General features: G+C 42.6%; 1 protein-coding gene across 2 annotated transcripts; it reads left to right on the top strand.

Moving 5' to 3' along the window:
* Nucleotides 1-472: 472 nt before the first annotated feature.
* Nucleotides 473-43,014, top strand: ISM1 (isthmin 1). 2 transcript variants are annotated; one of them, XR_011336796.1, is made up of 8 exons: nt 473-609; nt 912-1,327; nt 22,959-23,195; nt 32,006-32,273; nt 35,375-35,518; nt 37,811-37,900; nt 39,550-41,154; nt 41,686-43,014. XR_011336796.1 is itself a non-coding variant. In XM_069850133.1 (7 exons), exons 1-7 carry the CDS (start codon nt 600-602, stop codon nt 40,065-40,067), a joined length of 1,683 nt encoding a protein of 560 aa, XP_069706234.1. In that variant the 5' UTR covers nt 473-599; the 3' UTR covers nt 40,068-41,449. The 2 variants fall into 2 exon arrangements, 1 of the variants encoding a protein (XP_069706234.1); XM_069850133.1 differs by lacking the exon at nt 41,686-43,014 and having other exon boundaries at nt 39,550-41,449.
* Nucleotides 43,015-56,740: the final 13,726 nt, after the last annotated feature.

Here is a 56,740-nt window from a genome sequence, read left to right as displayed (position 1 = left end):
TCTTCCAACCTGGTGAGTCTAGGATTCTATGAAAGTCAAACCCTAATTTTCACACATTTTCAAATTCACGTTATTTTTGAAACCTGGGGACCTGCCGTCCGAGAAAGAAAGGTTTTCTTTCCCACTGTACTCACGCAGTCGCCAACCAAGAGGCCGGGGAACGCAGGGCGAGGAGCGGGTCCTCCCGCGGCTCACGCGGTGTTGGGTGCGCGGGGAGCAGCCGAGGGGACACGGGAGGCTCGCACCGGCCCGTCCCCGCCGAGCGAGGTGGGTGTCCCCGCCGCAAGGTGCAGCGGCGAGCGGGACGGGGGCGCGGGGAGGAGCGGGACGGCGCCGGGCGGCGGTAGGAGCCGTAGGGAGGGAGAAGGGAAAGAGGCGGAGGTGGGGGGGGGGGGAGCGGCAGCAGGGGAGGGAGGCAGGGCGCTATAAAAGCATCCGACGCGCACCTCTCCCGACACAGAGCGAGGGGGCGAGGGTCTCGGGGCCGGGAGGAGAGCCGGCCGCTCGCAAACGCGCACGCACGGTGGCAGGAGAGAGTGCGGAGCCGCTCCCCGCCAGCTCTAAGGCCACCGCGGGCGAGAGAGAGAGAGAGAGGAGAGATGGAGCCAGGTATCCAGCTCCGAGGGAGCGCGGGCGGCTGAAGCCTCTGGCAGCCCAGAGGAGGCAGGGGGCCGGGGGCAGATCCGCCCCTCGCGGCCGCCCCGTCGAGGGTCGGGAGGCGGCTGCCGCGGGGGGACGGGGCGGGCGCCGGGAGGGGCAGGGGGAGCCGCCGCGGGGGCCACCCCCCGTCCCGGCTCGGGGCGGGGAGCCGACAGCCCCGACCTTCTCCCTTCTCCCTTCTCCCTGCCCGGAGCGCCCCGGCTCGCCCCGCCGCCTCCCTCCGACGGCCCCGCGGTGACTCTGGGTTGCAGGGCCGCCCGCAGACGCCGCCCGCCGCCCCCCGCCGGGCAGCGCCGCGACCCCCGAGGTGGCTCCGCCGTGGTGCGGCGGCCGCCGCTGCCGCCGCTGCTGCTGCTGCTGCTGCTGCCGCCGCTGCCCCGACGGCGCCGCGCCCCCCGCCGCCCGCCCCGCGGCTCCCGCGGCGGCAGCCGGGGACGCTCCGGCGGCGGCTGCGGCTCCGGCGGCTCCGGCGGCGGCTCCTCCTCCGCCTCCGCCTCCTCCGCGGCCGCCGCCGCCGCGGGGCCCGAAAGCCGCCCGGCTCAAGAGGATGGTGCGGCTGGCGGCCGAGCTGCTGCTGCTGCTGGGGCTGCTCCTGCTCACCTTGCACATCACCGTGCTGCGCGGCGGCGGAGAGCCGCACCCCGCCGGCAACCACAGCCTGCGGCAGGTGAGTGCGCACAGCCCGCCCCGGGCCGCGGGACCGGCCGCAGCCGCTCCCCGGGGCAACGCGGGACCGAGGCGGCAGCGGGGATCCCACCGCGTCACACGGGTGGAGGGACGGAGAGGGGAGAGGGACGGGGAACGGAGAAGGATGGAGAGGAGAGGGATGGGGAGGTAAGGGATGGAGAAGGGAGAAGGATGGAGAGGCGATGGGATGGAGAGGGGAGGGATGATGAGATGGAGAGGCGATGGGATGGAGAAGGGAGGGATGGAGAAGGGAGAGGGATGAAGGCAGCCAAAGGATGGGGAGGCAATGGGATGGGGAGGCAATGGGATGGGGAGGCAATGGGATGGGGAGGCAAAGGATAGGAGGCAGGCAAGGGAAAAAGGCAGCCGAGGGATGCAGGCAGGCAAGGAATGGAGAGCCGAGGGATGGAGAGCCGAGGGATGGAGAGCCGAGAGATGCAGCCAGCCGAGGGATGCAGGCAGGTAGAGGATGGGGAGTCAAGGGATGGAGGCAGGCAAGGGATAGAGAGACGATGGGTTGGAGAGGTGATGGGATGCAGGCAGGCAAGCAATAGAGAGACAATGGGATGGAGATGCCGTGGGAAGGGTGTAGGCAAGGGAGGCAGGTGGGGAATGGAGGCAGGCAATGGGGTGCAGGCAGAGTGTCTCCAGTCCCACCCAGGTGGGACTCTGAGAATGCAGTGAGGGGACCAAACTGGTGTGTGGCGTTGGGAAATGTGCGAACAAATTGCATGTCTTTCCTTGCAAAGTTTGTTGAGAGGCAGGTAGATAGTCCTGAAACAGCCAAGAATCTTTGGGTGATGGGTGCTTGGGATTGGAAAGGACACAGCTCATGACCTGGGCAGTCTGTTCCAGCCTTTTGATCCAATGAAACAGCCAGTGAATTATGTCCAGCAAAGGCAAAGGACTTTTCTTCTGTTTCCTTAGTTTTGCAGGTAGTTCTTTTCTATTCAGTGTCACGTCTTGCCATTCATTTAAAATGGTCAGAGACAGCCATAAAAGCTGCCAAATCATCAGAATCCCCATGCAAAGCTAGTAAATTCTCGGGTCATTTGCATGTGTCTTGCCCAATTTCCTACCCCCCCGCATCCCAGTGTTAAAGAAAGATCAACCACCAAATCATGCAAAGAAATGGGCAGAAAATGTATCATTATTCTCACCATAAATTTATGTAACCCCCTTTATCACTTCAGAAAGAATCATAGTACCAGCACAGCACATTTCTGTGAAGCATGAGGGAAAAATAAGGAGAGTGTAGGCCATAATGATCACTATGTTTGCATGGGATCCCCAGCTGGTGGTCCGCAAAGTGAAACCACTAGCCGCAGGAGGGAACCCAGATCTGCAGACCCAACATCCTAGTCTCAAACTGGAATCAGGTCCCCTAATCCAGAAAACCTCCTGTTGAACTTGGTGGGAGTCCTGCTTGGGAGTGCTCAGCTGCGTGCTTTGGGTAAGGCTCGAGGGTGCTGCCTCTCTTTGAGATGCAGTTTTATCACCAGCTTGACATTCCAGGATGGGTTGTTTTTTTTAATATCTTCAAGATTTCTGATAATAATGTTTTATAAATGATGCTTTTTTTTTTCCTTATGGGCACTTAGATTGCCTTTTAAAATTATGTTCCTCAGGAAAGTAAATTTGGAGAGGTTTTTTATGAGGTGTTTGCTATCATTAGAATAACCCTGAATTTGCCTTTTCTTGACAGGCTTGTAACATAATGAGGGAAACATCTGGGCAAGTGGGAGCTCTGGGTGATGCCATTTCCCCAAGGAGCTCTTTGTAGAGCACCGTTGTAAGGTTAGGGTGAAACACGAGGAAAATCATCTTCAGCTAATTATCCTAGGGTATCATCGTCATAGTTGGCTGTCTAGTGGAAACCTGTTGAGTTTTGACTTCAAGAATTTTTTTTCTGTCTGATGATTTTTTTACAGGTAACTTAATAAAACTCTGTGCCTTTAAGCATCATGATAGCTTTAGCAGTTGATATTTTCATCGTGTTTTGCTGTCTGTAGAAGTGAAATTTTTATATACTTCCCAACTGAATTGATTCTGCAGATCTATTTGAGAGAGCACGTCTGTACAAGACGTTATGGGAGGAAAGTATATTGATTAGAGCAATCAGTTAAACAGAGGGAAATCTATCACTTTTTTGGTTTTATAACTTTCATGGATTCTATTGACAGATGGAAAATACTATAACTTGCTTTAGAAAACTGTACTCTGACAGGCAGATGCTGCCATTCAGAGCATCACAATGTAGATCTCGATGGCAAATTTGCGCTGGGATCTTCAGAGTTTGGGGTTTATTGAACGGTTGTTGTGGCTCATATTGAAGTGAAATGCAAAATCATAGTCCACTGCATTCCCAGGTAAAGAATCAACGTGGAAAGCAAAACTACATGAGACCCGATTTGGTGGTATAAACAAATATAAATGTCTCTGGTTGCTGTCGCTTATACTGAAAAAATCTGTTGCTTTTTCTGACTTATTAGGTCTCTGTAAAGAAAAGATTGTGAGAAGTGATTAGTTCAGTGTTTGATTAGACAAAATTTCATTTGACAAAGTCTGTTGCGCACATTGTGGCAAGTCCAGGGAAGAGTAATGTTTGCAGCAATTGTTTATAGATGTATTTTGACAAGGCAAATTTGTATAAAAACAAACCAACTATTATCAAATGCAGAGTATGGTATTTTAGGACTTAGGTGGTCTGTTTGCCCAAATAACGTGGTCAGAAGCTGGTCCTCTGTGTCTGAAAGAAAATCTGAAGTGTTTGTCTTAGTTCCAAAACAAAAAAGAAAGTTAAACACCCAAAACTTTGCACATCCTTGGGCCTTTTTACGTAAAACAGATACAGGAGGAATTCTTAGAAATCTTAAAATATTGTTGGAGAATTAAATAGTCTAAAATACAGACTTGTATATATTTGAATTCTGATTTGCTAAGGGAGGAAGAGCGTTTGTCCACTCTCAGGTCTTTCAAATGAAGGAAGGATTTTGGAGGATAGGTTTTGATTTCATTTGGTCTTTCAAATGTTATGTTAAACCTTGCAATTAATTAGATTGATAAGTGAAAGAAATCCAGGAAAAACTTCCATCCTAAAATTAAACAAGTTTCTTTTCTTCCCTCTTATTTTTACTTTTGACGTCCTTCCCTATACTGTGTGTGTCTCTAGTGTTCCCAGATGACTGGGATCATGTTGTGCTGCTGTGACTGACTGTAACAGAGCAGCAGTGAGGAGCAAACCCTAATGTACTCTGTGCTCTGCTGGTCCTCTTCGGGATGGGTGAGATAGAGGCACGGGCTTCCTCGGTTCATTGCTGCAGAAGTAGGCACTGACCTCTGCGCTGCCACCGTTTCATGCTGCTGTTATAATTGTGATTGTGTAAACTGATGCAAAATGGGAAATCCAGATTGGAGCTGTAAAATATCTCACAGTTTGGAGTTATGAGAAGGAATCAGCCATTTTTTTTTCTCAAAAAGATTTTATTCCCTCCTTCCATCTCTACCAAAGGGAAAAAAGAGACATTTTGTTGTTGTGGGTGAGAACTCTATTAGGTGTGATTTAATTAACTTTCAGAAACTACTGTGGAGTATATTTAGGTGTGATTTAATTAACATCCAGAAACTATTGTGGAGTATATTTATGGAATGGATAAGTACAAACTTCTGCTCCTGAATAACAGCAAGGGAAGCTATACTAAGCAATGGAAAAACGCTGCTTGGGTATGTTTTTATCTTTTTACATACTTCTGAAATGAAGGAGAGGCTTGAACATAAATTTTGAAAGATATTTGTAATACTATAAGATGCTCTAAAATCTGTGATTTCATTCTGAGAAATATTTCATCGAGAGGTTTATTCCCATCACTTCTAATTTTTCCATAGCAGGCTTTGCACACCAAGAAAAACAGTGTTCCCACACCAAGAAAAATGACCTTGTAAAATGTAGTAACGGAGCCACCAACAATATATGCCATAGCACATGAAGTCAGATTCTCCACTGCGGTACTTGCAGCAGTATTACATTAGCATGAAACTCAGTAGTTGTGCATAAAGCTGGAGCCATATGAGAGAATGTAATTTGAAAAGAAGCACAATGCTGTAAACAGCTTTTTACTTTTAATCTCCTTGCTCCTGTCCTTGCCCCCCTCCTCAGTGAGCATGCAAGCAATTACAGTGTGCCAGAAATGCTCTCTGAGCCCTACCAGAAGAAACATTCTGCTGCTTATAAACAGTTGCACAAGAGTCACTCTCCAAGCCATGTGAGGAGTTCCTTTATAGGGCTTTACTCTTAATTTTCTCCTGACACCCACAGTGCAACACTGTGAGAAGTTCAGAAACTCTTTGCTGTCTGTTACCTTCACTGGGGTGCATTTCAGTCTTTTTAAGGTACGTTCATTCCTGCTGCCCCTTGTACTGGATTCAAGCAAGTTGAAAAATGATCTGCAGTCATACAGAGTGGCATACTTCAGCTTTCTGGATTTCTCAGTTTAAGCAAGACTCAAGCTGCTTGCTTTGGGAGAGTTTTAGACTGAGATTTTTAAGGCTTATTCAAGCTCTGGAGCTTTACGTTTGGTTAGTTCTAATAGGAATCAGTTCAACTGAATCATCTTTGAAAAGCTGTTGATTCAACATTTGCATTCATGTTTTCTAGACTGTCGTTAGCCTGCATAAGACGGCAATAAGTTGGGTGTACATAATCTATTTAATACAAGCACTAAATTCTTCTCTGCCTTAACTGCAGTTCATACATTGCACAAATAACTTGCAGAGCAGGTGGCTTGCAAATGAAGCAGGCTGGTTCTCTGAAAACCAAAATCCCTTTTGGTGAAGTTACTTGTCACAGAGGATGCTATTTCATGCTTTTTGACAGTGAAAGTAAAACCTGCCTGTCCACAGCAGGCTTTGCTATATAAGTTCTTAGCTAAACCTCACCCTTACCATTAGCATATGTTCTTCCAGTTGTGCACTAAGCTTTACGAACGACTTACACCATGTGCAGTTCATTCTCTCATCTCTCAAGGGAGAGAATTATGTGTGCTCTTTAGTGGTTTTGCTAGTGGGCTGTGGCTTGTTCCAGGATCTAGGGGGAAGGAAGGGTGATTAGCGTTACGTGTGCTGCTGCTGCATGCATGGAAGCAATGGATAAAACGGAAAACAGGGGTGAAGGAGTGAAACTGCTGCTCAGAGCAGAGGAGCATTTGCTGTTGTCCGTTGCTCCCATGAGAGATTCTTCCACCTTCCAAACCTGACTCTGGGACAACTCCGTAAAGTGTTAATTAAGCTTCTCTTCATACCTATCACTTGGATTAATTTCCTACAAACTACAGCAACCGTGGTAGAAAAGAGCTACCACACCTTCAGGGTAGCATGTGGCAACCTTTCTAGTATCTAAGACTACTGCAATAATTTCAAAGAGCGTGCCAGGTTATATTTAGTTATTGCTGCAAGGACCAGAGTTTGGCAGGTACGAATATAATTTTCTACGTTAGATTTGACCAAGACGTTTGGATGAGGCATATTTTGCTGAAGTTCTTCTCAGTTCAATAGATAACAATTACCATACTGCTCATCTTGGATCTTCACTGGTAAATACATGACAAGAAATCACAGGGTGCCTGTCAATTTTGCCTTTGCAGCTACAGCTTGGAGCAGGTTTTTTCCTGGTGCCTCATACGGAAGAGTCTATTGGAATACTTTATTTCTGGTTTGAGCAAGATTTAGGATCTTTTTTTTTTTCAGCTTTTTATAGTATTGGGATATTTGTATGAGAAAAACTGCATATGTAATTCTGAATTCATCCTGGGTCATAATGTCCCCATTCCTCTGGGCCTGGAGTCAAATACAAATCCCAGCAACTACTATAGGGCAGAGGCACCAGAGACATTCCTGATTTTACCTTTCTCTCTCCTCTCTCTCCTCTCCCTCCTCTCCATCCATCCTATGGGACTGTTTAAGAGGGGGAAGAGTGGTTAAAGGGAAGCCTGTTGCCATGTGTTTCTGAGCCCTGTGGTGGTCGGGCAGCTGGTGTATGATAGTGAAAGGAGTGGTACATTGGGGTCTGGTTCCTGAGAAGTTCTAGAGCCATAATGATCACCTGTGATGAAATTGAGAGTAGAGACAGGACATGGGTACAGAGATCTTGAGAGGAGCTGGGTTGATACTTCTCATGTTCGTTCATCTAGCATGGACAGTCAGCATGTGTTCTGGAGTAAATTTTATATTGCATTCATCATGTGTAAGAGAAGTTTGTTCTATACAGGACAAACTCGGCTGGTCCGTCACAGCCGTAACAGCAACGTAAGAGTGGTGCAGCCACACTCCTACTGACCCCCCTTGCTGTTACCTGACTGGCACAAAACCCTTCGTTCCTCCAACTTTGGTTTTAAGCTCTGAGGTTCAATTCCAATTCCCCACTCTGTCCTTTCTCAATGCCGGCTGTCCACAAAAACAGGAGAGTTCAAGCTCTGCTGTTGGTCCATGTGACCCCAACAATTTCATCATCATTTTACTGTCTGGAGCTGTGTAGTCCCTTGTGATTTTAACATATGTGTTATGACCTGTTTATAGGTAACCCAGCCCCAGTACTTAAGCATGCTAAGCCTTTCGACACCTTGCTCTGCTGTAGAATTCTTTTGCTGGGGAGACATCTGTTTAACCAATACAGGTTACTTTAAATGTAAATTGGAAACTACATTTTTGAGTTCAGCTGTTGTTCTTTTGTCTTTATTCGTATCTCCTACATCTGTATATTAACATCCAATACCTTATTGCCCCAAAATGGTGAGAAAAGTCTTCAAAGAAAACAAGAAACAATGGAAGAATTATTGATTAGGTGAAAACTCCAGCTGTGTTTTGTCACAGCATCTGAAAACCTTCCAGAAAGCACAGAAGATGGTAGTATGGATAATGGTGCAGACTATGCTATCTTTGCCTGCCAAACTGTTACATAAATATACTAGTCATGTTTGAAAAGCTTTATAAAATAATATATGCTAGAGAGAGACATGACTGCTGAAAAGTTACCGGTACGTAAAGTGCACAGAATGCAAGTAACAGTAGGAAATTATTTTGCTGTACTTTTTTATGCTTACATTCTTCTGAGTCATCATTCTAAAGTCTTGAAATGAACTCAGAATACATACGAAGGCAACTTAAATGTTTCCTTAAACAAACATAAACTAAAGAAATGGAAGCAATGTAATTTTTCCTTGTGCTTATTTCCTGAAAGTATAGTGATAGACAAGATTTAGCTGCTTCAGCAGGTTTAATTGTCGGGGTTGGTTGCTTTCCGCTCTTCTGTGTGTTTGTCAGTCTTCCTGGCAAGCAATGTGGTCATACCTAGTTGTGTATCACTTGTTCTGTTTACAGTGTTGTTTAAGCTTGTTTGGCCTTTTTGTTATGCTTCCTATCTTGCTGTCTGCTTTAAGACTACTTACTCTTTGCATTGACTAAATGATAGTCTCCTAATGGTGAGTAAATGGTGACTTTTTAAAACAGTCATTTTTCAGTGGCAGCAAAGCTAGGTCACTGATGCATTTTATTTTTTAAATCTCACCCCAAGTTCTTTGAGGTTGGGATTCCATTGTTGTTTGTTGCTTGCCTAATAGGTCTCCAGGCTTGAATGGAGGCTGTAAGCACTGCCGAATAATGAAGTGATAACTCAGAGCAGAAAAGTACAAGGGCTCTAGTAAGTTGCAAAAGGAAACATTAAATGATGCAGTGATTACTGTTACACTTTAATACCATTGTGACTCTAGGATACTGATTTTACAAGCTCTGAAGACAGAAGATGCCAGGCTAAATTCAGTCCAGAGCACAGAGATCAATGTAGTAGCATTTCCAAGAAATAGAGTACTGAGCCCATTTATACATCAGTAAGAGCAGAATGTTTCCAGTGGTGGCATTTCCATGTACTTTTTGATTTGGATTTGAAATACCAGAAAAAGAAAGAAAACAAAGTAAAATGTAACTTATTGCAATAAGTGATGGCTTGCCGCAGTGATCAGTTGTGTGGCAGTAGAATACTTGGTCAGAGGAGCTGGTGTGGGCAGTACTGGTAGCAGTTCCTTTATCTTATCCTTTTGCCCTTATTTTTCAGTGCTTGGAGAACTCATAGCAGTGGGTCATTTTTTTTCTATTCCTCTGTTGGTTTTTTTTCTATTCCTCCGTTTTAGCAGTCAGCAGGATGAAAGAAAGCCTGGAGTTGTTCACCTTTAATCTCTTGTAGAATACTAGCTATTTGCGTCCTTCTAATCTTACAGAGGTGCTCATAAAGACGAGAGGAAAATCAGAGATGAAATCTTTCTCTCATCGCTCTCAGTGGAGTCAGTCCACGTTGAGAGTCAGGAGAAGTTCAAACGTACCTTGGCTTTTATGCCCCCATGTTAGACCTACATTCTCAGTGTGTTTGAATTGACCTTGCTCCATTGACTTTCACAAAGCAAGACAAGTCAATGACTTATGTTGGCCGCAGACTCAGCCAAAGTTCGTCTTGGATTTGAGTCTTTCACAGCTCAGTTTTTCTACAGAATTGATATGCCTATAACACACATAATCTAGCCTCCATCCATGAAGACAAGCTGGGGCTTGACTTTCTTTAGATTGTATGAATTCATTTCCAACCATTATGTTTCATTCTTGGTTTCATATGCACTGAAAAATTCCGGACTGCTTTGTTCCACAGTAGCTTTTCTTCCTCAGAAGGACTGAAATTTCTTCTTTGCCTCCATGGCCATTGAGATCAGTAATTGTACACGATGCCATTATGAGTACAGTGTAAGGATCTATAAAAGCGCCCAAATAATATGCCTCATGTTTTTCCACCACTGTTTGCAGTACCACTGTAAAAGAAGTGGATTCTTCCCTTTATAAGGAACAGTTATTGAGTGTCATCCATGGGATAGCTTTAATTTCAAGAAGCGTCCTTCAAGCATTTTACCTTTGCATTCGTGTTGTTTGGCGTTCAGGTACTGAACAATTGAATCTTGTCGTAGAATCATCATATCATTTAGGTTGGAAAAGACTTTTAAGATGATGAAGCGCAACCATTAATCTAGTGCTGTCAAGTCCACCTGTCTTTGAAACATCTTTTCTTGTACGTGTCTGGGAAGGCAGGAAGATGGGGCCCTTGCACCAGAAGGTCTGTACTGTAGACTGTGGTGGAAAGAGGACAGGACTGGCAACAGACCATAAGGCAAGGGAAAGAGCAGTAAAGAGGACCCAGCAATAAGATGGCTATGTGCTTCAAAATTAGTCACATAGCCTTGATGTCTTTCTCATCTTAGAAGTAACCCAGTAGCAGCAGATTTTGCCATGAGGAAACCAAAGTTACTCCACTGGAATCAGCTGTCTGAGATGACTACAGGTGTAACAAAACATAAATTTCCTTGGTTTTGTCTGCCACATATGTCAATGCAGGATTTTAAAATCAATAAGAATCAATGTGATCTAGATATACGATTAGTAATCAGATATTTACTAATGTCTGTTTGCACAAGTTACCCCAAACAAACAAAAAGGATTAATAGCTTAAAATATTTTAAACCAAAAACTTTTCACTATCTTGAAGTATAATTTAGTAAAAAAAATAAAACTGATAGCTAACTAGTATCAGTTCTATAACCTGCCAACATACTCATCTCCTACATCATATGAGTTGCTTGTAAACTTTTTGATAATTTCATAGCGAGAGGTTACTTAGGGTCTGTTTAGCAGCACAACAGCCAAAGAATTGTCTCTGTCTTTAATGTCTACAGATAAAACTCTCATCCTAAAGTACCTTTTGAAATTACTTCAGTAATCAGACTGGAGTTGTTCAAGATGCAGTGTATATATTGGCATTTTAAGATTCTCTGGACTGAAGAAGTCTGTAAAGGTTCACTGCACAGAGCAGGCTATAACAAAGCAGTTAATGATTCTTGTGACATGAATGCTGCCATTTCAGTTTATTTGAATGACACTGGCATTCTGTCTTAAATATATCACTTTTTATTAGGGTTTGCTGGTTTGGTTTTTTTAAATCCACTAGATATTAGGCATGGGTATGCATCTTAGCTAAACTATAACCTAGCCAGTCCACGCCTTTTGCACTGCAGAGTGCCCAGAGTTTTTCAAAACACGTAACCACAGTGATATTTTTATAAAGGAATGTTCACCTCATGGGATTTTTTTTAAGGTGTTCTATTTTTTTTCCAAGTTACGGCTTCATTTTATTGTACATGATGTCCAATAAAAAAGATATATGTCTGTGATTGGACTTTGAAAAAGGGCCATGGTGCCTATTCCATTTAAAGGGGATGAAGTCAAGCAGTAAATTTGCTGGTCGCCCTTTTCATATTGACTGTATCTCGGCCAGCAGTTGGTCTTTGATGTTGTAACAATAGAGCAAAGGCAGAGGAGGAGGAGGATTAGGACCTCCATAATATAAAAACAAGTCTGCATTCATCATGATTTTTATAGAGCGCAGTCCACATCTATTGGAGGTTTGCAGTATAGACTCAGTGGTCTGCAGAAGGGTACAGCAATCTTAACATTTGCAGGTGGTTTACAATTCATCCATCATTACTACTCCCATCTCGTCTCAATTCAGAGTTTGTTTAGTCTTTCAGCATTTAACTTGTTCTGTCTTATTCCTTCCTACAATAGGAAAACAGATGTATGTCAGCATAGAGCTTCTGGAGTATCATTTACTTTACAGAGGTTGATTGTAGTGTTATTTATGAAAGGCTTGCTGCAGCTGGCTGGTAGAGTGTCTATTCCTCATCCTTTAGAATCCAAGCTTTTCATTAGGAAAGAATAGAGGGGTTGATATGTCTATGTCTAACAGTTGTGAAAATATATATCTCAAGGGACCCTAGGGCAGCCACACTATGTCTGTGTCTTCAGGCATGCTGGAACAATAGCGCCAAAGGTTTCAAATTGACTGTTTACTGTGATAGAGTCCTGGAGCTTTTTATATGCATTCAAATGGTAGCAGCGCTAGCTCTCTACCAAAGCAAGGAAAGCGGTTGTCACATTCATGAAAATGTGTAAGGTACCAAGTTGTACTAATTGCTGGTGGGAGGAGATAGACTTTGCAAAAGTCCAAAAGTCCAAGCAAAGCTTGGAAAGAGCTGAATAATCTGTAATGCCTTGTTGTAGCCATGTGTGTAATGCTGTGGATGTGGAAGGCAGTATGAATAGAGTGTTCCTAGGGATGCGAAGATGGCAGCACTGCTGAGTCCTGTGCAAGTGGATATGTATCAGAGACCAAAGGCAGCTCTTAGAAGACCATCTGGGGATGCACCAGATGAAATTACTTTACTGCACCCAATTCCAGTGGCTCTTGCTTAAGGCATGATCCTGAAGTGTCCCGACAAGGCAAAACACCTGGAGGCTTCTCTACCAGACTCCAAAGAACCTGACCAAGGAAGGGAAGGGGGCTGAAAGATGCCAATCTGTAGTGCATTTGACAGTTCAGGACTTGATTTAGAGTTAGATCCTGTGCCTTCTGTTGAGATTAGACCTGCAAGTCTGGACTCATGAACAAGTCACCACTTGCTGGTTGAGCTGCGGTAGCTTTTTAGATGTCTTATCCCACGACAAAATACGAAGTGATTTTATATTTATCAGCAAGTTAGCACTGAGCAAACAAAGCCTTCCCAAGGCTTTCACCAGGATGACTGTGTTCTGTCCTCAGCCAAAGCACTCCATAGTATCTGGTGGTCACCAAACACTCAGCTATTCAGCCAGGAATTGTTCTTTTGTTTAACGTCTACCATGATGGCCGTTAAAAAGGCAACATCTGGTGCAGAAAATACACACATGCTATTTCTGCGCTCTGCTGTATATCTCCTTCACCAGGCCCAGATACAGCAGTGTCTTAGGTGTCTCTGCTTTTCCCAGAATGCCAGATGATGAAAGCAAACTACATGAGGCTTAGCCAGCATAAGGTGGGAGTTCTGGCTAGATAGAGGCATCACCTAGTGTTTGAAAGAGTTTGCCCTTGAGGGGTCAATAGCTCTGAAAAAGCTGCTGAAACCCTTCACTGGGAGTGAATTTGATTCTTGCTTTTCTTTCATCTAACATTCATGGCTTTTTGAACAATGTAAATCAGAGCTTTCTCACCTACTCATCCCTTTTTCTTTTCCAGTCTCTCTCCTAAGAGGATATTTTTTCATGTTCTTAGAAATATAGCTTTAGCAGCCTTAATAAAATTAATTATTTGCATAACATCAGAGTAAGGGCCAGATTAATACCACCTCTCAGGGTTTTTCTTTTTTCTTTATCCTGTTTAAATTTTCCACAATAAAGTACAAAAGGAATTTGCAACTGAAATTGTGTTAGTACACACATGGACTAAGCGGGGAAAAGATCTGTAAATGCCAGTGCCCCAATACACACTATTGGCATTAACAAAAGGAGCCACAATTACATTGCAATCAGGTTATAAGCCCCATAATAATACTCCCATGACAAGTATTGCAGTAAGAGCCGTACAAGAAGAAAAGATGTGTATGTATCTCTTTAGTACAGTTAAGTAGCTGGAAGTGAGTTCTGTGCCACAACCTACCAGGAAGCGTTCTTCCAACCTGCTCTGCATTGCGTCTGCTGTATATGCCACAGACTCTCTCTTTGTGCAGAAACAGCTTTCCCTCATGGCAATATGGCATATCAGCTAGGGTCCCACCTCGGTTCCTTTAAGAGAGGAAGTTAGGGTATCTCAAACCTGAAATGCTTATCTTTCGTCTTCTGCCTTGTTGCTGCTTTGGCTGCTGGGTCTAATCTAAAGATGCATTTGGTCTGCTCCGTACAGCTTATTGTCAGTGGCGTCCGGGTGGCTTCAGGCACATGCTAAGATTATAACAAGTTTGAAAAATAAAACCATTTATACTAAAAATAGCTCAGTACTGACTAGTAATCATGGGGTGGAGGGGAGAGAGAAATGAAGATATTTTCTTTTCACGTAAGTGTCAGATTCAAAAGCATCTGCCTTGTTCAGTGCATGTATGGTATTCATTTCCTGTCTGCAGTCGATTGGAATGCCCCCCAAGTCGTTTCAAATTGAAAATCAAGTCATGCTTCTTTAATCAGCTCTAGGAAATAGCCCCCCTCCCTTATTGTGCTAAGAAAATTTTTATATACATGCATAGAATTCATAATACAAGAAGCCCACGCTTCTTTCCAGGGCAAATCTTTTCTCTCTCCCCTCATGAACAGGGAAGGGTCTTGTCACAGTACTGTGTATCTACTCGCTTGCTCTTCTTCCCCGTAATGTCACTGGAGGGAGGCCTTTCTCTTGTGTATCTGCTTCCTCTCATTTCTTTCCCTAATTCTGCCATTAGGGCAGTTCATGGAGATGTAGAGAGGGGGCATAATATCCACTGCTTATGTCTTGATATAAAAATAAGACAGTTATTGCACTGTGTGTGCAGATGCCACTTAATACTAATGAATTCCAGTTGCTCGTCTATCAGTCTCCAAGGTTTTCTAAATGGAGGGGCTAAAACTATGTTAAGGCTTGAAAGACTACTTCTCTGCAGGAGCAGAGGTGCATGGTGCTGAGGCAGCCACTCAGGTTTCTGCTGCTGCTTTGCTGTAAACTCCTGGGTGTAGTAACAACCCCTTCCAGAGAGTGTTGTGAGGCATATAGTTGGTGCATAGCTATTGAATGTAAACAAATGCTGCCTTTCCTCTGCCTTCACCCTCTTAACTTCCATGAAAAGAAAAACGAGTATTGATGGGGAAGGCAGCTAAGGGAGGGTTCAGTAAATTACCTTGTCGTGATTTGATAGTGTGTATGTTCCGAGCATCAAGACTCAAGTGATTTTCCTTTTTTCAGGCATAGAGGTAGTATTGCCAGAAGCACAGGAAACATCATGGTTTTGGAATATAACACTTGTCTGCCTTCTTGGTTTCCCATTATTAGTTTTTGCTTATGTGATGAAGTCATCATGTAACTTTTAGTCCACAGGGACTAAACGCTTTCTAGTCTCTAAAAACATCTGCCAGCTAACACAGCTAGAGTCATGGACACTTTTGAAAGCACAGGGTGGATATTCAGTGGCATATGAGAGGGAGACACAGAGGCTGGGAATAGCTATTTCTTGGAAACTAAAAGCTCAAGGCAACTTTGAAAATTGAAAAGGCTTCAAGTAAGGTTACTCTTTTGGCTAGGGAGAGATGAAAACTTGGTTTATTAAAGTTGGTTCACCTAGTGAAATCCTAGCTATAGTGATTTAGTGGAATAAACTTGTGAAAGGACCTAGTTTAAAACTCATTAAAAATTTTCAGATGAATGTTTGTTCTCTTTCCTTTACACTGACTTTGTGTGTGCTTGCCTGCAAAGCCTGACCCAAAAGTTGTGTACCAAGAGTATTAGTATTATGGGTTTTCTTTGCCTTTGTGGTTTTAATTGCAGCTTAAGGTGGATTTTCCCATTCTGTTGGAATCTGATGCAGATTTCAAGCAATGTGTGAGATTAGAATTGTTAAGTTAAATTTAGCCATAGTATAAATGGATTATATGTAAACCTTTACTATGCTACTGATTTTATGCATACTGATTTTATATATATGTGCTACTGATTTTATTAATAAAGCCTAAAGAGAGTGGGAACTTTGAAAGAATTTGCCTCTGGCAGCACAGGTTATTGGAGTGGAATAGTTGGGCCACTCTTAAGTTGTACATTTGCCTGTTTAGCTGTTAAATCAAGGCATCCTGTATGGAGAGCTCCAGCCAGGCAGTAGAAGACCTTCAGAGTTGTGAAGAACAACTAAATGTTTTCCCCCACTTAGGCAACTAAAACTACACAATTTTAATTCTATGTGCTTGGCTGTCCCATGGGTGGCTGAGTATCTGCTGAAGAACAAAGCACTAGTGTGTACCATGCTAGAAAATTTGCTAAAGGTCTACTGTTTTTTTCCAGCAGACGTTGAACTGTAAATTTTTATTTTTTTGTATTATCGAAGTGTTTATATGAATTGACAATTCTTCACCTGGAAGCTGAACCATGTTGTTTGTATTTTCCAGCTGAAGTTAAGTATGAAATACAAGCAAACATCAAAACATAAAAAATAGCTGTTCTGTGAAATATGTGTCCACAGCATGTAGCAAAAGGTGGTCAGATCCGAGTATAATATAGTTGGCTTTCTCCTTAAGCTCTGAGGAAAGCATATTATCTGCCAGAGCAGTTCAGATGTGGACCCACTGTTTACTAACGGTGGGGCAGAGACATGGAAGTTGGTCAGAGAAACTCCCAACCAGGGACTGAATGAAGGGTGGACCAAAGCTTGATGACTACAAGTGAATAAACAGGCCCAATAGGGGAGGAATGGCAGTAGGGCTGCTCCAGCACTCAGGATATATCAGTTCAGATGGCAGCAGCCTTTTCCTCCTCTGCAGAGGGTCCTGGTGTAGTGTTGGTGAAGTGCCTTGAAAGAGTGGTTGGGAAATTACTAGACCTTAGATGTGAAGGGGGCCTCAGTGCCACCACTGTAGGATCTCTGTAGACTTACCATAAGTCCTGTCTTCACGTTCAATTCTCAAGAATTTCTGTGCAGCTATGAGAGCTAGAAGTTTTTAGTGTAAAAACCCTAAAACACATAAGCTGTGATTCTGAGATAAAGGTGCCTTGGTGCTTCGAGGTCCTGCTTCTGGTGTTTGGAGCTCCTAAGAGCTGTTTCGGCACGTGGCAGAAGATCAGTAATGGTGGCCTGGGTATATATTTGAGTATGCCAAGCACCTTACTGCCTAACTGTGATGCTACTGGCATCCAACATTTAAGCTGTCTACAGAAGCCCTCTGCTCCAGCAGTGACTGTACCTTTATGCTACTTTGAATTTCTGCTGTCCTAATTGTGACAGTATTTGCGATTCCATTCTCTTCTCCACAGAAACATAATCACTTCAAGAGCTGTAAAGCCCCTGAAGTCAGTGTGTTCTGTAACAAGACCCTGGTGGGGAACTGGGTTTGGTCTTTGCATAGCAACTTTGTCACACCGCGGATGTACTGCAAGCTAGAAAGAACTGGATGCAGTGTCGTTCTATTAATTTTGCCGGAGCCTGTAGAGAATTATTAAAAAATAGGCCCTGATGAACAGAACTCTTCTTTTTTAATTATTACTTTATTTTATTACCAACTGTAATTAGTGATTGATCTTCCACTTAAAAAATGTTTAAAGCAGATACCCTGTTTTGGAGCCCCTTAGTGAAAACAACTGCAAACCAATGTAGTTCATTTTAAATTATTTAGGAACAGTGATTGTCTAAAACATGCTATTAATTATTGCTACAACTATTAATTTGTGTGGCTTTCTAAAGATGCCTTTCACTTCATTGATCTACATTGACCACGAGTGACAAGCATATTTTAAGAAAATGAGTGGCTCAGTAGCAGATTGGTTGATGTGACACCCATCTGGTCTGACTTCTCCCAGAGATACAAACCATCAGTGACTCCTTGGGCTGACCTGGAGCTGGGGAGCTTGATACCCCCAGCTAGTCACACAGAAAAGGAATATGAACCCAGGTGATCTGCCTGTTAAATGAGAAAGCCAAGAGTGAGCTGGGAGCAGAAGAAAGGTCTCCTGTCTGCCTGGACTACATGCGGCACTAATAATAAAAGAAAGTATACTCTGTCTATCTTTGACAATGCTTTTCAGCTGGTAACATCCCTGTCTGCTTACCCAAGTGTCCTGTCCCTGTCCTCATACCTCTTCTTGCTAAGGCCTGTGCTGCATATAGAATCATAGAATCATAGAATAACCAGGTTGGAAGAGACCCACCGGATCATCGAGTCCAACCATTCAATAGTCACAATAGACAAAAAAAACCCAAAACAGGGATTAGGTCACCCAAGTTCATTATAGATCTTGATTCTGGAGAGGTGAAAGTCTCGTGTAGTATCCTGGTGTGTTACTCAGTCTCCCCAGACCAGTTAATTTTAAAGTGATCATTTAGCACTAACCTGGAAACACACAACAGCCTTCAAAATCAAAACAATCTGTTTAGGCAGGTGGGAAATGAAACCAGTCCTAATGCCTATAATGGTTTTCTGTGAAGGCCCCAGGCCTCATTTTGTCTCTGATAGCAATATAATCTTTTATAGCGTCTGTGAAGTTTCCTAATAAATAAACATTCCTTGTTCCTGGTGGTTGAAGATGCTGTACAGGTGCATCATGAAAGTGCAGTGACAGACTGTTGGTTTTCAATTCAAGACCTCTTGTCAAGATCATTTTACAAGATATTTCAAAGGAGCGTACAAGAAATAAAAAAGCAATGTAGCTGCAGCAAGCATTTAGTAATAGATTCCCTTGCTGTCTAGGAGCCATTAGAGATATAACTTGCATCAGTTTTCCCAAATTCTTTTAACTCCATAATTAGCGGTGATTGCAAATGGGCCTTTAGTTTGGAAGTGGGGAGGGAATGAAGGAAGGTAAGAAATATGAAGGACAGAGAAAAAAGCATCTGCTTCACAGTATTTTCTGCAGCTCCAGTTGTTTCTCACTTATTCTCTATCTTGGTTGTTTTTTTCAGGCCTGGAAATGAGATTAAAATAAGGAAGAGAGGAGGGTGATGGATTCCTCACCTGCTAAAAATGCAGAGAAACTCCCTTTTACCCTAGTTTGGTGTTGTTTAACTTCTTTATTGGGAGAAGAAACAGTACTCTTCCCTGCTGCTAATGTCCAATGTAACAGAGGGAGAAACAAAACAGGAAGCCAATGGAGGGAGCTAAAATACCCATTTGGTTATTAAAAAGTTAAACTGCAACAGCAGGTAGGAGTTTTTTTCCTGCATGCAGGGTTGTCTCTTGGTGTCTTAAACCCTGCCATGGATCCCACCTGGATCGCCAGCATTTAAAGTTATCCTCACAAAAGCCCTGTGAATTGCTCTTCTTCCCTGGCTTATAGATGGGCACAAAGACATTGACAGGTACTGAACTATTGCCCTCCCTTTTTCAGTGATGAGTGTGGCAAAGTGTGTTAGTCTGTCATACAAATGATGTGCAAGAATCTCTCTAGGATTTCATTCATTGCCTTTATCACACAGCTAGGAACAATCTGTTCTTGCCCTTATATACCGTCCGCACTTAGAACACTCAGAAATCTGAAGCTGGTTTCACATTAGGAACTTGTATAAATATCTGATTCTGTGGGGCAGCAGAACTGTAGCTGACTGCAAGCATGAGTAACCTCTTAAAAATCATCTTACTTGAAAGTCTTAAAGCTATGAATAATCCTATTAATTGAAGGGGGGAAGTGATTTATCTTAAAATATTTAGAGTAGACGCATCGCTTGAGTAAGAAGCCAGTGTGCCTGAATTAGAAATGTCAGAACTTCAGAGAAACTGAGTCAGTAGTTCAGCATTGAAGTGACATAGCTTTTAAAGGAAGGCGAGTAGCAACACTGCTTTCCCAAAAGCAAAGGGGAATACAAGTTGTATATACCCAGAAATAAATAGTGTGAAGTATAATATGTGAAATAACAAAGAAATAAATAAAGAAGATTATTCCCCCCTTCAAAAAAAAAAGAAATTAAATTTTGTCTTTTAGCTTTGGAACACAAATTCTGTTTTCTTCAGAAAGGATGCTGGCATTGCAGTAAAGACACACTTTTTCCTGCTAGATTGGCCTTGGAAGATCCTTTGCCTGACTTAATGCAGTAAAACAGAGTGAGCCTCTTCACATGCAGTTCAAGTTCACTGTTCATTATGGCAGCCTCCTATCTTTTTACCAGAAATACACATTTCTAGTAATACTGTGAATTGGCTTAGACTACACTAAGAACTATCTACCTGAAAAATAGACATTTTACTCATATCAGTAACTGGAATCAAGTGGTCTTTCACTCATGGTACTCTGAGCAGATCACATATACTAAGCATTTCTGTTTGCTTGTGTTGCAGTATGATACAGAACCCCAAGGAGGCGTGGTGTGAGCTTGCCTTATCATGAAAGGGACCAAAAGTGATAACACTGCTTTGAGGCAGAGGACACACTGTTTAATCTATTACATTCCTGGCAGGCATTGGGCAACTCTGCTCTTAAGACAAGCTCCAGGATCCCCTCAAAGTCTGCTCTCGAGCTTGGCTGTCACTGCATTAGGAATGTGTACCTAATGCTGAACTGGGGTCTTCTGATCTTGTCCACCCTGAACAAGCAGAGTGGTCCATCTCCCTTCCTCACTGTAGCAGCTTTTGGTATAGGGCAGTAACCATGTCCCCCCTCCATTTTTCTTTTTAATGTTAAACAACCCCAACTCGTTCAGTGTGTAATTAATGACAGTCCCATCTCCATGCAGCTTGGTAGTGGGCCCGATCAGCCTGATGTCATTACTTCACCATGACAATTTTCTAACTAACTCCATGTGATACTCCATCTGTCTGACACTATTAAAAACTTTTTATATAGCCCTTATTATTGTAGTTGCTGAGCTCCCCACAAACATCACAGTGAGGAAGGGAAGTACTGTTATCCCCACCAAGGCATAGGCAGACCATGACCTGCTAAGATCACACAGCGAGTCTTATCAGAGAATTAAAGGTAGGTCTCTAAAGTCCTTGGACAGCTTTAGCCATATGGTATGTTAATGTGGAGAATCAAGATGCTCCTAAATTGGCAAGCAGGTGGGGCAAGTATTAAATTATATGTGAGAATTTTATTATTTTTTAATAAAATGTCACTTTATTTTTAATAAAGGGGAGATTATGGGCATGATACCCCAGAAAAAAGTAGTAAAGTACCACATTTTTTTTTTTGTTCCTGTGTGAAGTAATTTAATAACAGCACAGTTACACCTTGTTGTTAGTCAGAAATAACTGAGAAGCCATCTAATCCTCACATGCCAAGAAGTTTGCATTTAAATTCTGTTTGATAATTGTTAAGTTAAAGCACTAGCACATGGGTAAGGAAGCTAAAGTTAGATGAATAGTCCTTGATTTTGTTTGCCAAAGCTTGCAGCTGTGTGATTTGCTTTCTACTTTATATTGAATAAGTGTTGTGTTAATGGGTGGCCCACCAAAGGCATCTGAAAGTTCTGCTTGGTCTTCAACAAAGACAAGCATTCTTGTTCTAGCCTTCAAGCAATACAGACTATCAGAAGCGCGTATATTTTTAGCACTGCGTGTGTACATTAATTCAGAATGAACTTTTTGCATTTGTGCAGTGGATAGATATTTAATAAGCTTTTGGCACTTTCAGAGTTTAACCTGATCATGAAAACACCAAGACAACATTAACTCTACTAAATTTGATTTTGTCCTTTTCAAATGTAGTACAGAAGGGGAGAGGAAAACCGCCTTGGTTTCTGCTTGAGACAGCTTCACTTAGTCTCAGATTGACTCTTAAATCTTGGTTTATTTAACTCGCTGAATATTTTCCTGTAATGTGCACAGATTATATTGTAAAATCTCTTCAAAGGTTGATTTAGAACCTTCTAAGCAAATAAACATGGCATAAAATGCATTGGAACTGTTATCTATCTGTGAGCTTAACAAAAGGTATGCTAGCTTAATTTGAGCCAGGGGAGCTGGCTGGAGATTGCATTTAACCAGAAATGCTGGCAAAAATATGCTTTAGTGGAGCCAGAACCACATGTGGCCATTCCACTTTAATTGTGCTTGTTTTAAAAGATAGGTCTTTAACATTTACCCTCTCCATGCTTGCTGTCTCTTTATGAACTGAAAATAAAAGCTCCCCAGGCAGTCATATGAAGACCTCAAGCCTAAAGTTTTTCAGCTGAGTCAAAAGCAAAACCTGTCCAGAATCTGCCCCATGCATTTTTTTTTTAACCATAAGAAGATTGGACTTCTCTGCTGGGTTTTTCCCTAAGTCCCCAGGCCCAGTCCTAACCCAGAGAGACAGTGTTTTGATACTAAATGTATCCCCTGGGTGAGGTCAAAGGCAGTGGCAGCAGTGCTACTGGTTCTAAGGTTGCCTGCAGTAATATACTACAAAACCCAAAAGTACGCTCAACAATAACAAAAACATTAACCACTGACCCACAACTTGGTGAAATTCAATCCCACCATTAGGCAAACATGAAAATGAGATCCCAGAGGAAGGAAGGTTCAGATGTTCAAACCAGAGGAATTGGGTGAGGAACACAGACGAGATGGAAGAGTGAGGAGAGGAAGGAGGAATTGCCAGTTCAGCAGTAGGATCTTTTAATACGATAGATTTCAACATGCACTCAGCAGTCAGGGGTTTTGCTCCACTTTAGAACAAAGAAAACTAAAACAATTTATTATAAAGATACTTTTCTCTGCTTTAGGGAGATAGGGTATCTTGTGATATTACTATGATAATTTGATTTGCTGCAGAGCTTCACGTTTCCAGGTTTGCTTTGTTAGATGCTTGTGTCAATGTGTAGGTGCTCACTGCAAGACTGGAATTGCAGGAACCTGAAAGAGATAAGTAGGCGAGTCTGACTCCTTTTGTCTTGTGTCAGGTGATTACAGATTTGCACTACTGTAAGTATATTTCAGTGAGTCAGGTGCCATGCTCATGAGCACCATAGAAAATAACAGTTGCAGCTCCTGTATGTTTCAGTGACAAGCCATGGGTCTGCGTGCTATAAGGATTTCTGTCTGCTCTCTCAGCTTTGTTACAGTGCATTGCTTTTTTCCCCCAGAACTCACTCGCAGTGGATGACCATTCTCCTGAAGACAGCTTCACCCTGAACCCTGAGGACAGAAGAGACTACCCTGATCTCCAGGCTGCCCACCGGCCGTTCCCTAAGCAGCGATTCGGGCAGGAAGACGGGCATACATCCTTGCAAAGAGATGGACCCAGATCTTTCCTCCTGGATCTGCCAAACTTCCCTGACCTCTCAAAAGCTGATATCAATGGGCAGAATCCCAACATTCAGGTACAAGTTTATGTAAATGTGTGACTTTTTTTTTTTAAGCTGCACAAAATTATTTTACTGAACCAAGAGAACTTTCAGCCTGACTTCCATGACATGCAGTCAGAACACCTTGTCTCTCTACCAACAGCACCAAGAAAGAATGTATCATAGCATAACATAGCATAGCATAACATAACATAACATAACATAACATAACATAACATAACATAACATAACATAACATAACATAACATACATTATATATATTATATAACATACATTATATATAATTTACTTCTTGTCTTAAGTGAATGCAGAGATTTCAATTTTTATCTCAATTTCTCTTTGGATAGTGATGATTGCCTAAGTGTGGGCATCAATACAGGCCTATTTATGATACTAAAATCTTTACTATTGCCATTTTAGAACATATTATCTTCATTAATAATAAATGGATACTTTACATTCTGTTTTTAATTCTGTGTTGCAAAATCTGTTTGCAAACAGATTCTCTTCTGCTGTGCTATTAAAAAATGCAACCATTTCCAAAGGTTATACGAGAACAAGTCTTTTAAGTTTCAGATCAAAATGTAGTCCTTTGTATGGGCCCAAGACTTAAATTTAATTTCTACAGCAGCTGCCCATAGTAAAAAAGAGTCTTCTGCAAGAAACTTTGTTATATGTTATTACTCAAACTGTTCTTGCGTTTGGAATAGCGTCTTATAAACCACTTGAAATTTCAAGGATTAGAAAGAGGAAAAAATGAGTGATTTGTTTTTAATTCATAGCCTTAAAACAAAATTGGCATTAATAAGCAGTCTTTTCTAACCAAAACAATAAACTGAAATGTTGTTCTGCCTAAGAAGCGCTTATAAAAACAAGACACTACTAGAACTGGTTTTCTGGTTAGATTGATTCCTGGCTTCTTATAGTCTCGCAGCCCACAAAATTACCATCCTTTTGATATGTCTAAGAAGTACTTGCATAAAGATATAACAGATCTATTGGTGAGAGATCAACATGATCAGGTGACAACAAGCTGTCTCCAACCTGACACTCCATTATGTCATAGATGGCTTGCAGCGTTATAAAGCCTAGCAGATTTGGATCAAATGCAGTCCAGTACTTGACAGGTCAAGATAGTAGATGTTTAACATGTGGTGACTGTACACATCCCACATGCTAGGAGAACCTTCCAGAAAGCCTTAGAAAGGGAAGGTTGGGAAGCTACAGAGGCCCTTCATTGTGGCAGGAGGTAAATAGTGTAACATCATTTGAACTGTATGTAAACCACGGAGGAGGACAGTAGGAAACAAAAACCTCTGACTGGTAACAACATTTAATTTTGAGACCCAGGGAACAGATAAACGATGGAAACATTTTCCTGGCTTGTCTTGATAGTAGCTGCCTCTGCTATGACTCTTTTTCCACCACCCGATCCTGGAAATGTGTCATCCAACTTCGTTAGCAGTGTTGCTGGACTCTGAAAACTGGGAAGCCTAGTCCTGTAAACAGGAAAACACTGGGCAACATTAATTCCAGAGCTCTTGTGTACAAGCGTCATCTGTTGTAGAAACAGGCTGTCCAAGTTCTGCATTATATTTAGTCCGTTTACTTAGGTGCATAAGTAGAGATATACAAAGCTTCTTCAATTTTCTGGTTGAGAGTTCTGCAGCAGGTCAGGCATCATGAAGATAAAACTCTCATTAATTCATTACAGAGTCAGTGAAAGTTTATTTCTTTGCCTAAGGATTGTAAAAGGTTGCCTACTCTTCGGGGAAAAGCAGAATTTTAGTGAATACATTAAATAGTATCATACTGACCTGAATGGAAATGTTGATTTATGAATTTCTCATCAGATGTTTGGCAGGTGAGAGCACAATTAATTCTTATTTTTCTTTTTGCGCAATGGCTTCAAGCTTTGTAAGTTACAATCCTGGGGGTGTTAATTTTGAAGTCCTCCTAGGACAGTGAGGTTGGAAAGGTGAAAAAAGCCTCTCTGTATTAAAGTAGCACAATGGCCACATTTACTTCTCAAAGACCCACAACTTCTTTTTCCTCCTATTAGTACAGATCTGCATAGACCCAAAATAACATTTTTAAGGGAAATTATATATGGAAATTTTAAAAGACTAGTAAACAGACATAAACCTCAGCCTGAAAAAGCAGATACTGCAGTGAGTTTTCTTTATGGTCATTCGTTCTCTGATTTCTTGGTTGTGTGCTCTTTATGGGAAGAAGTGGTGGGTATCAGAACGCTATAACAGAAATTCAGAAAATGAACATGCCCCCAGGTACAACTGTATTTATCAGGTGATAATCAAGTGTCAGAAATAACAGTCGGAGATGCAGTAATCCAAATGCAATTTGACTCCTTACATGAAGACCAGGATGACACTTACTGGTCTTTCTGTAGTGTTATAGCATTGTAAAATCTCCCATTATTTCAAGTGGTATTTTTTGCTTTATCAGTTTGGTTGAGAGTAACTGCAGCAGCTGCCATTGAGCAAAGGCTGGCTGTTTGGTTTGAGGTATTTTGTTTTCTTCTTTTTTGTCATTTTAATGATTCTGTCAGTGCCTGGAAAACTGCTGGATGAGAAGGTGATTTACAAAGTTGATCACACATTTTCTTTGGATTCCCTTTCACAGTAGGAAAATCCCTTTTGTGTAGATTTGCACTCGTTTGACACACCAGAGGAGAGGTCCCTATGCAGACCTTGTAATTGGGCAGGGTTACTATTCAGAGTAAGACAGAATTGTTTTTACCCCTGACTAACAGAAGGAAGTCACGTGGGGTGTGTATAGGTACCTGCCTATTTTCCATTTCTGATGGATTTTTCTTGTCTGTTCCAACCAGCCTTCTATAACCCCTCCGCTCTTCTCTGCAGCCGATCCTCTGTTTGGTGGCATATGCCTCAACTTGCCATTGAACTCTTGCTTTTGTCCCTCCCCTTTTCTTTTTACTCGCAGTTTCCCAGGCTTGGGTACCATTACAGATAGTGTGCTGCTTTCTGTTGTCCCACTGCTTTGCAGTTTTTTAGCTGTGGTCGACACAATGACAAATGAGCAGGAAACGGAAAATTCTTTATGGCGTCATGTAAGGGCAAGTTGTTGATATTAAAGCTTTTCAAAGGACTTGAATCTTGATCAAGCTTCACAGCCAGTGTACCTGAAACACAGTGGGGTGAGTGCCAGTTGTGATGGATATGTTAAACATTTTGGATGAGGTAACAGGTTCCCAGTAGAAACTGTGCAGAGTTAGGTAGGGTTCTTGGTCTAAAAACATGTTGACGTGCCCTGGAAAACTGAAGTAACTGAGTGTATGATTAAATCTGTGGTGATTATTGTCCTCAGTTTGAGTCACAGTATTGGTAGTAATTGACAGGAGTGATTTTGAAGCAGAGGAAGTTACTGCTGCCTGCATCCACCAGTCATGCCAATCCAGTGCTGCTGTATTACCTTTATTTATTCTCTTTGATATCTATTCAGTTCCTGTCTTCTCTTAAAAAAAACATCTACACAAAACCACCTACTCTAGGAGCATAAACAACTACAGAGAAACAAGGCTATAATGTCTGTGTTTAAAAAAGAAACTGAGAACTTGAGACAAGGTTTTTTCTGGTTCATCCAAGGCCATTTAACTCACCTCCATCAATGTATGTCACTTTTAACAGATTTTATGAGATGTATTTTTTAGGTAGCATTTGTATTTGTCATTTGAAGCTGCTAGTTGCCTGGGAAAGCAACACTCTCTCAGTATCATCACAAAAGACTCAGCAGTATCTGAAATACCAAGCTCTGACCAGTACATCCCATCTCTAATCTAGCAGAGTAAGAATTGGAGGACTCCAATAGTGCTTATTTCTTGCAATACCTTTAAGGCTCAGTACTTCAATGTAGTAGCAAAGCAATTGTCGCTATCATTACATTAAGACCCAGAAAAGCAGAGAGCACCTGTTCATTTTCTTGTCCCTTGGGCTTGGTCCATACCATGGAGAACTCCCTGCTCCCAAGAACTTCTCTGCAGTCAGTATACCTGTTGCGCTGAGCGAGCTGCAGCACCAGAGACGTGATGTTGCCATGCCAGGAGCTAGCTAATCCTCTTAGCTAGCTAGAGAAACTGGTCTAGGCAGAATCAGGTGCCAGAAGGGCCACGGTTAAACCACTTTCAATACCAGAACGGTTATTACCTCTGCACAGATTTCTTAATGTCATGGTATGATCAGAGCTTGCTGCAGAGTGCAAAATTCAGAGCTGGGTTTGGGACCAGATTTTTAATTCTGGGGTTCAGTTAGGCCCATCAGGGAGCGCAACTAGGAATGACAACATTAAATATAAATTTCACATTTGGAATCACATTGTATTCTTTGCTCCCAGCAGATCTTGAGGGTCCTTCACTTTTCTTTTCATAAAGTCCAGAAAACTGGTCTAAGTGAGCTGTCATGCTGTAACGAGAAGTAAATTTATTTCAGTATTGTTATCATTTCAACTGAAGTTGTTATGTGGTGTAAATTTAAATTTACCATTTTGATATCTTATAATGAACTAATATCTAATGAACTAATTGTAGTTACCTCATTGCTGACTTGCACATATCCGCCTTTATGGAACTGCTCATTCTGCTTTGCAAATTTTCATCAGTTGCATGAAGGAAACAAAGGGTAAAAATGTCATAGAATCCACTGCTTGCACAATATTGTAAATGTAGTTCTTCCTGAAACATTGTCTTAGTGTTGCCTAGGGCGATGTTTGCACCATTAAAGTGAATTCAGAAATATTATCTCAATAAACAGGATGAAGTACACAGAACTTTTTGTGCACTCCAGCAGGCCGGGATAATATTTATCTTCTTTATATTTTTTGCCAGGAGAAAATTGGATGTTGGTTTCTCAAGACATCTGTGCTTGATACATTTGTTTCATTAGAAGTTGACTGCAAATCTCTTGTTTTAATGTACTCGTGCCAATTGTTTTTAACAATTTTTAGGAGAGCATCCTTTTTTATATCTCACACAACCATAAAAGAAATGGCTTCATTTTAGGTTTGAATACTTCTGGAGATGATTGTGGATTTGTGCAAGAACCATGTTACCACAGACATTTTGGGAAACTTGAGAAAAAAATAACTATTCTTTACAGTTTTGATAATTTTTGAAAGAAGAAATCAGAGAAATTGAAGTCTTTAAAGCAGTTTCCAAGATAGAAATACTAAACTAGGTCTATTTTTTAATTTTTGAGATAACATGTTTTTGTTGGAGTAGTTATACGGCATCAAAGCTTTTCCATAGCTACTCTAGACGCCCATTTTTAATGACCCTAGTTCTAGGTCTGATTTCTTTTTTTCCTTTTTATAAACAACCCCCAGTGTAGAAACTGATCAAACAAGAGATGTGCATGTATACATATAAATATAGTCATGGGCTAATGTTTTAAGGCTGTCTGTAAATACTGAGAATTCAGTGAATACTGATTTTTCAACAATTTACACTGGGATAGGGAAGCAATTGCTTGCCTGAAGCAGCAGCCTCTTCTCACACCTCTGCTCTAATTTCTGAGTCATATCATGGAGGGATTACAAGGGTTGCTTGCTGATCTCCCTGTCTCTGGAAGGTGCATTAGAGTTAAATGGGGCTGAGCAGACCAGAGCTGAGCCCCTGAAAACAAACAGAACCAGAGCCAACTGAAGGCATCTTTTCTAGTACCCAAGAGCGGCAGTTCAGACAATCCCAGGATACTTTACAGACTTTCACTCTATGATTTTTTATGCCACCTGTTAAGCAAACAACTTGTTAATCAAAGTTTAAAACAGGAGAGAAAGTAATATAGGCATGTGTCAAGACCACCACACTGGATTTTGCTTTTGTTATGTTCAGTTTTTAAATAGGCTGTTTAAAAAATCCTTCTTACTTTGGAGTGGATCTCTCTTAATGCTGTCTTTCCCCAGACCTCTCTTCTCTTTGAAACAAAGGGATAATAAATTCAATAAGATCTCAGGCCTTAAATCCTTATCTGGTCCGTGGGTGACAAAGTGCCACAGTACTGAAAAGTGAGTTACAGTCATTGTGAAGAGGAGAGTGACAGAGTGGAGGAACTCCTTCTCGTCCTCGGTGTCACCAAAAGAGGCACCATGTGATTTTACCTGCTGCTGGCAAGCATGCCTATCCCAGATAACCACGTCAGCCTGATGAGTTGTGGCTTCCTAGTTTGCTCCATGTTAGCTAGCTCTAAGCCACATGTAAGAAGGTTTTTGTGGCAGAGTATGTTCTTGTGTATTGGAAAACTCATTTTAAAGGCCTTTATAATAATCCTTCTTGTAGTAAACATGGACTAAAGCAGGATATATGATTGCATAGGCATGTCTTGAAAGAAAGTTAGTGGCAGTTTTGTTGGAGCTCTGATGTGTTCTCTTGAGCCTGGAAGTCTGTGCGTTACACCTTCCTCTCTTGCCCAGTATAGCACATAGCCCAACAGAAATTTTTCTGCCCCTACAAACTCTCTTTTGCTTAAACTGACTTGGCACCTGCAATCAGTATTTTAAATCAAATCCCTAAGGTTATTCACACTGTGCCTGGCTGAAATAATGTGAGTTCATTCTGACTGACAGTCATATAACAACAGATTACCAAACCAAATGGAATTGTTATCAAGTGTTCCCTGTCTTTTATGAGAGGGTTTTTCCCCCCATTTTGCTGAGTCATTGCCTGCAAAGTTCCTGTGATCTTAAAAATACTTGCTGCTGAAGTACTAGAGCCATGCTAATTTTCACATGGGCAGTACTAAAGCCCTGCAACTGGCCTGCAGCATACACTGATAACCATTCAGTAACACTGCTTCCTTTCACTTATTGTGAAAACACTGTTTTGCTTGGACAGATGCAGTAATTTTGAATCCCTGAACTAACCCTGATATTTTCAAACTTATGAAATCCATTCTAATTCTTGGTCTGTAAAAACTGAGGTTTAATGAAGTAATCATTCAAATTCCATACTTTTTGTGTAAAGATGCTATTAGACTGCTGACTGCACTTTCCCTCACTCTTGGTCTTTCTCCCAGTGGAGCTTCTTAGTAGCCTGAAAGTTGTTTCATTTCAGTGGCTTGGTCTCTGGCCAAAAGCAAAGCATGAAATAGATGCAAAATCTCCTTTCTCCAGAAAAAAATGATGTGCAGGCATTGTCTTGTCTGTGCAGCTACATTTGCAGCTACAAAGCTGTGGTAGCGGTTTTGCCTTGCTTCCTGTGTCACACTCCTCTGTGGATCACAGGTAGTGGAAGAAACACTAATGCTCTTTTTCTTTTTCTTCTGTGTGTCTTGATTTAACTAATAACTATTGTATAAAAATAAAAGTTTTATCCAAAATGCAAATCCACAGGGCCGTGTAAATGACTTTTAGCATAATAGTGCATTATTCTGGTTTTACACAATTTTCATGAAGTACTGTCTTGAAAGAGTGCTTTGTAAATCTGTAAAATGTGAAGAATACCTCCAACCCCTTTAAACATTATAGGTATATCTGGTAGTCACTTCTGTGTCATTGCTTTACCTTTTGGTTGGCACTGAAGTGATCAGGCAGTTGGACTAGATGGGCACTGAAGTGATCAGGCAGTTGGACTAGATGATAGTTGTAAGTTCCCTTCCCTTCCCTTCCCTTCCCTTCCCTTCCCTTCCCTTCCCTTCCCTTCCCTTCCCTTCCCTTCCCTTCCCTTCCCTTCCCTTCCCTTCCCTTCCCTTCCCTTCCCTTCCCTTCCCTTCCCTTCCCTTCCCTTCCCTTCCCTTCCCTTCCCTTCCCTTCCCTTCCCTTCCCATTTAGCCAGTCCAATGTAATAACTGCATTCATGTGAGGCATTGGAACATTTCATGTTTTATCTGTGGCCATGCTGTGCTTGCATGATTTGTAGAGCCAAGGTTTCTGATCGCTAGTTCCTATTTCTACCTAAATAAGCACCTGTATGCCGGCACAGTATTCATCCAAGAGTTTCATAATTACACGTAAGCAAGGGTTGTCCCTGTGCCAAATTATATTTACATTCATGATGTCTGTGATGGGGTAGGGCAGCAAACTTTGAATCTTCACTTTGGGCTTCTGTAGAAACCATTAATGAGTTGTACCTCAGTATACTCTTCAGCACAGAAAGAGGACCTACTTTGGAGGGCTTAGCAGCAAATGACTCACTTATCCGGTAACGTTTGAAAGAGCTGCTGGCTCGCATCACCGCAGCATATAGCTTTACACTGTGGTGACAGCCCACACTGTGGTGTGCTGAGGAGGCTGGTGCTGCAGGGAGGTTGCATGAGGGGAGAGGCTGAGCTGCCACTGGAGACCAAGTCAGATGGAAGCCTATGGTCTCTGCCTTTTCTACCTTCCCACTCAGGCTGTTACGTAGTCCTGTTTTGAGTCAGTCCAAGTCTGTGGAATGGGCTCTGCACACCAGCGCACTTCAAGCTTGCCTCAAATTCAGCCTCAGAGTATTTAGAGTAACAGATTCAGTTTTCTTTTTCCCAGTTATATATGCTTGGTTTTAAACATCTTTTCCCCATAAGGCAGAAAATTCTGCTGCAAAGTTTTCAGGCACAGCGTGTGTTATTATTCTCTGTGCGATTTTTCCTAGCCTTTGTTCCAAGGCCTGATTCAGGAGAGGTAGCAGAAGGAATCACTCAGCTGCTGCATATCTCTGGGCTCAGTAATCCTTATATTGTTTGCAGCATGCGAACCCTACAGTATTACACAGCTTCTTTGCAAGGCAACGCCAGTCATTTGTCTTCACTGTATAGAAAATTTCCCATTGACTAGAAGGAGATGCTGACAGACAGGCTGGTCTGTTTTGAATCCCATAGGTCACCATTGAAGTGGTGGATGGCCACGACACTGAGACAGACAAGGACCTGCAGAAAGAAGGCAGCAAGCCTAGCTGGCCAGTCCCATCACCTGACTGGAGAAACTGGTGGCAGAGGTCCTCCACGTTGACTCGCATGAGCAGTGGTGACCAGGACTACAAGTATGACAGCACTACTGAGGACAGCAATTTCCTAAACCCTCTCGGTGGGTGGGATAGTCGTGCACCCAGTCACCGGACATTTGAGTCCAAGGAGCAGCCAGAGTATGGTAAGTTTGCATTCCAAGCCTCTTATGGGCATCTTGGGATTGTAAAAGCGAGTTTGGGGGAAATTAGAATGGTGAGGCATCGCTGACAGTAGGCCAAGCAAAATAGAGTTTTTCAACATGTGGCTCTTGTTCATCAGCTTTTAAATACAGATCTGTGCAGATGCACAAGCTGTACTGTGGTAGCTGCATTCCACTAGCAAGTCTATAATCTTGAAAATCATACCAGTTATCCCATAAGAGGACCTTTTTTTAGTCACAAGTGTACTTTTTTTAAAAGCAAAGGAAACAAGGTTTCATATTTATTTTTAGAGTAAGGATAAGTACAAATTTAGAATCATGTGGTAGTTTGGGAAACTTAATATAATTATTGGGTAAACAAGCAAGATCTAAAACATGGTAGTATTTGGTGGATACACAAATAAGATGAATTATGTTGGTACATGTGTGGGGAGTGGCATATGCAGCCGGAACATTGTGTATTTGCGTGTGTATTTCCAGATGTGTCATAGCGAAAACAATTGTTTTCAGCTTGTTGTGTGAAACAGTTGCAGAAACTAGAAACAGAGAGGAGCTACAGTTATGCACTGCCCCAACAGGCTGTAATTATCCACATGGGAATTACTCAAGGAAGGTGAACTACTGTGTGCTTACAGGTAGCTCAGAACCATTTGGATTTAAGCTTTATGTGACTGGAGAAGATTTTAGGTTAAAGCAGCATTTCAAAGCCAGATTACTCTTACCGTGGCACTTCTGGATTCCATCGATACCACAGAGTAGCTGTCATGCACTGATCCAATTTTATTTGTTCTCCTGTTTTGGCTAATTTTAATTCCTAGAGCCTTAACAATAGAGAGAGACTCTTCATGGAATGGTGTATTTAAACACATACATATGTATTAAATTTTGTGGCTGGAAGATTAAAGGCTATCCCTTCTTTTTGCACCTGCATTTATTTGTGGGCACACTTTATTGCCAAGAATTCATATATTAGGTAGTTATTCTTTTAGATATAATAAAATTGCTTTCACAAAAAACTGTGGTAGGAAAAAAAATAGTAATAATTGCAAATATAAAAATTGGAAGAACAGGTTGAGCTCCAGCTGGAAATCTAATGTGATATATTTAATGGCAGATACTGTGTGTTTCATAATGTAGTATAAATACTAGGTAGTTAGGCCTAAAAATAATCCTTGAGCTCTCTGCCGTATTCCAGAGCACTCTACTAATTGGAAAAGCCTCCTGGCCTTCTGACTAGCCTAAAGTGTCATGTGCCGTTGACCCCAGCCAGGAGGATGTACCAGCAGATCCTGCCTATATGGGGCTTTCACGCCAGGTCCACCCATGGATCTGTTCACACTTTTCATGGCTCAATCTCCCTCGTCCTGTCCCTGCCCAAAAGCACCACACAGCTCTGCCATCCCATCCTGGGCCTCCAAGGCTGGGCTGTTTGACAGGCATTGCACCTGCTCACCCTCCCTTTTCCTCACCAGCCATGTAGAGGGAAAAAAAAATCAGTGTTGGAAATGAGCAACTGGGAAGGAGAGCAGGGCCAGGGAGAAAAGGCAGATCACATTTTCCTAGGACATCTCGGGCCTCTTCAGACTGCTGTAGTGCCCTCCTGTTGGCAAATCCCTGAATTGTGGGTCTTTGCCCAGACAGTAGCTGTGTTCCCACCCACGTCACACCATGGGCACCTGGTACATGGCTTCCCAAATGGCAGCAGCATAAGAAAAGGAGGAAAAGCACACAAGATCCCTGCCATGAGGAACTCGCATCTAGGCAGCTTGCTACGAGTGAGATATATAACCATCCCATACTCCTGGCAATAAATGTTTAATAGCACCCTACAGAGTTGTCATCAGTCATTACATATGGTACAAATCAAGTTACGTGTTCTACTAACCAGCTCAGGAAGCCCAAAGACAGCACGGCAGAGGGGTGGGGGGAGAGTGGGAATCACATGTAGCGCAGAGGACAGCAAAAGCAGGGATCTATCCTTGCATCCTTGTGTCTTGCCTGTACGTACATGATGAGACTATAGCCATAGAGCAGGCCTGGCTTAGAGTCACTAAACCCACTTTCGCTTTGCTATCAGTACTGGTTTAAGCCAAATGAGCAAAAGCTACAGTTATCATCACAGGGTCGGTTAAATATCACCTCAAGGTTGCAGAGAAATCCATCAAACCATACTTGAAGCATTAAGTTTTTCTCTCTAGCAAGGGATAATGCTCAGCTGGGGAGGCCACTGGGAAGGCAAGAAAACTGGGACTGGTTCATGGACTCCATTTGATGGCCTTCACAAGTTGGGATGTGCAACAATTAACTCAGCAAACAAAGGAGGCTGGCTCTGAGGGGTCTAGGTACTTCCAGTGGCACCGAGCCAAGCCATGGTAGTGCAGAATTTTGCCATTGTCCATCTACTAGACGAAAAGAACATCATGTTTCATTTTCAGAAGGCTCTTGCTAGTAAACAGTCAGATTTGATGTTATTTAATAATTCACACGAAACACTACAAATTGCATGTTGTTCTGGGTGCAAGATACATATGCAGTTTCCTATATTCATGGCAATATTCCTGTAATATGTTTCCTGTTCAAGGGACTGAAAAACAAAATCGCAGTTTTCATGCATGACCCTCAGCCTCCCTTACTCTACTTTTCATTGTGATGTAAAAATTAGTGAAGTGAGTATTGTTGTGCTATTACTGTATGCTTTGAAAAGAAGAAAAAGAAGATTTCATTTATCCTGTGCCTGACTATTCGGTGGTCAGCAAACATATTTCTGCATAGAGAAATTATGTGAATAGATGTGTACTGTTAGTTCATGACATAGCTTTGCAGCTGAGGATTCTCAGCTGGCAAAAGGTCAAAAGAGAAAGGAAATATTTTTTCAAATAATGTTGCATGCATTTCCCTGAGGAGCATCAAGTGTGAAAACCATTTAAACAGCAGGCTTACGCCTGGCATTTAGCCCGAGCCTCAGGTAGAGACATCTGGATTCCATTCTTGTTTTGCCTTCTTAATAAAAAACACTACACGGTAGTTTTGGGTAGTCGGAGTTTTGTTTCTTCATTTCCTTCCTCATCTTTGTTCTTACACAGATTATATTGATGGTGAGGGAGACTGGAGCCCATGGTCCCTTTGCAGCGTCACCTGTGGAAGCGGCAATCAGAAGCGGACGAGGTCCTGCGGATATGCCTGCACTGCCACTGAGTCACGGACCTGTGACCGGCCCAACTGCCCAGGTGTGATCACATTCCTGTGAACTGCTGCCAGAAGGGAGTGGGGAGAGGCAGTTAAGGGTGGGGGAGGAGATTCCCCGGACATAAAGCCCAGGGCTGGTTTGTTCCCTGGCTAGATGAGAGTTTCTCTGGGAAGAGACATGCTGGTTTTCAAGGCCATTTTTGAAATGGCAGGTTCTCTGCTAGTAATAATATGCTGCTAGATGTAGTTTACTATCCCCTGGGACTTAAAAAAAAAATAGAGGCTTTTTTTAGGTTAGAGCAGTCATTTTAGTGCACAGTACATTTTGTATCCTGAAAGGATGCAATCTACTCTCTTGAAACAAATTTGTATTAATTTTAGAATTTCAAAACAGTTGTGCTGACTGTTACCTCAGCAAACTCACATTCTGTTGTGCAGTGACTGGAAGTGCCTATATTGTGAACCAATAGCTCCCCCCTAGGCTTTTAAGTTTTCTGCTTAATGTATACAGAGTCGCTTTACGACTCCAGGTGTATTAATGTTAAAAAAAACCTTAAAATCTTGTAAAAAAAATATTCTAAATACATTCTTTGCATTTCGCTTCAGTGATTTTGGGTGCTAAGCTACAAAATTTTGTGTCCTAGAAAGCTAGTGTTAAGGTGGACATGTCATCTCCATTTCATTACATGTTCCTTGATAAGCTGGAGAATTAAAAACCAGAGAAGTTTGGTACTGCAACAGCTGTGCACAAGGGGTTGAAGGAAGTTTTGACTTGGATGTGTTCAGGAAATATGGCCAAGGAGCCTTACCTTAGTTCCTGCTCATTTACAGGCATTATTATTATATAAATACCAGTAACAGAGGTGTCCTTGCTATGATGCGGGTTTTTTTTCACTTTGATGAAAGCAGCACTGAACACTCAAACCTACATCATAAAAACCTAAAGCTGCTACAGAAAACTTTCCCATTATGTTCTTTAAATGCTGCTGTGTGTTTGGATTTAGGCAATTTTGTAATGCAGTGATGCAGTAGTCTCCACAATACATGGGATATGTGCAATTTCAGTGCTCTCCAAGGTCAGAGAGAAGTAAAAACACATCATGTGGTGGTACGCATTTCACTGAGTTTACTCGATGAGTCAGAAAGGCAGAAATTCTTAAGCTGGAGGTCAGGGGTTTTTTATGGGAAGCAAAATGTCAGCAGTGCTGGAGAGAAGACAGAAGCCTCAGTGAGTGAGCTGGAGAGAATTTTCTTACTTGCAGATAGATGCATGCATCCCGAGTAGTTCAGGAGAAAAATGTTTCTGGATGCTCTTATATATCCTGAAACCTTGGTAATAAGGGGTTAATTCCAGAAGAAAGGATGTAGCCCCTGGTTATATTCTCCAGTATTTATTACCAGCTAGCATCGAACAGTGGCAAACTTGAAAGAATATATTATGTCACATAACAGACCCCTAACGACCAGAAAGCAAAATATGTTCACTCATTGAGGCTGTGCTGACATTTTTAAAATTACAAGGGCAAAGCTCAGCCTCTACTGTTTATAATTCCAGCAGTGAATTACTGCCTTGTAATGGGTACTTGGGTATCTATTATTCTGCATCTACAGCTAGAGCTAAGGCAAAACCCTATGATAATTTTATTGAAAAGCTGCCTGAGGCTGTTTTGAAGCTTTGCAAGCCACTATTATGCCCCAGTTCAGGAGATCAGGAGAAAGTTCATTGGCAAGGAGATGAATGGTGAACAGACTTCATGATTAACCATATAGTTATCACATATTAAAGAGCTTTCTGCTCTCCTTGGAGGTCTTTAATTCAATAGATAGGAAAAAAAATACAAAACCTGTTCAGATGCTTCTCTGAAGAGGCATTTGTTTTAAGTGCAGCAACAGTGGACAGTTTCTCTGTACTGATAGCAAACACTGAACGGGAGGTTGCTGGCATATCCTGGTATTTTATTTTATTACCTGAATTACTGGGAGATTCTTGCAAGCCTTATGCCAAGAAGAGGAGGAACAAAATTGGTTTCCTCTCTGTTCTCCTTGCACTGGGTTCATAACTAAGCCATTTGTTGCTGAAATAAAATCTAAGCACTAAATCTTAAAAACTTTTGACCTTTGGGTTAAGCTAGTCCTGTATCCTCTAACACCACAGATTCCTTGGTCCTTATACTTTTAAATGAACAATCCCTCCAACTGCAACTTCAGATTACTTCCCTTCCAAACAAAAGTACGTTGCAGAACTGGGGGAGGAGCAGAGGGATGGAGGGGGAGTTGATTGCATTGTGTTTTAGTAGGAAAACACCATCACCATTAACACATGTTTGTCTTAGGGATCGAAGATACCTTCCGAACAGCTGCCACAGAAGTGAGCTTACTTGCAGGAAGTGAAGACTTCAACGCTACCAAACTGTTTGAAGTTGGTAAGCAGCCTAGTCAACCTTTCAGTAATAGATAAGAGTCTTCCCTAGATTTTCCTGTTTTGACTCTGCTTGTAGGACTGAGTTTACCATTAGAAGTGTCAGTAAAAGTGCCTATTTATAATCTTGCTTAAGCTTATGACTAGAACCTTAGCTTTCTCCTGTCATAGCATTTTTCTGCTCTTAACCTGTAGCACATTTCTGTGTCTCTTCCATCCATTATAAAATAGTTATTCCCTCTCTTAGTTCAGAAAAGAGCTGTAAGGCTGCACGCTAATGGAGGAGGAAAAAATCAAACACTGTTTAGCGTTTTGCTGAAATAGCCTTAAATGGATAATAACAGCATTTTAGATAGAGCTGTCACAATAAAAAAAATTAATGTTACTTTTATGAGCATACATAGCTTTTATAACTGCATGTACTGCAGTGGGGCTGGCTAAAGCAATTTTATAGGGCATGATTTGATAGATCTATCTAAAACTCAGCCCAACCTCTATAGAGTTCTGACTTTATCCTTCCAATGAAAACATAGTATGGCTGCTCTTAGACACTGGATGCTGGACTAATTGGATAAATAATGTAATCCAGCACCTCACTCCTGTGGTGGCAAAGTGCAATAGTTAATGACAACTGGGATAGGACTCTTTAAGGAGGCAGAAAACCAGGACACAGATCACTAAGTAAATATTTTGCAAGGATGTTTGCTGTAAGAGTTTAGGTCCCAGTCTTTGCCTTATTCCAGAGTCCTGTTAAGTAAGTGTGGAGCAACATGTTCAGGGTTTTTTTGAAAGCCTGTAGCACAATACAGGCACCTTAAACAATGTTTTACGTAGGAGATGTTCAACTGCTTTCTCCCAAGACCCTTGCAAAATAGTAAAGTGCCAGTATTAAATATGCTGCTAGTCTATAAATCTCTTTAGTCTGAGCTCTAAGTCATGGCTCTGGTGCTATTAGGTCCTGTTAATGTACAGACACTCATGATATTATGTAACATATACCCTTTTAGAATCTTAATCACTTTTGGTTGTATTTGTGAGAAGCTAGCTAAGATGTCAGTCTCCATGTTTTGAACTACAGCTGCTTGAAATACCCATTTGGGAAGATGGAGACCAAATAGAAAAAAAATGTTTGGGCTTAATTATGAAATTCAGAAAAAGTAGTCCAGGTCTTGCTTGCCGTCTTGGTATTTCTAGTGTCATAAGAAACTTAGTCCTTCAACATCTGAATCTGCTGTTTTTACAAGGTGAGTGTGTGGACAAGGGGTTTAAACTGGAGAATGGCATCAAATCACTGTGGTTTTCCTATTTCAGTTCTGTCGCTTATAAACTTGTGATAGGGTTTCTTGTGCTGCTGGGATGTTGGCAGCTTGAGTAGAATTTGCCAGATAGAAGAAACATCAAGGATTCTCACTGGCATGGTGCTGCACTACCAATCAGACTAGCACTGCCTGAGGCCCTAACCACTAGTCACAGATGTGATTTCTTTATTTGACAAGATGGCATATTAGCACATTGCAGGTAGGGAGGCAAGCTTTGACTGCCCTTTCTTAAGCAAAGCACTGATGCTGAACTTCACTCATTTGTTATGACTGATCATATGAACCGGGATGCTGCATAATGTATCTTAAGTTTCCATTTCCTGCCCTTAAATAGATACTGATAGCTGTGAAAGATGGATGAGCTGCAAAAGTGAGTTCTTGAAGAAATATATGCACAAAGTGGTCAATGATCTCCCCAGCTGCCCATGCTCCTACCCTAGAGAAGTTGCATACAGCACTGCTGAAATCCATGATCGAATTAAGAGGAAAAACTTCCGCTGGAAAGATGCGAGTGGTCCAAAGGAAAAACTGGAGATCTATAAGCCCACTGCACGGTATTGTATCCGCTCCATGCTCTCTTTGGAAAGCACAACACTTGCAGCACAGCACTGCTGCTATGATGATAATATGCAGCTGATTACCAGAGGGAAAGGGGCAGGTACACCAAATCTGATCAGCATTGAATTCTCCGCAGAGCTCCATTACAAAGTGGACATTCTGCCTTGGATTATATGCAAAGGTGACTGGAGTCGATACAATGAAGCACGGCCTCCAAACAATGGGCAGAAGTGTACAGAGAACCCTTCAGATGAAGACTACTACAAGCAATTTCAAGAAGCAAGGGAATACTGAAAAGATTTTACTTCTCTTCAGACACAAAATTGCATTTGTTTCCTGGATGCCAAAGAACTGATAGTGGCTGCTGCATTGTCTTCTTGATAGAGGTTGATCAGTTTATTTCTAATGAATGTATATAGTTGTAATATAATAGATAAGTATTTTTCTTTGTGTGTGTAATTTATAAACACATATCTCTCTATCTCACACACACCTGTTTTTACATACAGACTTACATAAAACTTGTCCTGGTAGGATTTTATACTGCAATAACTTCATTTTATAATGTGCATTTCATTGTATTCCCCAACTATAACATAAGGCGGGGCGGGGGGGGCAGCTGCCATCATCATCAGGCCCCAGGATCCTAGCTGAGGAGGGCACATATTTAAAAGTTGTTATGAGCAATAGGATTAAAGAATGTACTCTTCCATATGGGAATGGTTTACAAGATTAATGCACCTACAGCATCAGTTTTCATTATAATTGATTTCATGACTAGTCCTGTCTAAGAAAGGAATAACTTTTTTTTGAAGGGTAACACTCAAAAGTGAATATAGACAGTTACTAGCCATTTTTTTTCTTGCAATTCTTCCTGTACCTTCCAGCTCAGGTCCTTGTAGTCAGTCAGGGGTAGGCTTGCAGGGAGACTTAGCTGTGGTTTTCCTATGGAGCAGAAAAAGTCCCTATACAGTGGTTCTGCAAGTGTTACAAACAACTCACTCTTGGAGACAATTCAGATACGGAGCTACAGCTGTCAGAGCTTACAGTCTTATTCTGGGGAGCAGACCTTCAAGACAACTACCTGTAAGCTAAGCATGTCATAAGTCTTCGGAGGCATGAGGCCAGAGAAGGAAACCATGTCAAAGGAAAAGAAAAATTACACTTACTTCCCAGTTTTTAATATGAAGACTGTTTAGATCTGCTTGTTTCTTTCTTTTAAGAAAAGAAAGAAGTTTTTTTTTTTTGAAGAACAGGAAAAGTGGAACACACTGAGATAAAGTGTGCAACCAGCCCTTTTTCCCCATCTATAATATGCTGAGTGCACATTGTCCTACAGAAGAAGCTATTCTTTAAGGAAGCTGTCTGGGAGGAACTATTGGTGAGTTAAAATGTCTTCATTTTTTTAAAAAAGCTAGTATTATTTTTGTAAAGTATTTATTGAATTGTAACAATATCTCTCATGTGGAACATGTCTCTGACATGAAAGGCTTCTGTAGATGGAACTTGACTGCCAAGAATAAGACTGTTGTTAGGCAAAGGTTTTACATCCAAATTTTTATAAAGTGCAAGTTTACATAAGTAATCCTGTAATTAAGCAGCAGATACCTGCATTCTTATGAAAGATAAAAATTGCACCACAAGTAAATAAATACTTAGAGTTCCATCCTGTAAAAGGTTGTCGCTGCAAGTAACGTCTTTGTTTGGAAAACTAAGGCTGAATGTCACTAGAGCTTATTTTCAGGTTTTGTGGTCTGATATACATATGTGCAATGCATGTGGAACCTCACACAGCAGTAAAGCCAGACTTGTACATCAGTCTTAGCCAGAAGATTCAAGACAGCCATGAAAGACAATTCCTTCTGCTATATATGTACACACGCATAACTTTAAGTCTCTGTTGGCCTTTCAGGTGCTGGTTGATTGTGAGTTCCCAGACAGGCCTGTGCACAGCCCCCCCAGCATTAACATATGCATAATAAGTCTGGTGAGTTTGGGAGGTGTCAAGTGGTACAAATCAGGGGATTAAAAAGCAGCCCAGACCTTGGACACCCACTCTGACCAAACTTCCAGTGATGCGAAGGCTCTCCCCATATCTGCCAGGCTTACTTGGACAGGCTGCAGTGTCTCAGCCCTGTACATAGCTTCAGGTTTCCAAAAACAGCAGTCCAGGCAAAGCTACTGAACATATGCAACAGCAACTGAGGTAACTTCAACAGCTGGCAATCTTGGCTAAGTCATTGTATCTTCCCAGATGCAAGCTTGAGTCAGAGGTGGTGGAGGGGGGGACGTGGATGTATTCTAGCACTAGCTGGTAGTAACAAAACATGGTTAGTTGAGCAAGAGGGTAAACATGGGGATCAGCCCTTAATTTTTATAGAAACCGGGTTTTGTAAATTCTTGCAAGGTCATAAGAAGGAGCCACTAGCTATTGGAGCCAGTTAAATTGACAGCAGATGGATGAAAGGCCTAAGCAGTTCCAGGATCAGTCACTTAACAGGGAAGAAGGTCTTTTCTGCAATAAGGAGTGAAAGCCCTGCTTTTTACTTCAGTTAGCAGTGTAGGGGGAACAACAGTCTCAGGTTTCTCTGGGAGGGCAATGAGAGGGCAGTCACGATTCTTGAAATATAAAACACATCCCTGCAGTTTATGGATTAGTAAATTATGGCACTGTTGAGAAATGCTACTACATTATTAATGCTGACCATAACAAAGAAAGTGTCAGGGAAGAGGAAAAAATATTCTAGTAAATGAAATGACGCACAAAGTTTCAATTGTTACCACTTGTAATTTGCCAAGGCTAGATGCTCTGAGGGAGCCTAATAACCACTCATAAGGATCTACCAGATTTTTGAAAGGATGAGTTCTGGAGCATAGATCAAGAGAGTATTTGCACTTCTGCAGTCTTAAGTAATGGTCTTTATTAAAAACAAAGTCAGTCCTATTTTATAATAAATCATGATACATTCAGGGCTGGGCTGCTTTTTTTTTTTCTATTTTCTTTCCTTTCCAATGACTATTGTACCTAGAATGTATAAGGTGCTGGAGTTTGCCATGGCCAATTTTGGCTCAGTCCTTTAAATATAGTTCTTCATATTAGAGTAAAACCCGAAGAAGGCATTGTGACCTTACATTCTTAGGCATACATCAGTAGAAGAAGCTGTTGTTATGTTTCTAAGTCACCAAGGAATGGGCATATTGGAAGACCACCAAAGACAGGAAAGAGGGTGAAAGAAACAGAACTAAACAGGGCTTGTGGTCTCAATACTGAGAAGTCCTCAGGAGGTCTCCCACCAGTAGCCATCATGCTTCCCAAAAGGAAACTTAAAATACAGACTTTACAGCAACCTCTCAGTCTCTGAGCACTTCTGACTCCCCATTTCTCACTATCAATGCCAGGGTAGAGTGTTTTCACCCCCTGGCCTCCCATTCCTCTGCACCACCTTTCTCTTGGACAAGCACAGCTGTTTGGCTGTTTGTGCAGCAAAAGGAACCAGTCGAGTCATCCAAGTTATTTTTAACCCAGATCAATCAACACAGTTTATGGCACAGTTTTAGAGCTGAATTGGCAGGAATGCCTTAAGCTGGCACTGCTGCAGAAAAAGGTGTGTGGAGCATTGCCTCAAGGCAGCCATAAACAGATCTGTATGCGTACCTTTGATGGTTAAAAGGATGAGTGGGCCTGGCTTCACATTGCCCAGACAGCTGCTGAGCAGCAAGATTCCACTAACAACCCACAGTGATGCATATGGGTTCTAGGACAATATAGTGAAAAACAAAAACATACACGAATTCATGAATCCCCACAGTCCTGCATTAGTTACCAGCTGCATTTTTCCCCCCTGCTGTGCAAAATGGTTAGCACTGTCAACACAACACATTCTTTCAAAAAACTCTAGTGAGTTTACAGGACTGCCTTTTCCATAGATAGCATTTTCATTGAGATTGTAGGGTTGGTTGCAATGAATAAGTGATGCACCTGACACTTTCAATTGAGTGGGGTCAGGTGATTTGAAGGTGGGAGAGGGGGGAAAAGCAACATTTCCCAACTGAATCTGCTGGTAGGAGACTGCAGCGTATATGTGAGCCATTTAGCAAGAAGATGCCACTGCTAGACCACAGAGAGGCCTCGTGCTGCAGCCTCTTACCTGTGGTGGCCTTCATGGACAGCTGTAGGAAGGCAGCAAGGAAGCACCTGCACCTCACAGTGACAGCCTGGGGAGCTGCCTGAGGCTGAGGAACCACCAGTGCCCTCTCCTTGTTCCCTTTCCTGCTTTCTCCATCAAGCCATCCCTGGAGGCACCCGGCAGCCGGAATGGCTCACTTCAGAGGGTGCCTGCCAGGCGGCACTGTCTTGGCACATGCTCAGCAGCACAGTTACATGTGCATGCATCTTTGGAGAAAATTATTCAGGCTGGACAGATCACACAGAAACCCTTCCCAAAACTGGAGAGTGTCACGCCAACCAGGGCTGAGAAGCTGGTAGAGCAGGGAGCCCAGACAAAGTTACGCTGCAGGCTCCATACAGTCACCTGCACGATCATCTGACACCACCTAAGGGGCAATGGCGTGGCAACACTATCTCTTTTTAATTCAGAAGAGGAAGCCTGCAAAACAGATACAGACAAGCTCTGATGTCTATATGCTCACTGCATGCACCTGCACAGGCACAAGCACAGCCATATTTCTCCCCTCCATATACAGAGCACTTACGAGGGAGGGCGTGAACAGGAAGATCACCAGTAAGCACCAGAATAAAGATGACTCTTTTTCGAGCAAACGGGTGCGAGTGCATGTTGCTGCCTGGCTGCATGTGACAGCAGAGAGAGCATGTGTTTTTCTATCACCAGTTCCCCCCTCCTTTCCCTTTGTAACTTTTAATGGAAAAATGTGTGGGCAGTTTCCATTATGCCTGCACTGTTTCAGACAAATTAAGGGGTTGGCTAAGAAATCACTGGTTTCATATTTCATACAAAATACACGCACATGCATATATTTATATATCTATGTAAATTAGCTTAGGATATCCTCTAGTCATGCACTTCATAGAAGTACGTTGCCGAGTGTCTGCAGGAATGGACCTACAGAAGAGCACTTGCTTTTGGTCTGCATAGGGGAATGAGGCTATTTTTTGCACTGGCATGGTGGAGAGAAGGATCGGGAAGCTGAACCAGCAACAGTAATTCTTCAGCTCTGCCTTTTACTTGAGTGGCAGGTTTATTCATTTTTCCTATTCAGCTGCATTGCTAATGCCACATAGGTCTTTTATGACTGTGCTAATTTTCTGTCAGTTTAGGGAGTTATAATTCTTTCAGTTTGTTCTTTAACATCAGAAGGTGTTGGGGATTTTTGAATGCATAGAGAAGCTTTTCATTCAGGAAAATGCACAGTTCATAAACAATTCAGAATATTATATTCTGGAAGTAAAAGCAATATTACATAGGTCAAACTGGCCAAACCTAACAAAACTAAGTGTGGGTGGCTCTAGGTTTCAGAGAGCACTTAGATAATATTTCCTTTTTAAAACTGGGCAAATAACATTACATGTGTTTACATGTCAGAGTTTGCTGTTTATTATGGGCCTGACCAATGCTTTGCTTAGAGTGGAATAGTGTTTCACTGTGTGGATTTCAGGAGGGCTCTGGTGCGACTCTGAAATGTGCCTTAAACAAGGAACAGCATCCACACTCCATGGCAGTAGATGCAGGATGTAAGTCAAGAAGTTTGGCAAGCAGAGAAGGCTTGGGAACCAGCTCCCACTCTGTGCACCATGTTTCAGGCGGGTTTCTGCCTCTGCACAGTTGTGTTTAACTCATTCATTTGTCCCCAAAGCCAAGCTGCAGCTGTCCCCCTTTCCCACTTCCTAGGGGCAGCTCTTGAGGAGGCGTTGCTGAGCCACAAAAACCAGAGCCAGGATATGGCTGACCTTGGGAAAAGCCCTAACTGGCTGAGGAGCGCTCTCTGAGTCATGTAAGAAGGTGGGAAATGTACAGATGTACTTGTCCACACAGACACGGGAATTCCTGTGTTCCACTGTCCACAGCAGCGTTTTCTATCAGGCAGTCAAGGAGCACCTTCAAACCACAGCACTGCCTGGCTTCATACGTCTCCCACCTGCCAAAGAAGCGTAAGGACAAATCTCAAGCAGCTCACCAGCGCTGCTGCAGTCCCCATCACTCCCCAAATGGACAGGAGATCCAGCCTGGCATGAAGCCTCTGTCCAAAACCAGCCCTCACCAGGAGGCAAAAAGCACAGCTTCATTTCATGTGCAAATATTCTGGTTATTGCAGTGCATCCAGGCATGCCAGCGAGTGATGGCTTGGAGACACAACGAGGTCCACCACTGCCTCTGCAGTAGTAACTGTGTCTGAAAGCAATGGCAGCCTGAATTCAATACATTGGTCCTTTTACACACCCTCAGCTTACAATCTGCCTGCGAAACAGAAAAAGAGTGTAGAAAAAGGATTCTCTTTTGGTTGATAAAGAAGACGCAGTAAGAGGAATGGAAATGACTTTGGGCCAGTGTGGAGAGGAAACAACAGTGCATTGTGTTATCAAGTGGCTCCATTAAGGGTCACCAAAATATATATCAGCATAATGATAACCTGAAGGAGGATGGTCTCAGAGAAGGGAAGTCAGAAGGAAGAAAGTGATCTTGAAAAGAAGCCTAGCAAAGAAAATGCTGAGGAAACACCTATGTCCCCAGGAGGCTGAGGGCTTCCCTTGCCTGGCAATACACTCACAGACATATTCCCCAGCTATTTCATCATGTGTTTTATTACCACTAGGCACACAATATGAGAAAAGCAAAATTAAAAGGTACAGCCTAGCAGGTGCAGGGAGAGGAAAATTAACTGGGCCCTTTTACCTAAATAACAGCCCACAACAGCCTCATGCCCACAGAGGCCACAGCACAGTGGTAGCTGCACCACAGCTTTTAGCTGTCCACGAGAGGTCAATGGTGGTGGTTAACCTTGACAAATAACTATGTTTTGCCCTTGCCCATAGTGGCACAGCCTTCAGTATTCCTGTAATTTAATGCGGCTTTTGCTCGAAAGGTCAACCCCTTTTCTCTCACGCCCATATCAACCACCCAGGACAACGGATTTGCTCCCCTCCCAGCACCACTGGCTGCACAACAGAGCAGGGGCATCGGCTCAGGTTACTTTACAACTAGCCTCTTTCTGCACAAGGAAAGGGAGACCTGACATCATCTTCCAAGCATATAGACAGGAGACACAAAGTCACCAAAGATGCACAGGTTGGAGGTGGGAGAGGAAGCTGACCCAACCTCAACCACAACCGCATCTATCATTGCTAGGTTGGGTGGCCTGGTTAGAAATACAGTGTTGTTTTTGTAGCCACCAGGACTGCCCCATGGATTCAGTCTGAGCCAGAAGGAAAGCAGCAGTGTACTCCATGTCTGACCAGCACTGATGGGGAACAGGAAGGTGGGAAGCCCCAGGAACTATGTACTTCAAGATCCAACTATGTATAAGATCCAAGACTGCCAAGCTGAACCTCAGTCCTGGGATGGAAACAGAACCCAGGCAGCCACACAGGGAGCTGGGCCTCACCCACACCAAAGGGACACATGGAAGGAAGATCAAGTTTTGACATCTAACTCACTGTCGTGGGGTGTTTGGTCTGCATTAGAAAGCAGATGAGACCAGATAAGTCTGGCTGTAGGAGATCTGCAAGGCCAAGGAGTCCCACAGGAGTATCTGGTTCATCTGATATCACCAGGCTGGCATTATGTGAGCTGCAAAAGCTTCATTAACCAGAGCCTGAACAGGAGACAGCAATTCTGATAGAAAACATGATATTTTTCCTCCCAAGAATATCCATCCTTTTCTCCTACACATTGACTTCTGAAAAATTTCCCACTGCTTTCAGTAGACACGTAGCTACTCTCCGTCTCCAGAGCCAGAGCCTTCCAGAGAGGTTCACTGTCTGGCAGCAAAACAGAGAAAGGCAACAGCAGCAGTATCACCCCACACACAGCTAAATGACATCTACCATGTTCTTGTACCCCTCAAAAAATGCCAAGAGCTTCCAGGCTCTTCTTTATACTAGCACTTCCAGCTCTTCTACCCACCAGCTGAGTTTTTCGGGTAAAGTCAGGTATGATTGCTACTGCAGCCAGCAAGGACTGTTTGAAAGCATCCTCTGAAAGGCACTGTGTCAATACATGTGCCGCTTACCCTCCAGTGCAGGGGACAACTGACAGCACCCCTTCTATTGCTAACTTGCCCTGTGTCAGCTTTGCACGAACATGGTCACACGTGGCAGAGGTATCACTGCATCTCTGAGCTCTCAGGTCTGACAGTGCAGCTCAGCACCCCTGGTAATGGCTGCTGCATTGCCCCGACTTATCCCAAGACAATTCTCATGCTAGATTTTTCTTTTTTTTAACAGGAAAAGGCAAACCCAGACCTCCTGCATGAAGACAATTTGTCTCTTCTGGACAAGTTCCAGCATGAGGAGGGCAAATTATACATATGGCCTTTCTTTCATGTTTGATTGCTGTACTCAGATCACATTGTTGTCTAGCTCAAGGGAGGGGAAAAAAGAGCAAAATCCACACAAATCAGGAAAGCGTTAGGTAAACTTAGCTAAGAATACATCTTCTGTCCAAATGGAGAGTGATGCTCTTTCATATAATTAGATCGTCTGTAGGAAGTCAAAAAGAACAAACTGTGATGCTTTCAGTCCTGTGGAAGATGTGCAAATCCCAGGAGACAACCACATCTCTCCCCCAGAACACTGGGTGGGCATCCCTGGGTAGACTGTGAAGGGAAAATGTGGTTTTAAATGCCCTCAGAAACTCTGACATTGCATTGCACCTTCAAATGCCTTCCTTTATTCAATAAAGAGACATGCACACTTGAAGATAATGTGAAAACAAACTTTGATTTATCAGAAAGTGCTTGTAATGCTGTTTTCAGGTTAGCACAAGGTGAGCAAAATGCTGGGTTTGGTGGCAAAGGGCCAATGGCACAGCCAACACAAGAGCAGGTCAGATGAATGGGACTGTAGTGAACACTAGAGGGACAGAAACTCTATACCAACATATAATATCAAACAATACATGATCCTGTCCTTCATATACAGAACCTTTCCATAACAACCTTCACCTTAATGAGAGTGGCACAAATGGACATAGAAACACACAGTCAGAGCAATGGGCACAGGGTCCTGACAGCCACACTTCTACTCAGTGCCACCTATAGCAAGTGGTGGAGACAGAAAAAGCCAGATCCTTCACCCTCCAAAGCCAACAACAAGGTTCAAATCATCCTTAACGCAGTCTGTTGTTTCAGGAATGAACTCTTTACCAAAAAGAAACAAGCAAACATGTTCCATTCTCTTCTCTTCCTAGACATTGAGCAAGAGTAACTTGTAAATTGCTTCCAGCGACTTCGAGACAACAAGGGAACAAACAACTATCAACAGGCATTACACTCGTTGCTTCACACGAAAACAGTTGTGAGACTGAAGGGATCCTGACAGGCAATTGGAAAACATGCCTTTTTATGCTAATTTTATTGTGTTTTAGACCAATTTTCCATGATTTAAAATGTGCTAGGTTATTAAGAGCTGGAATGCCTTCTTTGACACTCAAGGCCTCAGAGCACTTCTGTGAATCAAACTCTGCAATAGTTTTGCAAAGCAAATGGTTTAGGAAGCAAAGAACTGGAAATAGAGGGCAGTTTTCAGTGTTGGTGGTGGTCACAGAGAAGCCTATTAGAAAACCGAAGCAGTATCCCAATAGCTGGCCTTCCTGATCCCCTGCCAGCACCACAGGCTCTTCCTCTCCTTGGGCAGACCATCTGCTGACGATCCACCAGATACCTTCACCTGGCACTGGAACTCCTCACCTGCACACCCACGTTGCCATGCACCTAGCAATGAAACAAATTTGGAAGGAAAGGTCAGATAATTTCATTGAGGGAGGAAAAAGTAGGAAATGTCCAATGAAATGTTACACTTTTTTGACTCTTTCAAATTCTCCCCATGAAGGAAACAGCATTGGCTCTCTTGGCACCATTACTGATCTGACCATAGCTAACTGGGAACATTTGACAGTCCCAGTTCAATCCTTACAGACAGGCAGCCCCACTGCAGAAGCCAGTTGTAACTGGTGCTGTTAGACAAAGAGCTCAAAGCCTGAGCAAACATAAAGGCTGTGCTGCTTCTTGGAGATCCCACACAAACACATGGGTGAGGCTTTTTACTACTTCCATGCAAAGGAACTTGCCTATAACCATAGGCAATGGTAATGCAAACTTCATTAGATTATTGACACATAACAAAAGGGCTTCAGGGGACTATGAGCTGTTAGCTTAACTGTATCCATATAGCAAAGCTCATATAACCCCTTCCTGAGAGCTTTCCTCCACCACAGGCAGAATTTCCAGACAAAACAGGGAAGGAGCCAGAGCATTCCCACTAATACAGCCTTTCTCATAGAAACGTTATGTTAAAAACAAAATCAATTATCTGGTGATGCTTCTGATAAGCAATAGTCAGCCCCAACACACCTTCAGGTGGGACCGGCAGGCTTAGGCAGCAGGACCACAACCATACGCGATATGGTGTGCATTACTCACAATACTCAGTACATTTCTATGCCACAAAGTAAAACCTCTCTAAGCCCACCTCAGGAATCTCCACTACCGCACATATTCACAAGCTAATTTGCCCCCTAGCTTTAAAGCATCAGGATTAATATTATCTTCATTATTTTAAGGGAAATTCATTGTGTCAAGAGACTTCACCTGTCCAAAGTCAGAGAGGAAGGGCTGCCGTAAAACTGGGAAATGACTATATATCACTTTTCCCATAGATCTCCATCTTACTTCTAAAGGCATAAGCACAACTAGGAAAGATCACTGGAACATAAATGGCTTTTAATGCTGGTATTTTCTAAGATTCTGGTGATTTTGTTTTATTTCCATCATCAGTTTAGACAGAAACTGAGCAGCCACAAGGTTATGTGGAGCAGAGGCCTATGCTCCACACCTCAAGGAAGAATACACACAAATGCTACGTGCCTTGAAGTGTACAAAACAGCATTCATACAGACAGTGCAGGCAGCACAGAGCATTTGCTCTCAGCAGCTCTCAGGAATGTGCCACTCGTAAGACAGCTCAATGATACACCATCCTGCATCCAGGAGGTCTTTGTTCTCTGTGGGGAGAAACCTCAGTCTTCAGTTTATTAAATGCAATCGCAGAAGCCAAAAGGATGAGTCACAAAGCCAGTTGTGTAAGCGTGCATATGATGAAAGCATAGAAGACATGCATTTTCTTCATGGAGGATTGCTTGGGTCTGGCAAAGCCCTTCTGGTGGGCACAAGCAGGGGCATAGCTCCCAGTCATCACCTCTCATCTGATGTCAGGCAGATGATCTGTGCAGGTATTGACTGCAAACCAGCCACAGAGCAATATAGCAAACAGCACCTATGGACACAGCGGCGAGGACACACTGGCAACCTCCGCTGCAGCTCCAGTTATAAAGTGCTCCCTGTTTCTTACCAGGATTTGGCCAAAAAAAGGTGAGCTGCAAGCACTGTCTACCTTCCTCTCATATGATGCTCTCTCTCCTTGCCTTGCTGGCCACTTCAGGCCCTAACCCACCTTTTCACTGCCCTTGTCTCCCAGCTCCATTTAAAAGACACATTAGGAAAAGGGACAGGAAGAGGGATGAGCACCCCTAAAGCTTAGCCATCAAAAGCTGCTGGCATAGGACTCCTTCACCAGTGAGCAGATTGGAAATAGCACTGACTGTGGGATGCAAAACATACAGAAGCAAGGGCTGCAGCATGTCCTGGCTCAGTCTAGGCAGCCTTTTTCTGATCCCGCTCTGATCAGCGGATTGCAAAGGCTTTGACAGGACCAAACACCTGCCAGACAGCAGGAGCCACAGCAGGGCAGGCAGCCTTTTGCCAGGACTGGATCCTGCCTCTGCTTTGGGCCTGAGCAATGGGCTATTGCTTGGGAAAAAGAAGGCTGCCTGCAGAGCAGCACTGGGAGGGAGAGGAAAGGGGAAGCAAACACCTGCAGATGCTGCTGTGGCAGAGACGTCTCAACATTAGAGAGGGACCTGCATGTGTCTCCACAGGGTCTGGAAGGAAAACAAAAGCCGTGGTTTAAAATCAGCCCTGGGGACAGCTGTGCCTTTACATTGCCATCACTCATAAGTTTCCACCCCATGTCTATGAGCTACTTTAGTGGTGTCAGTAGATCCTCAGAAAAGCAACCAAGGGTTGGATGCACTTTGTTCTCCTCACCCAGACTGTCTCTTTTCCTTACCCCCTGCATCCAGCCGGATGCACTCACTGTCAGTCCTTGTGTTCACCCTGGTGTTAACTCAGTAGTTCAATTCAGGAAGCTGATCCAGCTGAACTCCTCAGCAAGAAAAAAGAAGTTTCTAGCCAGAATATGAGCATTGCCTTTGAACACAAAAACTTCCCTAATTTGTTTTAAAAAAGAAAAACAACATAGAAGAAAGAAAGAAAGAAACTGAACTGTCTTCATAAAATTCTCCTTTTAAGCTGAAGAAAAGTGCCATGAAAATACCAACCTCCTGACACCGTAAACTGAGTTGAAGAGAAAATGATGCCTTTACCAAAAGAGGCATCAGTTTGTATGGAATTCATCACTGGTTTACTCTTTTAAAACAGACCAGTTGGCAAAGTTATGACATGACCTACTTAATTTGCTGTCTTGAAACTTGATAAGCATTTAAGATTTGTTCCCAAAGCCTGGAAAAGGAAAGGGAAGCGGGGAGATGCAGACACCATATCCAAACCCCTGCACTGAGACATCATCCTCTTATACACACTACAAAAAGGCACCAGACCACCACAACAGCATCAGAGGCTGCAGCAGTGTTACTAGTGAGAAGAGAATTTGGTCCAGCAGCCCTCATGAGGAAGTTCAGTCCATTGTCCTTTCCTAAAGCAGGTTAAACACAGGATTTCTGGCAGAGATTTGTTCTGTATGTTTTGAGGAATTTCCACTGGTGGAGTTTTTACTCTAAACCTGAGCAAGCTACTTCCCTCATTAGCAAGTTCATGCATAAGCTTCCTTACTTTCTGCTTCAAAAGCCATGCACACATTTCTGTGGCTAACAGATATAGAGAGCAACACCTTCCCCTTCTCCTTGCAACCGTCCTTTTGTAACCATAGTCTGTTACTGCACCAAGCCCTTACTTTTGTCTCTCCTAGGCTTGCACTTGCTCTCTTCTCACTTCCTCATTTCTTCTTCCCTGCAAGAGTACAACTTCTGTGTTCACATTTTTGTCCCTGTGCACCCTAGCTCCAACAAAATCCTGCAATGGTTCAGTTTCAATCTATATTACAGAGTACATCTCCTTACTACCAACCTGCCCTTTTGAAAACTTCCCATAACTCATCCAGAATCCACCTTTCCTCTGGTTTTTTTCATTATTTTCACAATCTAAGATTATATAGGCTGCTATATCCAAAACAAAAAATAGGCAAGAACACTATACAGATCCATCAAAAATCCAAAGCCTCCTCACATTTTCCCAGGTGAGACACCAAAAATTCTCCTTTGACACTACCAGAAGCATAGCATTGTTCAAAAAACTGTGGGCCAAGTTCTCCAGAAAAAACCAAAAGTTTGGCAAGTATAACTTGATGCTTTAATTTAAAATCCTTGATAAGCTTAAAAATGTTTGGGTGTTTGGTTTTGGATTTGGGTTGGTTTTTTTGACCACTGCTGTCTGGATGGTCTTATTCAAAGAGTAGTGGTCAATGGCTCAAAGTCCAGATGGAGATCCGTGACAAGTGGTGTCTCTCAGGGGTCCATACTGGGACTGGTGCAGTTTAATATCTTCATCAATGACATTGACAGCGAGATCGAGTGCATCCTCAGCAAGTTTGAAGATGACACCAAGCTGAGTGGTGCAGTTGCCATATTGGAAGGATGGGATGTCATCCAGGAAGACCTGGACAGGCTGGGGAAGTGGGCCTGTGATAACCTTATGAGGTTCAACAAGGTCGAGTGCAAGGTCCTACAACTGGGTCAGGGCAATCCCTGATTTCAATAGAGGATGGAGGATGATGTGATTGAGAGCAGCCCTGCAGAGAAGGACTTGGGGGTGCTGGTCAATGAGAAGCTCAACATGAGCCGGCAATGTTCACTCGCATCTCAGAAGGCCAAAAGTATCCTGGGCCGCATCAAAAGAAGTGTGGCCACCAGATCGAGGGAGGTGATTCTGCCCCTCTGTTCCTCACTTGTGAGTCCTCGTCTGGAGTATTGTGCCCAGTTCTGGAATCCTCAACACAAGAAGGACATGGAACTGTTGGAAAGGGTCCAGAGGAGGGCTACAAAGGTGATCAGAAGGCTGGAGCACCTTCCCTATGAGGACAGGCTGAGAGAGTTGGGCTTGTTCAGCCTGGAGAAAACTCCAAGATCTTATAACAACCTTCCGGTACCCAAAAGGGGCTACAAGAAAGCTGGGGAGGGACTGTACACAAAGGCTTGTATTGATAGGACTAGAAGCAATGGGTATAAACTGGAGAGGGGCAGATTTAAACTAGACACAAAGAAGAATTTCTTCACAATGAGAGTGGTGAGACACTAGAACAGGTTGCCCAGGGAATTTGCGGAAGTCCCCTTTCCTGGAGGTGTTCAAGGCCAGGTTGGATTGGGCCTTGGGCAGCCTGATCTAGTGGGAGGTGTCCCCGCCCATGGCATAGGGTTTGGAACTTGATGATCTTTAAGGTCCTTTCCAACCCAAACTATTCTATGATTCTTTTTTTTTTTTTTTTTTTTGTAGGGGAGAGAAATGCATTGTATCTACCTGGGTGTATTTACAGCAGCTTAATCTTCTTCATATTTTCTCTGATTTGATAAGATTGTGGCCCTTTAATACACTGAAGTATTCAGATACTTATGACAATCTGGCACTTGAATTGTTTGCTTTAGTATTGTGGATTGCACAAGAGACATGAAAGGCTTCAGCGTAGCTGGAAAGTCACTTCTGATGAAATCACACATCGCTCTAGGGGCTGCATTCTTTACAATTTGTGCATACTGATGATATGTGTCCTCAGATGCATTTTGGCAACCCTGTGCCATTTTCAGAGACCCATATGGGACTCAGGAACAAAGCAAACACTCACGAACATGAGGAAGACAGAGTTGGCACAGCTACCGGATGGAATTTCTTTAAGGAAGCTAAATCGCGTGTTCATTTTGCTGGCAGAAAAAGATAGGAAAATAAGTGTTCCTGTTCTTGATGATCTTTGTGATATTGTTAAAACCTTCAGACAACATATAATTCATGGCAAAGTTGTGGCAGAATTCCTTTGCACTTATCCATAGTGTGGCTCTCCCCCAAAAAACAGATCTCTGCCTTCATTTCATAAACAAAAAGTTGCCCAGATGAACAATAGCTCTAACTTTAGAGAAAAATAGGAACACTTGCCTCTATTTTTTTTCTTCAACCCTGCCAAAATTTATTATGACTCCATCAGCTGCATGGTTTTCTTGCACTAAAAAAAAAAAATAATACAAAAGTAGACTCCATGCTGTGAAACAGATTGTCAAGTGACTTCCAAAGAGAGTTTCCCAGGTAATCTCTTGAACTTTGCCATGCAAACACCAAAGGGGACAGCACAAACGATGCTCCATACCTTGCAATGCCCCTCGGCACCAATGGCACCAAGCAGTGCTGCCAAAGCTGCATGAGGACACGTACCTGAGCACGGAGCAGTGTGAGGAGGTGGCACATATTTGAGCTCTGACCACCAAAGCCAGCCGAAATCCCCTTCATAGTAGCCGGTGAAGATTTGAGTTACAACAGCCAAGGATTTAGCCCAGGACTGGAAATTGTAATTAATACCCATCCCAGCTTTGCATTTATTTTGGAAAAGAGCAGCGAATCACTGAAGTGGAGGCTTGGAGAGGAAATCCTTAGCCACAACAAAAAGATTTCGTGCTTTATCTCCCTCTCTCAAGTATTCTAGCAGACAGGCAGAGGATTTTCCTCCCAGTGACAATAACTACGCTCATTGAAGAAAAATATGTGGAACAGGAAGACCTGCATTCCTTGTGTGAAAAATAAGAGTGGTCTGTGCCAACTGCATTTTTCAGGAACAGCTCACCCACATGAAGAAATGGCTGCTGTGATAGTGTCAGGACCAGCAAGGCCTACAGTAACATGCTATATAACTGACAGATGGGGAAAGCAGAGGGAGAAATGTGGCTTGGTCTTTGTTTCTTCCAAAATTTCCACTATTAATAGGCTTCTTTGACTCACATTTGAGTGACTCATGTCTTCCCCGCTTCTTGTTCCCACTGTTTTGTGTAGCAATTGTGCCTTATTCCTAATTGCATCATTCCCTAAAGCTTATTTATTTTTTGTTTAAGAGTCCCCTTGAAATACTTCCTGACATCTTGGGCTCTTCAGGGCAAGTGGGATGTCCCTGCCCATGGCAGGGGGTTGGAATTAGATGATCTTTAAGGTCCCTTCCAACCCAAACTATTCTATAATTCTATAAGTATTTGGAAATGTTTTCCTGCAGTCATTTAGGCAGGCACATGCTTACTTTCATATGTAGGTCTATAAATTAATTAAGCTTACCAAAGTGTTAAGGCTTTAATGCAGTCCAGACAACAAAACATCTACCAGATTTGATTATTATTATTAGTTACTATTATTTTAAAAAAACAACTCAAAGAGGGAAAAAAAGAGCCGGGAATATTTGCTAACCTGTTCTAAAGGGGAAAAGAGTGACAAAGACTCTGGCATCAAATATGAGGTAACTAAGTCCCCGCATTTTACCACATCAGCTAGTTAGAAAGAAAAGGCACATTTCCCATTACTATAATCTTCAGAGCAGGAGCCCATGGATGCTTCTCAGCTGCATCCTTTCCAAACTTCCTGAAGTCTTCCCCTCTCTAGTGGCACTGGTGCAAGTGTTTC

This window comes from Phaenicophaeus curvirostris, chromosome 2 (assembly GCF_032191515.1).
Source record: "Phaenicophaeus curvirostris isolate KB17595 chromosome 2, BPBGC_Pcur_1.0, whole genome shotgun sequence".
NCBI lineage: Eukaryota > Metazoa > Chordata > Aves > Cuculiformes > Cuculidae > Phaenicophaeus > Phaenicophaeus curvirostris.
The sequence above is the reverse complement of the archived record's forward strand: the minus strand, read 5'-3'. Positions and strand labels throughout refer to the sequence as shown.

Bases quoted from the DNA above. Each gene is read 5' to 3' on its own strand.
- ISM1 (XM_069850133.1), top strand. The intron at 23,196-32,005 runs GTACAAGTTTAT...TGAATCCCATAG, and splicing joins GGCAGAATCCCAACATTCAG to GTCACCATTGAAGTGGTGGA. The intron at 37,901-39,549 runs GTAAGCAGCCTA...GCCCTTAAATAG, and splicing joins TACCAAACTGTTTGAAGTTG to ATACTGATAGCTGTGAAAGA.